Raw genomic sequence first — 72,089 nt, 5'->3', positions numbered from 1 at the left:
ACCACGGATTTTTTCTTCTTATAAAAAAGACAAAACTTAAAATTACTTATGAGAAAATGTTAATTCGAGACCTCGTCGCCTCGATTCATTGTACTCGCGAAGGATAAAATTTTATGAATTCAAAGCATTAGAATTTGCATGGAAGGATGAAAAAAAAATATATGAGTAATTTAATTGAGAAAACTAATTTTCTACTCTTCTATTTACGTTATATTAAGCAACTTTTAAAAAAATAGGACTATATATTTTGACAAGATATGAATAAATGCCTAAAGAGAGATATTTGCGTAAACTAACCGTTTTCTCCTATTAAACAAAGTTTTTTATAAAAAAATTTAAACTTTACGGCGTGATAACGCTTATGAAAAAAATATTTAATCAATTTTCAATATATTAAAATGTTCTATATTCGAACATATTTTATGTTAATTTTAACTACAAAATTAAAGATTTTGGCAGATAATATTCTTTTTGGGTTTAAAATAAAATCAACTTTAGATAATTACCTATGCTAAAATTTGAACTTTAATTTTGTGTAGCTTTTTGACTTAACATTTTCATCAACTATAGCCCGGACTTAGATTAAAATAATAACTGGATGCATTGTTACATTTTTCAAATTCCCATCTAATTTCATTTTCTTTTCTCTTTTTCTTTTTCTTCCTCTTTTGGTTGGGTTATGTGTTATATTTAATTTGATGATTTACGGGACATAATTATTGGCATCTTTAGCTTAACCTCAATTATATGTACCTTACTAATATATATTTAATCAGTTCTGTAATGGTGTTAGGGAACAACTAGGAAAATAAAATTTCGTGCAATGGATTTATTTAAATGACACCACCTCCTAGGTAGGCTTTAAAAGTTTACTAGTCATAAAACAAGATTATCCTCCTTCTGTCTCAGTTTATATGATGTGATTAATTTCGGATTATGAGTATCAAATTATTGTTCAATATTTGTCATGAATCTTGACATACAATCCTAAATTTGTTTTATAAACTTTACACATTTAAAAATATTATAAAGTGAAAACCTTTTTTACGCACGTAATAACATCACGTAAAGTAAAATAAATAATTTTGTAAAAAGCTTATGTAAGTCATCGGTTTTTGAATCATGTAGGATTTAGGACGGACATTTTATTAGAGGTTTTTAATTAATTTTCCTTTGTGTGATTTCTATCGAAGCATATGTCTGAAGATGAGTGTAGAGCGGACGATTGTAAAGCAAACTCTCCATTTATTAAAAAGAGAAAATCAATAAATTTTGAGATCCACTACCGAGTCTATTCCGAGCTTTATTTTGTGATTTACTATCCAATTTATTTCAATTTCAAAAACTCGAATCCAATCAAATTGAACTTTAAATGATTTTCTTTACAAAAAGGATGCTGAGATGTCTACCTTAGCTAATGCTTAGCTTTTAGTAAAATAATAAAGGATTTTGTGATCTAATATACTAAACTAAGAAAGAGATTCTTCTTAGGTCACATGAAACTCTGCTATCTTACACCGAAAGCACTAAGCTAATCTTTAAGATCTAAGCTTTTTCTTCTTTAATTTTTTCCTTAACTTTTTCTCTCGTTGATTTAATAAAATCAAGTATAGTTAATTACTTTAGAATACTCATTGCAGTGAAAAAGTTTCCAATGTAATGCCATTTTTTTTAACTATTCGGTGTCTGTAGCATATTGATCTAATTAATCTGGATTCATCCCCTTAAGTATAAAATATTGACGAGTGTTCGAGGTGATATTTTCTTAACCATTTAATATCTGAAGCATACTGACTTGATTAATTTGAATTTATCGGATAGACCTTTTAGTTTAGAATATGTATAATATTGTGTTGGATGTGCATTTATTACTGCTATAATTTTTTAGAATAATTAGTTGTTTAGTTATAGAAAGAGTCCAATAATTGATTTAGTAGAATATTTAATTTTTTTAATTTAATAAAAGTCTAATACTTTTAAGTTGTAGGAGGAGCTTACTACTTTGTTTATGTGGCTACATTATGGCATATGAACAACAAAATTTATAAGACAATTTTTTTTTTATCCATATCTTAAATCTTCCTACTCGTTGCTCTCTTCAAAAAAAAAAAAAAAATCATTACACATTGAACGCTGGGAATTCAAGATTTCAATTTGATAGGTTCAATCTTTAAGCTCTTACCACTGAACGTAACTCATTATCTGAACGTAACTCATTATACTTTTGAAATTATATATTCATCATCTAATATTAAATTTTGGTGTTTTTTCACATATATTTCGATGTTGCCTGTCGAAAATGCTGGTTTCATATGAACCTGGTATCTGAATACATAAATTCCATTAAAAAATCATCATAAAGAATAAAATGCTTTCTATCAAGAAGTGAGATTCCGGTTAAACTGTTGCCTTATGGACGAAAAGTAGTACTAAAGCACTTCATTGAGCTAAGAAAAAAAAAGTTAACATAATATGCTTGGAGATTAGTTAATTTAAAGCCAGAATCAACTTATTCTCTGCTTTATATTTATGTCTGAAATTAGAGTAGTCAAAATTAAGGAATTTGTTGCACGTTGTTTACATTTTCTTTTCTTTTTCTTTCTATTACTATTTTTTTTCCTAATCCGATCTTTCAAAGACAGTAAATAAGAATTTTTATTTTTATGAGATATCTTGACTTTTCCATATAAGCTTTCTCAAATTTGAACAAGAGGACCAAACTCCAGTACTACTACTTTATAATTGATTAAGATGTGGCTTAATTAAATAATGAATTAATAGCAAGACAATGTCAAAATCTTTTATAGGAAAAGCAAATAGAAGTTTCGTAAAGCCACCTATATATACACACACACACACACATATATATATATATATATATATATTTCGAGAGAAACTTTCAATTGAATTATTTTCCTTTTAATTTCTTGTATTGTACCTTTCTGACTTTAGCAAAGTGTTGACATAGTTTCCCTATTTGACCAAAATTAAACATACTTTTAATTATCAGTTGCCCCAAGACTTGGCAACTTGGTTAGGCAGTGTTATCAAACAATAAATTGGGTAAAATATGCTTTGAATTATTGCGACTTCGAGAGAATGGTCAGTAGAATTCATGATAGATTCTCTCATACAAGATATCAGTTGGGGTGCTTGAGCTGTGTGTTTCATGGTCATGCTTGCTTAGCTTCTACTTAAGGGTGTTGCACGTGAATGAACACAACCTACTACTGTTAGTAATGATTGAAAAAAATGGCTGTTAGTGAAATAAGGCTGACCATTATTGACTTGTAGTACCACAACAACAATTCGTTTCAAAGCTTCATTTCTTTAATTTTGTGATATTTAGTAGGCATTTGGCCATAGAAATCAAAAACTTTTTCACTTTTTTTGAAATTTTGGAGTTGGAGTTAGAGTTGGAGTTTTGTTTGGCCATAATTTTTGAAATGGTATTTTTTTGTTGAAATGTACTTGTGATAAACAATTTTTTCTTGTTTTTCAAATTCCAAATACAAGGAATTTTCATGGCCAAACACTAATTTTTGGAAAAAGTAAAAAAAAAAAAAAAAAAATCCTGAAAAAAGTGAATAATTCTTATGGCCAAACTGGTCACATTAGTGTCATTTTTTCAACCTTGGGGGATTTATACATAATTCCAAAATAATGACTATTTTTAAAATGTGATTTTAATTTTCTCTTTTAAGTCATCAATGAACATATATGTATTAAGGCACTGTATGGTCCTTCCATATTTCTAAAGACTTCATGTCGTTCTATACAGAGTCGGATCCTGAATTTAAATTTTACGGGTTCAATTTTAAGATTATTAATAATGAACCCATTATTTTTTGACAATTACGTGTTCATATCTACTATATATTACAATTCTAATAATTTTAACACATAAATTTGTGCTCCGCATCAAAAATTAAGAATTTCGTTGAACCCCCACTTATAAGGCTACATATGTCACTGGTTCTATATTGAAGTTTGAAGGTAATATAAGGAGACAATTTTCCATTTTAAAGTATATGCGCTTAAAGAATTGCAAAAACGCGAAATCATAAAAGAAGAACCACAAAAGGGACAAAAAAAGTCAATTATATAAAGCGAGGATCATATTAGTTATAATATTATTTTGTAAAAGAAGAGAGTGAAATTTTTTATGAGGCACCTCCTTATTCTTGGGAAATTTATACAAATTCAAAACTCTACTTATAATTAAGAAGGTAAAACTATTAATTTTTATAATGAGCCTCCTTAAGATGCTACCTTCATTTAAAAAATAATAATGATATAGTTGATAATTTTTTTGCATTGCACCGGATATGATTTTTAACATTATCACATACATTATTTAGAATATTAATTTATTTAAAAGAGTATTGGTCAAATTGTATACTTAATCTATTGATTATTCCTAAATATCTAAAATAAAAATTAGTAATGCTTTGGCCCATGCTTAGCATGGGCGACTTGTAACTGGTACTACTATATGCATGACTTATTCATGATAGATTAGTATTTGATGTAAATATTCGATGCTGATATAAGTTCTTTGCTTGGTTAATCAAGTTTAGTGATCATCTAAATCTCGATATATTACGTTAGTAGATAAAAATGAATCACAACTTATGATATATATTACCAAAATCATAAAGTAATACTTTGCTGCCAATTCTATTTCGTGGGATCACATTGAGTATGTTGTTGTTGTTGTTGTTTGTTGTATGAAAAAAGAGGATACATTTCTATATGTTATTAAGAAGAAGCTTTTATAGCTATACAAATATTATAACATATTTAAGAAGTTTAAAATTATCATTTCTTTTTTTAAAAAACTTTGTGCTCGTCAAACTACGTACGTCAAATAAAATAAAATAAAATAAAATAAAATATTCTGAAGAGAGCAATAATATGGAGTTAACTAATTATACATACTCATATATAATACTACTAATTATTTTACACTTCCATTGCATTTTAAAATGTCTTTACCCGTTACCTGCCTTTATTTTCAAGATACGAATCCAATGTAATATGAACAATTTCGTAATTATCTTTAAAGTGGCATGATAATACAAAATTTCTGTGATAACATTATCAGCGCAAAGAAGTAACACTCTAAAAATATAGGTGACTTACAGCTATATTTTCCAAACCTACATTTTATCTCAAGAGTAGTCAAAGGAAATACAGGGGTCCAAGTAGGAATAAAATAGCAAGATGCGATTAAAGCAAGATGTATACACTTTTTCATTTATTAGAATACAAAAGAATTACCAATAAGGTTTCTGGTGGAATGATAACTACTCCTCCATTCTTAACCATGCCTCAAAACGAAATTTCTTTAGATGGGAGTAGACTTTAGTTAGAGAGCGTTTTATCTCTTAATATTATACTTCCCGGTGCAAATTCAAATTTAATCAGGGCTAATACGAATACAGACACTGAGTGAGAAACCAAGAAGAATTGGAAAGAATTAATTCTCTCAGCATTAGCATATTGCCTCAATAAGTTTGAGTGTCTCAATCTTCAACCTCAACTTGTCAAAAGTAGTCTTTAGTGCGAATGTGAGTATTGGGACCGAAGCATATATGCATGACAAATTGCAATATTATTCATAATTGAACCAAAATTCAGCCTAATCATGTTTCTATAATGGCTTGATTATTTGTTTAAACCTATGCTTTAGAAATTGGCACTTTCATTTGGTCACCATCTCCCCTTTTTAATCTTTCTAATGAAACATAAATAAAGTTATTTATGAATACAGCGATCCACCTGTTTTTGTGGTCCTATGGGTTGAGACTGAAAAGTAGAAAAAGAATACCACAACTGTTTGAAAAGCATGTATTGTATTAATTAATTGTTTTCCACATGGTGGGAACCCATAAGATTTGAACTTCAATTGTTTCCATGCAATAATTAAACAAATTTATCGTCACGTAACTGAATAGATGCTTCTATCAACTATCAAGTCTTAATATAATCGGCAAATCTTTTCTTTTTTAAATTCATACCATTGATTTATACTTTTTCTTCTTTGTGTATTTAAAATAGTGTGAATTTTGAACCTACAATTTTAATTTCTTCATCATTTGTATAATGCGCGTGGTCTTGTATAAGTTAGAGAGCGCAGTAAGGCTTTCGAAATACAGATATGTGATATGTTTTTAAATATAAAAACATAAATTAAGACGTAAGAAATATCATTACAACAATAACATATCCAGTGTAATCCCACGCATAATCAGTGCGTACATTTTGGTGTTTGAGATTTTAAAGAAGTAATTGACGAATTTCCAAAAGATATTTCTTACTTTGCGGATTTACATTGTAGTCTTGGCTTTTTTTTTTCTTTGTATAATCATCTAGTTTGAAACATACTGTGACCCGATTAATTCGGATTTGCACCGAATAAGTTTCACTAAAAAAGGTAAACCGTTTCCTACCAAGAAATTTTCCTTTCCCAAGGTTCGAAGACGATACCTTTAACTAAAGATACATGGAGGAATCTAAACCATCCCACCACTCCTCTTGGTGATGCCTTGTTATGACAATATTTTTTATGGCACATTAAAACTAATGTTTACATTAGCATAGACAGTCTACATAGAATGCAGGCCTTCCCATCTCTGCTAACGCGGGATATTTTGTGCATCTAGTTATTTTTTTTCTTTTTACACCGTAAAACACACTGGTCCAACTAACCCTACAAGAAATGATCAGTTTCTATGGCGAAAAAGAGTTGTCCTAGATTTTATAGTATCTCCCTCGTCCAATGTTTCTTCATTGAGTATTGACAATTGCGTCATTTTTTATGATGTGTTTCAATTTTTTCGAAGTGATACTTTAACACACACGATGGTGGGATCGTTAGGCTATGTTCGTTTGATATAAATGTTTCAATTTATCTCTAATAGGTTCAAATTATATGTTTTATATAAATTTCATCATGTATTCAGAGAGACTATATACATCAATGCAGAGACTATTGAGCGGAGATTGATGACGCCAGCATTCAATAGAAACTTCTAGATCATCCATTTTCTTATGAACACTATAACGGATTGAACCTTGGATGATTCGTCTGCGAGTTCACATACACATCTTATCAAAGGCGTCTCAATAAAATTAATGACATAAGACCAAATTTTAATATGAGGGCTCAAGATATAAGGGAGAGCCGACTAGGTCGTCGCTGGAAATCAGCACGGCGGCGTTGTTGATGAGATGACGGTCTAATCAAAGCCGCCAAAGCTCTCTTAACAAGCTCACCTTCAACAGTACCGATTCTCACTAATGAATTCGTCATCGCTGATCTCCTCATATGCAATCTAATCGAATTCGACGCAGTTTGATGACTAGTACTACTACTCCTTGTTCGAACATGATCCATTTTCTTATGCATACTACACCTAAACGAACCTGGATGGTTCGTAGGTGAACACATACACGTCGTCTTTTTCTCAGTTTTTTGTCCGTTCGTAACAGAAAAAGACCGGTTTTGTGAAGTTGTTTCAGTACGGTCTAGAGGGAACCGGATTGATGATGATGCAGAAACTGAAGTTCCAAACGACGACGTTTTTCTAGACGTCGTTGAGTAGAATCTGCCGGCAGGTGAAAGTGAACGGAGTACCGGTCCGGTTGATCGCTGAGCAGAAGCTGCCATTTTTGCTGTTTTTTTAACAGTTAAGAAAGAGAGTGGAGAATATTTCTTATTGGTGTGTGTTTGGTTGTTTGATTTGGCAAACCTTAGTTACACATCAGGTATGTATTTATAGCAATCATGGAGCTATTTCTTTTTTGTTTATTTAATATTTTGGTGGGGTATCTTAGCTTTAATTGCATAGGTGACCCTCCAGCTTCTTTATAATTTTATTTTGGTCTAGACGCGTTACTTCAGTGTTTTGTGTTGAACACCTATACTTGATGGTTAAGAAATCTTATACCTAGCTTTTGAGATTGTGATGGAATGATAAGTATTTTAAATTTTTAATTAAGTCTCGGGTTTAAAATTTTAAATTGAATTATTTATAATAAAAGATACTTTCTGATGTGAATTCAGGTTAATTGAACTTCAAAACAGATACTAACGTTGAATAATAAAAAATCCTTCAATTTAATTAGAACTTTCGGAATTGAGTCTTAAGAACGAAAGTCTCTTAAACTATTTGAAACTTAATAGCACAAGACAATTCAATGAGTGATTATTGATTCTACCAAAACAAAAAAGTTTTAATTCAACATGTTATTGATAAAGAGCGCCAAAATGGCAAAACATTCAATCGGACATTTCTACGACGTGATTCTGAATTAATCATTATAATAAATTTTAGACAGGACGACCATAAAACATACTAGTAGACTGATAGTAGAAATAACGTCTAAAAAATTCTTCCGTCTTAATTTAAGACATGTTTTTATTTCTAAATATGTCATACAATGTCATATCTTTTATTTAGTATCTGAATAATTCAATTATAAATAATTTGTAGAATAGTGATTTATAATCAGATAAATATATATAATTGTCTAGATCATAACTCTTTTTTTACCTACTAATATGTCTTGACTTTCTCTTTTCAAATCGCTTTTATTTACTTTTATCGTGTCGAGAGTTTGAGCCCGTTTGGATTGGGCTTTATAAATTCTTCGCTATTTTCACTTTTTTTTAAATGTTTGTCCCATTTTCATGCATAAAATAAAATCAAAAAAAATAATTAGCCTATTTGGCTTAAATTTATCTAAAGTTTTTATAGTTCGAAAAAAAATTTATAACCCCAAAAAATAAGTTAGTCTACCCTAATTTATTTCTTTTTGGCTTATAAGCTGTTTTCAGCTTATAAACTGCTTATTTTAAGCCCATCCAAACAGGCTCTTTATCGAAAATACTGTCTTTTAACTCTCAAAGTAAAAATAAAATCTGCTTTGTCCTTGTAAGACTCCTCACGTGAAATTACATCGAGTATAATATGGTTGTTATTTATAATAATAGCGATTACTATTAAACAATGGGCTGCTGTATGGGATAAAGTTGTAAAAGACCAGGGAAATTGCCTGTTTGTGTAACGACCACTGTTATAGTAGTATTTGGTGGGTAACAGAAGATTGCCACGTTCCAATTCATGTTTGGTGAGTCACTCCATATAGATTCCAAGTATAACTGTGTCCTATTTGTTTATATTTATTTAAGTATTATTTACTCAAAGGAGATCCGAATGAATAAAGTATTGAAACAAGATACGATGAATACTTTGGAAAAGGTAGAAACATCATAAAGTAAGGCGGTGCTCATGTGGGAGGTTGTGTGATGAGTGCACAACTGCACATATGATTGTGCCAAATTTTTCAATAATAATTTGTTTAAAATATTATAAGTCTCGTTACAGAATTATATATCATTCAAATAAGACTAATAATTCGCAAACAACAAAATGGAGTATACAGTATTTGTTATGAAATAATAAGTGTGGATGTCCACCACTCTAGAAATAAATTCCCACTTCCTCCATAATCTCAAAGGTTTAATGTAATATCTCCCACTTCACCCATTATCTTCCCCACATTCTTATATGTTGAATGTCATATTTATATCTACCCTTTTATATGCCTCTATGCACCACTATAAATAGAGAGGCATAGGGATTCATATTGTACATACTTGACAACACTTGAAACATTAGGATGAATAAGAAAGCTCTCATTTCTTGTCTCTCTCTCTCTTTATTGTTCTTTGCTTCATCTTTTAATATATTGTACTAACTCTTTAACGATTTTACAACACGTTATCGCACGAAACGCTCACTCTTTGTCAAGAACGATGGTAGGTGCTTTTTAACTTTCACCGCCTTGTTCATACCCTTTGGCCGCGTGATCGGTTTGGCAAGAACTTGAGCTTTTGGTATGGATCTTATTAAATAATAATAGTATTATTATAAAGTGAGTACGAGGTATGTGATCTCAATTTATTTTTACTTTTTAATTTTCTTTGGTAGGTTATAATAGTTTAAACTTAATTCATATATTGAGTTCTATAAATTATGTATAAGCATAAAGTAATGGGATTTTCTAGTAGTCGTCTATACGCAAAGATTTTTCTATGCTTTTCCAACTAAAGATATGGTCTCACTTAGTTCTAAAAGTTGCAGAATGTTGTCAACAATATTCATTTCATTGATGTTGTATAATTATTGTTTCAAATTGACCATTAGTTTTCTGCCATTTATTGTGTGTCTTACATTTTTGTTACTGTGGCGTTTTGAAAACAAAGTTGCTATTAGTTTTGAGTTATTTCAAAGACCAAGCCCTTTCATTTTAGTTATGGCACAAAAGTTTGAAATAATCACTTGAAGGTTGTAACTGAAGTCCTTTAATATTAATATTTATTTAAGCCTGTAACCACTAGTAGTAGTGATAATATTTTCGCAGGCCGGATCATGTCAAGGCATGTTTGAGAAACACCGTGAGTTGATCTTGTACCTTTTGGTGGGTTCAAAACCTAATGTACTAATAAGGGTAAGACATCGGATTTTGAGTCCTGATGCCCTATATATGATGATATTATAAGATATTGGGTTCAAGTCCCATCGATTTGTGACCTAACACGCCTTTATATGAATAAGACGTTGGGTTTGAGTCCCGACGAACTATATTGATGATATAATGATGACTAAGGCAAAATAATGTGTATATTTGATGTAAATTCGTGAAGCCCGTCCCACTTGATATTCTCCATTCCGTGAGGGAAATGTGGTAGCAGTGCATAATAAGTCTAAATGAAAAGAAGAGGTTAAATGAATGAACGTGGACGTGGCAAAAGACAAAATAATGTTAATCATCATTGTGATAATATAAGAGGAAGAAGATTATGGGTTCTCAAAATGGTCCTTCTAAAGGTGAAGGTAATTTTTATCATCAATATGGTATGAAAGATAATTCGGCACGCGGTTGACGTGTGACTTAATTTGATAAAATTTTATAAATCCTCCATTAAAAGAAAGTAATACAATTTCAAAGTGATGTTGAGGTGGGTCTATGAATATGATAAAGACAATGGGCTTATAATGCAAAATTTATGAAGCACGTATATATTATTGTAGTTCATTCCTTGAAGAGAATGTGGCTTGTGATAAGTATCGTGAATGCCGCCCATTTTTTAAAGTGAAATATGTAAGATTATGGATAAGAACGTGTTCATGTATTATTGGATAAATACCACAACTCACCTCTACGGGAGGTTTGAGAGAAATTTTATTTTGGCATAAACAAATATTTGATCAAGTACATTTAGTACTTCACGTATTGTGGCATGTCTTATCATGAATTACCTAAAGTGTATGTAAGAAATAATTCTTGCTTAAAATGGTTTGGCCATGACCGTAATGACAATTACTCCTAAAAGAAGATGTTCACCATATGGATGATATTATGAAATATGAGGTAGTACATAATTAATTGGGAGCTAAAAAAGCTACTTTGGTACTACCCTGAGGAATGAAATTGTTCATAATATTGGTGTTGTAGTAAGTCTCAAAAGAAACTTTTTAAGTTTCAAAGGCATTGGCCAAATATGAATTATATTGAGATTATAAATTATGGGAAGGTTTAATGTCTTCATATTACTACGACTATAGCGTGTAAACTAAATGTATGTGAAATGTTGCACGTTTTTTCCTCCGAATTTGTACCACATAAATACAAGCATGATGGAATCACATGCTACGGAAGTTGGCATGACCGATTGACCATCCCGACTCAAATGTGATGTGAAAATAATTGAGAATTCATGTGGTTATATATTGAAGAAATAAAATATTCTTCAAGAATTCTTTTGTGCTGCTTGTTCTCATGATGACAAATTGATTAATTTACCAGCTAAGGTTGGGATTTTATGCATGTTTTTGGAACGTATAAAAGGTGATATATATATATATATATATAGTTTTTGGAACGTATAAAAGGTGATATATATATATATATATATATATATATATATAGTCACCGCCATGTGGACCGATTTAATATCATATGGTGTTAATAGGTGCATCTATGTTGTGGTCACATGTACATTTGGTATCAATTTGTGATTTGGTTATTGCAAGATTGTTTGCTCAAATTATTATATTAAGAGTACGCTTCCAAACTATGAAAATTATGTCGATATGCTGGTTTGTATCCAAGTTGGTTCAGCAGAAATTGTATGCCTCCAATTATAGCTAAAGAACAAATCTCCCAAAAAGAAATTTGGTTTGAGATAGGTTATTTAATATGTAGTAGCACTTGTAAGCATCAAGCCAACAAGTTATAATAAGTTCCCCTATTAATTGGTTCGTGGTCGTGAACCAAATAATTCCCATCTAAGAGTTTGAATGTGCGTAAATGTATGATTTAATTGCTCCACCACAATGCCCAAAGACGGGTCCCCAAATAAGGTTGGAAGGTAAATGTTAGATTTCCTAACATTAGGGGGAGGGATGATAGGCGGCTAGAAATAATGTATATTTAATGAATCATCACTGGTATGATCCTCGTTGAAAAGATAATTCAAGTTAACTGCCAGACGCATTTGCTGACCCAAAAGACAATATTATATTCCAGCTGCAATGCTCCAATTAGAACTAAAGTCCTCAAGGACAACGTACTATGACGATAGACCAATCGGTTCCCACACATAAAAACCCTTGAAGAAGGAGAGGAGCAAATGATCAATATGGTCATAATAATGAGGCAGGTTCTTTAAAAGAGCACCACGACATAATACTTTATAAAACCTTGGGAAAGGTTCAGGTACCTGAAATTGATGAAAAATGAAGAGATCTCGATAAATTATGTCACATTGGAACCGATATCAAATAACCGTCGACGGTATCTTTGAAATAATGTAGCACTCAACATTATAATGATGATGAGGATCTTGAATTCAAATCACAAAGAATATGGACAGATATAATGATTGGTCAAATAAAATACGCAGTTCAAATATATTTTGTTTCACTTGGAAAAGTGATGTTTTGGACCTATAGTCCAATGACCTCAAGGTTTAATGTCAATGGGGTACAAATGAATTCTTGTGCGAAAAGTAAAATGAGAAATAAAAACCGTAAAAAAATAAATTACGGCTTGTGCCTTGGGCATAAAATTTTTCGCAAAAGTCCTAACATTATTGTATGGAGACGTATGTATTCTCCCGTGGTGGATGCAACGGGGTTTCTTATCCCCGGCAATATATGAAAATTTTGAATGCGTATAATTCATTGTTGTCAATATGGCTATATAGACAATGAAAGAAAATCCGTAGGGATTTAAATTGGTTTGAAGCATTTAAGGTTTACGAAAATAAAGCTTCACAAATCTTTATATAGGTTAAAGTGATTCCATTGAGTACTCCAATGGTTGTGATGTCACTAAATGTAAATAAACATCATTTTGACCTAATGATAATGATGAGTATATTGTATTGCATACTGCAAAAGAAATTATTAATATAGATTTGTTTGTCCTAACAATTATTATCAAGGTTTTGTTGGTTATGTAAATGCAGGGCATTATTTGTATTATTACATGAAGTTTGGTCTTCAAGCAAGTACTGATTTGCATGTGAGGATACTGCCACACTATGACGTTCGACATGGCAAATAATTGTTGATACTTATACAAAGCAATTCGAGAATACGTGTCTCGTCGAGATCAATAATTCAATACATTTTGCAATAATATGATGTTTATTTGGAAATGAAGATTTCAACAATATTGTACGAAGCTTGCATAGCTCAATTGAAAGAAGGATATAACAAAGGAGACAAAATACAACACATTCCTCAAAGTTCTTTTCCAGACATGATCTTCAAAATGTAAAGGTGAAATAGGTTTTCAACAAATACACTCGATTGATAAGTTGACGGACATGTTCAAGAAAGCATTGCTAACCTCGACATTTGAGAAGTTGTTATACAAGATTTGAATGTGTTGTCTCCAAGAATTAAGTGATACTTTTATCAGGGGAAGTATAATACGCGCTGTACTCTTTTTCCCTTAGCTGAGGTTTTGTCCCACTGGGTTTTCTTGGCAAGGTTTTTAATGAGGCAGCTAGCAATGCGTATTACGAGATATGTGTACTCTTTTTCCTTCACTAGGATTTTTTCTCACTGGGTTTTTCCTAGTAAGGTTTTAACGAGACACATCATCTATTAAGACATGGACATCCAAGGGGGTGTGTTACGAAATAATAAGTGTGGATGTCCACCACTCTAGAAATAAATTTCCACTTCCTCCATAATCTCAAAGGTTTAATGTAATGTCTCCCACTTCACCCATTATCTTCCCCACATTCTTATATGTTGAATGTCATATTTATATCTACCCTTTTATATGCCTCTATGCACCACTATAAATAGAGGCATAGGGATTCATATTGTACATACTTGAACAACACTTGAAACATATTAGGATGAATAAGAAAGCTCTCATTTCTTGTCTCTCTGTCTCTTTATTGTTCTTGCTTCATCTTTTGATATATTGTACTAACTCTTTAGAATGATTTTACAACAGTATTGGAATTTTAAATAGACTATCTAGTTATTGTCAAATGGCCAAATCCATCGCCAACCCCTCGTGGTCGTCCACTTCTTTCACTTGAACACCTCAAGTGACCTTTGTTCCATTTAGACACTTCAGGTGGACAACCCATGTTTCATTTAGGCACTTTTTGCACAATTTCAGAATTAGCTGAAGCGCGTGTTGCCAAGCGTCTCTTACGTGAAAAAATAAATGAATTCGTATGGGACACGTGGAAATTTTATTTTGCAATTTTTTTTTTAATTTCTTCTTGTTTATCTCTCCTTCTCAAAACTTCCTCCATCCCCCATCCACCACCACATTGCCACCGCAACACCACCACCAATATCCAACCTTCTACTCCTATCATTTTTAAACGCAGCAAGTTAAATCAATAAACAAATTATGTATCAGCAAAAAAAAAAAAAAAAAGTAAAGAAAGGATATGGGTTTTTCAAAACTTAAACTCCATCTCAACCTCCTCTTTTCAAGAACTCAAATTTAAGTTCAAAGAACTATGGCTCGAATGTAATAGCATTAGTAGTAATTCAAAAAGTCATAACAAGGTTGAGTTAAAGAGTATTTTTGCAATATTTGACAAGAACAATGATGGGTACATAACAATCAATCAAGAAAATGTATGGCTTTTGATGATATTTTTATAATTGCTCCTTATTTCTTTACAATTTCTTAAGGTCCACCAACTTTTAATTCCATATTTTTAAGAAATTTGGAGAAGGAGAAGTTTGGAGAAGAGGGGCCGCCATTTTTTCTAAATTTGGAGAAGCGGGGGGTGTGGGGAAGAGGGTGTGTGGGACCCCATAACTAAATAAAGAAAAGAACCAAAAAGAAAATAGTTAAAAAAAAGTAAGAAAAATATGTTCCCGACTTCAAAATAGCATTCTCACGCGCCTATTTAACGTGGAACTCACCCAAATTGCCATGTCAGCAAAAAGTGCCTAAATGGAACATGGGTTGTCCACCTGAAGTGTCTAAATGGAACAAAAGTCACTTGAGGTGTTCAAGTGAAAGAAGTGAACGACCACGAGGGGTTGGCGATGAATTTGGCCTTGTCAAATTTATTAAATAGTTAGTCGAAAGCATTACTAAACATATTTGGAGGAATTTGAATAATAGACGAGATTTTCTGGTGCATGAAAATCACAAATACAAACTAGACTTTAATACTATGAGATAATGCGCTAAAGGAATAGAGTTTTTCTCCAAAAATTTTCACCAGGTGTTTTTGGGACATTTGTTTAGTAAATGACTTTTTTGTTTTTTAATTCTTTTGCTCTGGTTTTTAGATCACAGCCTGAAGATTCCTCTTCAAAAAAGATTAGATCACTGTATTGGGCAAAATACAGAGTATACAGTTGTGCCAATGCGGTTAGGACACGTGACATGGAGGACAAGTCATAAGGTGAGTCAGCATTATCACCACCGGTGGTAGTAACATGGTACCGGAAAAGTGCCCGGACTGGTGGTGGAGTGTAACAGCTCCGGAAGAGACTTCGATGGTCTTCCATTATAAGTCAGTCCAAGCGTTACAGATCTTGCAATCGTGCTTTATGACCCTCATCATTATTCATTATTGCCATGTATTTGAAGCCCATTATGAGCATGGGCTTAATACATGGAATATGCACCCCTAGCTCATAGTATAAATAGGGAGTATCATTCCCATTGTAAGAACACGATATACAAGCTAATATACTCAGTTCCATACTTACTCTTTGCATAGATTTTTATCTTATTGTCATCTTTATTGAGTTGCGGTGCCACGACTAGATCGAAATGAAGGAAGCTAAGTCCGGAACTGATGCTGCCCAGGCTTTTCCTTATTTACTTGCTTTATTTATGCATATCTACGTTATTTCAATACGAATATTATAATTTTACTTGTCACTTTGACCTACATGTCTCTGACCACATCTATAAACTCAACTGAACTGTTTTATAGGTAAACAATCACGATCTAAATTTTGTAAATTCAAAACATTATAAATTTGCACGTAAGGTTGAAAATATACGAGCAAAAGTTAAAGCCGAGACTAATATTGCTCGGAGAATAATTTCCTACCGGTTATATTAAGCAACATTTGACTAAACGCCCAAAAAAAGGATATTTGCACAAATTAACCATTTTTCTCCTTTAAATTTGAGCTGCGCGACTTATGAAAAAAATGAAAAATATTGAGTCATTTTTCAATGTAATAAAATGTTCAATTCGAACATATTTTATATTAATTTTACCTACAAAGATTTTGGCAGATAATTTCTGGCTTTCTTATGCATGTGCTAAAATTTGAACTTTAATTTTGTGTAGTTTTCAACAATTTCATCAACTATAGACCATAATCTTGGATGCCTTGTTACATTTTTCAATTCCTATCTAATTTGCTTTCCATTTCTCTTTTTTTTTTTTTTTTTTTCATCCTCTTTTGGTTGGGTTATGTTTTATAATGATGATTTATGGGACATAATTATTGGCATCTTTAGGTTAATCCTCAATTATATGCACCTTACTAATATATATTTAATCACTTCTGTAATGGTGTTAGGGAACAACTAGGAGAATAAAAATTCGTGCAATGGATTTGTTTAGTTGACACCTCCACCTAGGTAGGCTTTAAAAGTTCACTAGTCATAAAAAATATTGCACTTCTTCTGTTTTAGTTTATATAACGAGATTAAATTCGGATTATGAGTATCAAATTATTCAATTTTTGTCATGAATCTTGACATAAGATTCTTAACTTGTTTTAATAAACTTTACATAAAATTTATAAAGTGAAAACCTTTTTTTTACGCTCGTAATAATATCACGTAAAGTAAAATAAATAATTTTGTACAAAGCTTATGTAAATCGTCAATTTTTGAACCATGTAATATACTTTATCTACGAACCATGTGTGATTTCTATCGAACAATATGTCTGAAGCTGAGTGTAGGGTGGACGATTGTAAATCAAACTCTCCACTTATTAAAAATAGAAAATCACCAAAATTTTGAGATCCACTACCGAATCCATTCCGAGCTTTATTTTGTGATTCACTATCGAATTTATTCCAATTTCAAAAGCTCGAATCGAACCGACTTGAACTTTAAATGATTTTCTTTACAAAAATGATGCCGAGGTGTCTGCCTAAACCAATGCTTTTAGTAAAATAAAGGATTTTGTGTTCGAATAAACTATGAAAGAGATTCTACTTAGGTCACATGAAAGTCTGCTATCTTACACCGAAAGCACTAATTAAGCTAATCTTCTAAGCACTAAGCTTTTTCTTTGTTTCATCTTTTCCTAAGCTTTTTCTCGTATTAAATAATATCAAGTATCGTGCATGGACTCTTTAGTTCAAAATATTTATGGCAGTGAGCAGATGTTTCGAGGTGATATTTTCTTTAATCATTCAGTATGAAATATACTGGCTCGACTGATCTGAATTCAAGTCAGATCGATCTTTTAGTTTAAAATCTGCACCAATTATAATGAACAAAGGAGAATTCAAGATTTTGATTTAGGGAGTTTAGTCTTTAATTTTGTACCACTGTAATTCATTATACTTTTAAAATTATGCGTTCATAATCTACAATTAAATTTTCGTAATTTTGACATATATTTCTATGCTCCGTATTGAAATTTGAATTCACATGAACTTAATAAATATAATCTTCCTCCGCTGCTAGTAGTGAACAAGTGTCGAAGGTTATCCTTTTCGCAACAAATTGTATCTAAAGTATCTGTTGGGTACGACATTGGCATCTGAAAAAAAAAAAAAAAAAAACTACTTATAAGGTGTTGATCTGCTACAACCGTTCGGACTTGGCCCAAAAAAGAACAATATCAGATCATATTAAGAAAGATCTTTGTACCAAGCCAGCTTAACCCATCAAAGCCAATGGTTTGACAGGACTAGTATGAAGATGGTGGAGTGTGGTGTGGGACCCAGCTTAGTGCCTTTGCCCGTCTATGGGTCGGTTTACGATCTTTATCCATAACTTTGAAGACGCATAAACAACCTTTGAGCTTTGGTGACCTTTAAATACTCGACGATGTGGATGGCGACATGATACGTGTTGAATCTCTAACTTGTGAATTATGGTAATGAGAGCGATGTGGAACTTATTTCGAAGGGAGATTGTTGGGTGTGCGAACAAAAAGACGACATTGATGAGGCGAAAAAAAAATGAGATACTTATAAGGTGTTGGATACCTCAATGATGTAAGCGCCTTTGTTAAAAAACTGCAGTCACGAAACAGGCTATCAAAAGTTTGACAATATCACATCATATTCAAAGTATCTTTGGGCTGTTTAGCCCAATAATATCTTGACCAGATTAATTTGAATTCATACAGAAAAAATTCACTATAAAGAATAAAGGTTCTTTATGAAAGAGTTGATTCCGGTCAAAGTGATGCCTTATTGACGAAAATAAGTACTCTAAAACTTCATAAGCAAAAAAAAAAAAAAAAAAAAAAAATAAAAATTAAAGGTAACATAATATGCTTGGAGATTAGTTAATTTAAAGCCAGAATCAACTTATTCTCCGCTTTTATATATATGTCTGAAATTAGAGTAGTCAAAATTAAGGAATTTGATTGCACGTTGTTTAAATTTAATTTTCTTTTCTTTTCGTTTCTTTTCTATTCTTTTTTCCAACCCTTCAACAATAGTGAACTAAGAACTTTTATTTTTGTTAGAGATCTTGAATTCTCCATATAAGCTTTTCTCAAATTAATTTGAATGGGAGACTTTGACTTTTCCGTTGAAGCTTTCTCTAGTTTGAACTTTGAACAAGAAACCTAACTTCATAACTTTAGAATTGATTGATGCGATTCATTAATAGCAAGACAAGTTCAATTTCTTTTACAAGAAAAACAAATAGCAGTTTGATACATAAATCCACTATATATATGCTGACGACATTAACTTTCAATGTTTATATATTTTACACTCATATAATATATGATTCTTTTTATAGTATTAATATAAATTGACTAAAAATTACGAATACTTCTTCATAGCAAGTTTAATGTGATACATAGAGAAAAATGTAATAACTGGTATACATTAATACAATTTTATTACACGGTCATTTTGATATTGTACTATTGTCTCTTAAATTTTTTAGTACAGTGTCTTTCTGACTTTAGCAAAGTGTTGACATATATAGTTTCCTTATTTGACCAAATTTAAACGTACTTTTAATTATCAGTTGCCACAACACTTGGCAACTTGGTTAGGCACTGTTATGAAACAATTAATTGGTCAAATGTGCTTTGAATTATTGCGACTTCGAGAGAATAGTCAGTAGAATTCATGATTGATATGATCCATCATGAAGGCTAAAATCCGTGTTAGAGCTTTGGATGTACATTTCCATGCCACACCCTTGGAAGAGAAAGATGAGCCTTTGGAGGTCATTGAAAAGCAAGCCACAAGGGAGTGGATGATTGCTTGGAAGAGACATGAAGATGAAGGCCCATTGATGGGAGCCACACAAAGTGGCTAGAAGTGCAAACATGGCTAGAAGTGCAATTCATGGCTAAGGAGTGCAATTCGTGGTTAGGTATACAATTTGTGGCTAGGAGTGCAAATTCGAGGCTAAGATTGCACTTCAAGTGAAGAAGGGTCATGTGGGGCTATTTCCACAAAGGACACTTTTGGGCCTTTGTTGTAATTGGAAATAGTAGTTAAATGCCAAATGTGGCTCGTAGTTAAATAATTGTTGCTATGCATGTAAAGGCCAAACTATATAAGCTTGCCTTAGCCTATTTTCATTTTGTAGCTTGAGATTTATGATGAAATTCTTTTGAGTGTAGTTCTCCTTCTATATATGGAGTTTAGGTTAAGCCAGGATTAGCTAGTTTTAGGTAGTGAATGGATTCCCTTAACTCTTACCTTGAATCTCTCTTGAATAATCTAGGATTAGGCTTCCATATATGAGTTTAAGTCTCTTTCTTCCTTAGATTGAATTCATAAAATTGTTTGTTGATTAATAGTTGTTGGTAACCAATCCAATGTAGATTAGTCACAATTGTTAGATGAATTGATCCCTTTTTTCTTCTATTCTCATCTCCAATTTCTTCAATTCTCATCTCTTGATTTCTTACTATCTTAATTTCCGCGTTTGTTGTTTGATTAGGTGTTTAATCCCAATCTGAATCTTATCAATGATAGATGCTAGTATATGACTAATGACTTACTCATGATGAATTAGTATTTGATGTAAATATTTGGTGTTGATAAGTTCTTTCCCTTCGTTAATCATGTTGAGGGATCACTTGAATCTCTATATGTTATGGTGTCCGATGACAAGGAACACGACTTATGATATAAATTTAACTTAATGAGTTTAAGTTGTATATATCGTTGGGGAGAAGAAATTTTAACCCCATAAAATTACTCTTAACTTGTTATAGCAAATATCGTGTCTTATTATATATATATATACATGCATTAACAACTTTACTTTTCAAAATTAGTTCGATATGGACTCACACCTGCAATTATATATCTTTAAAAGACTTATAACATACATAGTCCCCAAAATTAATAAGGTAGCTATATCAAGTTGAGTGTAGACATGCCTTTAGAACCCAAAATCATAAAGTAACACTCTGTCCATTCTATCTTGTTTGGCACAATTTCCTTATTATTTTATTATATTAAAAAAAAATACATTTCTATATGTTATTAGGAAAAAGCTTTTATAGCTACACAAATATTATAACATATCTAAAAAGTTTAAAATCATCATTTTTTAAACAATTTTGTGCCGAGTTAAACTACGTACGTCAAATTAAATAAAGTGAAATATATGAAGAGAGCAATAATATGGAATTAACTAATCGTACATACTCATAGTTTATTTTTTTTACACTTCGTTGCATTTTGACATGTTTTAGCACGGTACCTGCTTTTATTTTTAAGATACCTAACCAACTTAATATGAACGATATTTCGTGATTATCTTTAAAGTGGCATGATGTTGTCTATTTCTTCTGAAAATGAGTTACTATCGGAAACGATTTTCTACCCCATAAAAAGTAGGGATAAGGTACGGTGTCAGACATCTTATCCTCTCCTCTTCTACTTATGAAATTACACTGGGTATCTTGTTGTTCTTTAAAGTGACATGATAATATAAAATTTATGTGATAACATTATCAGCACAAAGAAGTAAAACTCTAAAAATATAGGTGACTTATGGCAATATTTTCCAAACCTACCTTTTATCTCTGGAGTAGTACTCAAAGGAAGTATGAAGGTCCGAGTAGGAATAAATTGACTAAGAAGTAGTTCGGGTAAGCGATTAAAAAAAGATGTATACACTTTTTCATTTATTAGAATACGAAAGAATTGCCAATAAGGGTTGTGGTGGAATGGTAAGTACTCCTTCATTATTAACCATAGCTTTCGAGCTCAAGCTTTGCGGTATGGAGTCGCCTTTGTTAGAGAGCGTTTTATCTCCTAATATGGGACTTTCCGGCACAAATCCTAATTTAATCAGGGCTCAATATTAATACCGAACACTGAGGTAAACCAAAAATAATAAATAGGAAAGAACTAATTCTCTTAGCATTAGCATATAAGTTTGAATGTCTCAATCTTCAACCTCAACTTGTCAAAAGTAGCCTTTAGTGCGAATATGATATTGGGACCGAAGCATATATATATATATATATGCTTGACAAATTGCAAAATTATTCTTAAAGGAACCAAAAGCTATACTAATCTTGTTTTTATAATGGCTTAATTATTTCTTTAAACCAATGCTTTTGAAATTAGCACTTTCATTTGGTCATCATCTCCCTTTATTTAATCTTCCTATTGAAATATAAATAAAATTATTTATGAAGACCGACTGAATAGGATCCACTTGTTTTTGTGGTCCTATATGGGTTGAGGCTGAAAAGTAGAAAAAGAATACAACTGTTTGAAAAGTATGTATTGTATTGTATTAATTAATTGTTTTCCACATGGTGGGAACCCATAGTTTTGGAACTTCAATTGGTTCCATGCAATAAATAAACAAATTTATCATCACGTAACTGAAAAGATGCTTCTATCAACTATCAAGTCTTATTATAATCGGCAAATCTTTTTTTTTAAATTCATACCATTGATTTGTACTTTTTTTTTTCTTTGTGTATGTAAAAGAGTATGAATTTTGAACCAATGACTTTAATTTTTTGATTATTTGTATATTGCATGTGGTCTTGTTCATACATACATAAGCCACTTAATGAATAGAGAGTATCACTAAAATTTTGTAAATATAGAAAGGTGATATTTTTTAAAACTTAATGAATAGAGAGTATCACTAAAATTTTGTAAATATAGAAAGGTGATATTTTTTAAAACGGACAAAAAAACACATAATTAAAACAGAAGGAAATATTATATTACAAAAAGAAAGTGGAAAAAACAATGGAGATAAATAACCCCACATATAGCCAGTGGGTACATCTGAAAAAACCTGAATGAGTTGTTGGAGAACAAGGTTTATTTATTTTTTATTTTTTTGGTACATGTTGGAGAACAATTTAGTGCAGATACGTTTTGGTGTTTGATATTTTGAAGAAGCCCTTTCTATATCAGACTAATTTGAACTCTCACGGCACCAGGTAAGTCCACTAGTTAAATGGGTAAACCGTTCCTTATCAAGAAATTCTCCGATCTTAGGGTTCAAAGTCGAGAGTTTTTGTTAAGGGTTGAGGAACTCTAACCATCGTCCTACGATTCCTTTTGGTGATGCCTTGTTGTACATGTTCAATATTTTTTTGTATAACCATCTGCTATTTGAAATACACTTATCAAACTACACTACAGGAAATCAGTCTTTTGTGGCGAAAAGAGTTATCCTAGATTTTGCAGTATCTCCCTTGTCCGTGCTTCTTCATTGAGCATTGACAATTGTTACTTCATTTTCTATGAGTTATTTTAATTTCTTTGAAGTGATACTTCAACACTCAATTATGTTTGTTCGATGTCAATGTTATAATTTCTCTCTAATAGGTTCAAATTTTATGAGATCATTCACACAATTGATCATCAATAGAATAAATGCAATTTAATAATGTCAAGTAATATTCGAGTGACAAAGAAAAATGTTGTTAGCAATAACCATGATCTTGTAGGTAACAATTAGATCACTCTAATAAAGTAATTTGTTTCTTTATAATCCAACATAAATGGTTTTTCATAAGTGACTTCCCAATATCAACCGTGAAAAAGAAAGAACATGTGATATCAGAAAATACACTTATAAGAAAGAAATTTTAAGGAGTCATTGATTCTTGTTGAATGGTTGCATAAGATGGGATGGCAGCACACTTTAATATGGAATCATAGCAGGTAGAATTTTTTATTAGAGTCTAATCACTATTTATTAATTATTAAAAAAAAAGGCTTGATTCATGAAAAAAGAATTAATTCTGCACGTGAAAGGGTCTGTTGAAGACATAATAAATAATTTCTCTAATATATTACTCCGTCTTAGATGAGATGATAACACACTCGACCGATAAGACACATATTTTAAGTAATGAAACTGTCTTAAGCATGTTGCTCTACTTTTAGAAATTTAAATAATTCAATTTCTTAACGACTTAAATTCTCCCAAAAAGTGCTTTTGGATGGGCCACTAAAATTAAAAGAACACGACAACTATGAGTTGGCTGAAGAATCGTAAATTAATTATTGATAATAGACAACCTTATTGAAATGACAATGACAATTCACAATATGACATAAACAAAATTTAAAGATTGTAAATGACCAAAATCCGTGTGCTTATCGTGTTCATTAGGCGTTTGTTTTAAAAGTTATTTGAAAATCTTTTTTTTAAATTCTCAGATATCTTTTATCAATCATAGCCGACCTCAACTTATTTAGGATTGAGGCGCTAGTTGTTGTTGTAATTTGTACATCTTTATATAAAAGTTTTTCAATCTTCTAAAAGAAAATAATATAACACCTATGGATCGGAGTAGTCTTAAATTTTTTTCATATATTTTTGAAACAGAAGTGTTTGACCCTTGAAGTATAATGAACTTATATATGAATTCAACTTTTCTACACTATTTAGCTTATACTTGATATTTCCCATTATAATTAATTTTCTCTCAAGGATTAAGGTTGTCCTCGTGAAGTAGAATTATAAGATAAGTTAATTAATTGATTTGGACCAGTGATCAAGACATCCACTTACCTAAGTAACCTCATAATACAATTTGAAATAAGAAAGTAAATTTATTGTTAATATGTTACTGATCTATACTCGATCAAATCTCATGATTGTGACAAATTAAGGTTGAAATATTCTATGCGTAATTGTTGTTTTTCAAATATCCAAAGTACCCCATGAATATCATCATCATCTGTTCCTTATTTCCAACATGATTTTTCTTGTGAATGATACTATATTACTAACCATATAAAGATAGAGGTTAGAAATAAAAATTTATGCGCTATTTGAAAATCACTTGTCTTTCAGAGTTTATTATTCAAATTAAAGTTTTATAACTGTTTTAAATTGTTTCCAAATCAATATCAAGAGTTATAGTTTAGTGATATCAATAGCAGTCTATTCTGCAAGATTCATGAGTTCAATTCTCACTGTTCCCTTCTTCGTTCCTCTTCAATTTTACTCCAAAGTAGTCGGATTTTTTAATAAAACGTTACCAGTCAAATTGGTTAACTTTCCAGCAATGAGGAACTGAAGGCTGAAGCTATTGTCTTATGACAGTGTTTGGGCTTCAAGTGGACCTAGGCTTAGAGTGGAGTCCAATCCATTTGGCAGTAGTAGGTTGACTCCAAAGTAATAATAACATGGACTGGCCAATTTTCAAGAAAACATTGCACTTTTGTCCTTTAAATGGGCTGGTCTTAAAAATTTGTCCTTCAGAATCGAACTTATGCCTAGCGGGGAACAAGTTCTTTAAGGGTGTGGGGCATAATTGTGGGATATTATGATACAAAAATATAAACTTAATGCCCTGCGGAAAACTTGTTTGGCATATGTGCCAATGACCCAATTTCAACCTTCAATAACCAATTCCTAGAGTTTGAACTTTTACAAGTGAATTTCTAAAATTGTATCCTGGAGTTTAACTTGTAGAAGTTGAAACTTTAGGATAAAGGTTATTTTTGAATTATATAGGAGCTAAAAAGCAACTATTTGTGAATTCATCCTAATTCGAAGGCTGAACTGGCCACAAGTAGACTTACAACCAACAACCTAAATTTGGGTCGTATAATTCTATTTATGGGAAATCAATGCTCCGTGTCAAATAGAGCTTATGGTTCTCAGCTTGCTCTGATGAGCTATATCGTAAAGCTATGCTTCAAGACAAGGTATAATTATTGGGAAGGGGACATGATCAATTGAACATAGTTTAATGACTGAATTTGAGCCCACAATGAACAAATATTCTAATTAAGTGACATTTTAATCGCGGCTACCTCATATTTTGAAACATGGAAGGGAAAAAAAAAGATAATTAGGTCGTGGGAACATACTCTGATGTCAAGGGAATTGTAGTTCGAACTAAGAAATAGAAGAACGAAAAACGTATAGGTATAAATTATGCATCATACTATTAAACAACTAAAGCTAGCTCAAAGAATTTGACGACCATGTTATATAGGAATAGATTAGTGCATTTATTGGTAAATTATACCTGTTATATACGATAGGATTATTAATTAACCGAATTACAATTCATCAAAGATATAGATACCACAAAAATTCAAAGTTATCGTGACAGTATAACAACTTTTGACATTGCTGGGACATGCGTAATTACCAGGGTAATTTGCACTAACAGAGTGTTTTGATGTCAGTCTAAAATTTGACCTTGTTTAGAAAAACGGTAAAATAATTGTTTCGCTAAAATTTGGAGCAAAAATCTTGACGGGTCTCTAGGATTTCTTATTTTATATTGGGCAAGGGTTCCTAAACATCAACATAAAGTTATGGCGATCGTTGTCACAGGTCCTGACGAATCACTAGGATTTCAGTCACAAAATTTACCTTAACAACAATTATAGTGATCGATAGAACATGCCAAAATTTTTGATGAACACTATGACTTGATGTAGATGTAGAAATTTCCACAACACATTTTTGCTTCAAATCGTTCAAAAACAACTCAAAATGACTCCAAAATTGCCATTCACCATTTTCAATTGTTAAATTAAACTCAAACCTTTAAAAATTTATACAACCACTTTGTTTTCGTTTAAAAATAAGCTTCAATAAAACCCAAGAATGGTGTATCTTCAAAAACCAATCCAACATAATCACAAATAAGCAACGAGTCTTCAATTTTCAAGCCAACATATGAAGATAATGGATAAGGAGAAATCGTGGCGAATGTATATATCTACACAACTTTTTCTTAATAGGGTAAACAATTAAAAGACACCCGACGTAAATTCCTTATATAAAACGCGTATGCTTATGTGAGCTTAATTAAGTTAGTTTAAACACATCCATCAGTTCTTTAAAATACTAACTTAATCATAAGGTCACTGAATTCAGCTCCAAAAAGTCATAAGGTCACTGAATATTAAACAACGTGGTCAGCTATTCGAAAATATTAAATGCATCATCAACACTCCATATGTTTACAGGTACTTCACCATTCATCCACGCCAAAATCCTTCCAAAAAGGCGAAAAAACGCCAATCACAAAATGGCGTCAGAATCTATCATGACTTGTAATGTTAGCGAGCAACGTTGGGTCAATGAAACAATAAGAACCTTTACATCAGAATTGACAGTAGGTACTGAAACCACCACTTGTGTTTTTCAAGTTCCCAAAATCATTGCTGAAACTAAGCCTCAAGTTTATACCCCTCAAAAAATAGGCCTTGGACCATACCAACACTTAGGTCCGCAGTTGTTAGCCACGAATAGGCATCACAAGCTAACGATAGCCAGAAGTTGCCTGAACGACCACCAAGTCCAAGATTTTGCAAACAAAGTTATCAACAAGCTGTGTTTGGTCATGGAACCCATTCGAGGGTACTACGATAAGCACTTGGACCTTGAAGGCCAAACTTTAGCATGGATATTGGCCATTGATTCTCTATACATGCTACACTTACTGAATAGTTATGGACGATATCAAAAAGTCATTACTAAACAAAGAATGTTTACTCAAGATGTTGTGATGCTAGAGAATCAAATCCCATCTTTTGTGCTGATTGAAACCCAAAAGGCTCTCGATCAATCTTATAGCAATTTATTTACGAGGCTGTTCCACAAACATTCTCCCCTCAAACTGACAAACCAGAACATATTCCGTAGCGTCAATAGTCCCCATTTGCTGGCTTATTTGCACCATTTGATCATCAACTACCGTGGGATTCTAGAAGCAGAATATCATGAATCAGATGATGACGATGTTATATATCAAGTTCATTACGAATACCACAGCTCCGTTACCCGCATTGTGGAGACTACTGCTAGTCTTGGCCTTCCAGGAGGGGAGCTGTTAGGGAGACATTTTAGTTTCCTGATCAGTTTGCCATGGGATTACATCAAAAGTTTGGTCAAGAAGGAAAATGAGGAAAAGAAGCCTTCAGTAGATAAGATTGAAATCCCATCAGTGACACAACTCAACAAAACCGCTAAAATAAATTTTAAGCTCACGGAAGGAGGCATCAGGGATATTAAATTTATCGAGGAGGAAGGTGAACAAATGTTTTACCTCCCTAGATCACCTTAAATTCTGATTCTGAAGTTATATTGAGAAACTTAGTTGCATATGAGGCAGCTGCTGCTGGTGATCAAGATGGAAGTACTCTTGAGGTGGCTGAGTATGTGGATTTGATGTGTGGAATTGTGGACACTCCGAAAGATGTCGATTTACTCAGAAAATCAGGGATTATAAAAGGAAGTCTGAGTGATGAGGAAATTGCTGATTTCTTCAATGGCATACCTAAAACAACAGCAAAGTCCAAGGAGAAGAAATCAGAAGTTGCAATGGCCATTGATACAGTAAATCAGAAATTCGACGCTATATTAAGAGTCAAGGCCTATAGATTCATCAAGAAGCATATTTATGTACCTCGAGAGTCTCTTGCAGTCCTTACAACTCTAGTGCTTATTATGCTGCTTTCTTTACAAGTATTTTGCCAGGTCTATGGCTGCAGCAATCGATGGTTCCACACTCCTAAATAAATCATCTTACCACGCTCGTCATTACAAGTTCTAAGCTATGTGTGTAACTATCCTTTTATGGTTTGTTCTTCTGTTTTCTTTAATTTTATCTTGGGGAGGAGTGAAGGCCCTCTTTTTCTTTTTGTCCACTTGTACTATAACTCGAGAGATTTTAATTTTGAAGCTTTAATTACTCCCCAAGTGAAAGAGTTATAGCATGATCATCATCTTGTACTTTATTGCCACATTTGCCCAAACTCTCTCCTTATCTTCCTAACTTAATTTATTATTACATTTATTTCAATTTATGTCTTACTTTTCTTTTTGGTATGTCTGAAAAGAATGTCATTTTTTATATTTAGTAAGTTTTTAATTCCAACTTCCCATTTCACCCTTGATGACAATCTCTTATAAGAATGACTTTTCTAAATTTAGTAAGTTTTTTTCATTCCAACATTTCCATGGGGCCTTATAAGAATGACATGCAAGTATAAGACAAATAAAATTTAAAAGTTGATCACAAAACTGTTCTACAAGCTTGATGTATATTGATTTAGTTAGGCTCATCACATAAAATGAAGTATTTGTTATCAACATTCGGACCATTTGCCCAGAAAAGACCTTATGCCTCCTCTCTCTCTCTCTCTATCTATCTGACGATTTCCATGGAGTAGCCGTCCATAATTGCCGTCCATAATTGCAGCAACCTCCTCTCCCCAGTCTAAGGCTGTAAGAGAGCCCTGTAAACCTACTTATGCATCTTTCATAAACCCTAACTCATCGTCTCAACCTTTAACCACAACAAAGTTAAAACCTATTGAGTTTGTCCATGGAGAACCCACACTCAAGTTCACGGTGGAAGAGATTGAAAAATTCACTGTCGTGGAAGGCTTGTACCAGGCTTTGGTGTTGAAATTTTCATACAGGCATCCTGAAATAGAAGAGCTATACACAGTTTGTCCCAAGCAACTTGGTAACAAGGTCAATGCTTAATAGGACGGTTGGCTAGAAGACATATTTTGATCAGCTTTTATCTATATGAAGGTTTTTGTGTTAGCCTTTTCCAAATTTGTGGATTATTTACAATATAATAGGGAGAAACATAAAGTTGAGCAAATATAACATGTCATTTTAATGCAAGTCATCAGAACTTGGACGAGTCGAATCATTCCTTTAAATGGTGTGTGCCACATAGACAATATATAGCGGACATTTGAGCCAGAGTATTTTCTCAAATAGATGTCAAGAGAAAGGGAGAATCAGGAAGACAGAGAAATAAGAGTGTTCAAAATCTCCAATATTAGGGGTTGAGAAGGTCCATCACATTGAAGCAACTATAAAGCAGTTATAGAAAACTTAATAAAAAATCTGTTCTACGAGTGTGATGAGTCTACCTCTTTAGTGAGACTATGAGCAGACATAAGTTCATAGAACTTGCGCATTAGCATTTCTTCCTCGACCTACAAGTAAGCATAACATGCAAAACTGATTCATTAAATAGAACGGGAAAAAGAAAACTAAAACCGAAACCACATAGACTGAAGGGCGGTCAGTCCCGTCGTCAGTGTATATAGAAGATTATCTGCGTATATAGGTCAAAAATTATTTTTATGGATATATATGAAATCTTGAACATCCTTAATGAAATTCCTAACTTCGCCACTGAAATCATGCAGATATATCTGTGAAATACATTAGTGTTCAACTAGAAAGGTTCTTTACTATTTCAACTAGCAAGGTTCTCATCAAAGAGGAGCCAAAAAAATGCTTGAAACTCTTTATAAGGGCATAATGCAAAAAGGTTCTTTGTCTCTGGTTGATAGAACTGACTGTGCTACACTTTTAATGATATCTTTTTACTTAAAAGAAAACACAAAAAATTTGCTAAAAGAAGAACAAAAGGTTAAAGGGAAACCTGAAGTATGTGCAATTCATCTGACATTGTTTTATGGGCATTCAAGAGTTGTTCACTCTCTTTCTCCAGATACCTGCATCAATAACATAACTCAAATTAACCTCGATGCACGAAAAATCTCGCGTTCATACAAGATTCAGATAAGGTCCGCAGCCTGAATACACAAAATATCTCGTGTTGGTACAAGATTCGGAGAAGGTCCGCGCCCCAAGTTGTGACACAGGCATGGCAGAGGGAGAGTATTAGTTACATGTTTAGACGAACACATTACCTTTTGTTTAGACTATGTTTTTGTATTAGAAAATCAAAAATCAATTAAATATGTACAAATATTTAATAGCTCGAACTCATGACTTATAGGTCATTTTGATGTAGCAATATCTTTCAAACAACTTGTGACTTACATCTCTGACTAATTTCTTTTCAAGTTGGACGCGCTTTGACCTTGTCCAGTATAACATTACTGTTGTTCTAAGTCTGCCCTTCAGATTAACAGCCACATGCAAGGAAAAATAAAATCTTGCATTCAAGCAGAATATTATGAGGAAACCGGTAAAAAAAAAAAACAATTACTTTAAGGTTTCTCCTGCATATTTGGGATTCATTTTTCTTGGGAAAAATTGAATCTTTTACTACAAAACCATAGTGGGTCGTAGAATTTGGCTTCAATATATCAAAGAAGAACCAAAGCTTCAAAATGAATCAGCAATTGCTCGAAATTTAGTCAGTGGAGATTAAAAAAAAGAGATTTTTATTTCACTGCCAAAGTGCATGAAGAAAGTCAGAAAGCTTTTAAGTGTTTTTTTTCTTTTTTCTTTGTAGTACTTAAATAAATATACTATAGCAGTTTGGGAGCAAGCTCACAAAAGCACCTTAAATTTACACTTACAAGAGTTGTGATCCTTTAGGTTTATCAAAATTGAACATTTTTAGTCTTCTTCATATAACAAATTCTAATTGATAGATTTAATGAGAACCAAAAAAGAAAAAAAAAAATTAACTAGGAGAACCAGAAGGTCCCATCAAATTCTAGAAACCTCAACATCAAAAATTGCGCCAACAACAACAATAACATCTACCCAGTATAGTCCAAAGCGATATGGGAGTGCAGGAAGGATAGAGTGTATCTTAGACATCTTTAATTTAGGGAGATAAAGAGGTTGTTTTCGAAGCATAAGAAAACTGCGCCCAACCTTATAAATAAATAAATAATAATATAATTTACATCTCAAAAATTACACTAGACATCAAAAGAGCATAAAAACACTGCGCCAAACCTTATAAATAAATAAAAAATAATATAAATTACATCTCAAAAATTACACTAGACATCAAAAGAGCATAAAAACAATGCGCCAAACCTTAAAAATAAATAAAAAAATAATATAAATTACATCTCAAAAATTAAACTAGACATCAAAAGAGCGTAAAAACATTGCGCCAAACCTTATAAATAAATAAAAAATAATATAAATTACATCTCAAAAATTACACTAGACATCATAAGTAGATAAAAATAATTAAGAAAAATACAAAAACTATACTTCCAAATGTTAGTTCTCATTAAAAAAAAAAAAAAAAAAAAAAAACCCAAATCAAAAATACCAAGGGAAAAAAAGAACAAAAATATCACACAAGCTTATTTTAGTTCAAAAATACCCCTCTCGTCCTTAAAGTTTTCAAATATACAACTTTTACTTCAAAATTATTCTAAAATATAGGGATCATTTTTTAAACTAGTCATTTAAATCCGACCTAACTAAATAATAACTACAAATCCTTATTTCCCGAATACGTAGGTCTGAAGTTTGAGGGAATTGGGGGATCGGGGAATAAGGGAATCTTATGGGTTATTATTTAGTTGGGTCGGGTTTAAACGATGAAGCGGGTTTAAAAAATGATTTCGGGTTATTTTGAGGAATAATTTCCATCAAGATAGCGGTATATTTAAAACTTTAAGGATGAGAGGTTTATTTTTTATCCAAAATAAGTTCGGAGGATATTTTTAGTCCTTTTTCCAAAGTAGAGGAGGTATTTTTGACCCTTTTCCCAAAAAAATAAAAAAATCCATAACTCTATTTAAATATAACAACAAGAATTTGTCCAATAAGGATGACCAAATGTATTGTTTTTGACAATCTTTAAGGGACCAAAAGTGTTATCCTTTGAGTCTATGTGTCACTTCATTTTCTCACGGTTGATCTATCTACTTGGCTCTTCCAGATTTCAACTACCATCTGGTTATGTATTTTTTTATTTACATCTCTTCTCAACTAGCACAAAATTCTCAAATTCATGTCACTTTCAGTTAATTAACTAAATTATAGTATTGGGTATTTGACTTTTGGATTAGAGGTATGTAAATTGCTAATTCTTGATTTTAAAGGTTCAGTCTTGAATTATTATTATTATTTTTGTTCTGATGAGAGGAATGAGAAATGCTAATTATGGGGTTTCAAAATGAATGTGTAATTGTATCTGTTTATTTATTCATCCACTGTTCTAAACTAGTACTATTAGATTCATGTCAGTTACAATTAATTGACATTTGACTTGATTATAGTATTATTGGGTTTTTGATTTTATAAGTGTGAATTGCTGATTCTTGATTTTAAAGGTTGAGTCTTTTTTTTTTTTTTTCTAGTTTCTTTTTTAGGATGAGAATTGAGAAATGGTAATTATGGGTTTCAATGAATATGTTATAATAGAGATAAATGTTGAGACTTGAAGTTAGAGATAAATGTTGAGACTTGAAGTTTGGATCTTTCTTTTTTTTTTTTTTTTTTTTTTTGTTGTTGTTGTTGGTGTTGTTGTTGATGAGAGGATTGTGAAATGCCAATTGTGGGGTTGAATCTATGTTGCCTGGACTCTCCAAAAATGTTGCTGCACCCGTGTCGGATTCTCCAAAAATACACTATTTTTGGATTATCAAATGTAATTACATCAAAGCATTTTTGAAGATATCCGAAACAACATGATGTTGAATGAATGTCTAATCACCTATGAGCTATGTTTTCTGGGTCAATTTGTATTAGTGAGTTTGAATTGTGATGATTGTTGAGGAATGGGGTGAAATCTGAATCTAAGGCAGCAAGATTTTGAGGTCATTTATTGATCTTCCAACATCGTATTGCGTTATGTATCCCAATTTATTTGCTAGTAATGCAGTGGTTGGTTATAGTATTGGGTCTTTGATTTTTGGATGAAGAGTGTAAAAATGCTAATTCTTGGTTTTAAAGGTTAAATTTTGAATTTTCGTCTTTCTTTTTTCGGATAAGAGGAAGTTGGAAATGCTAGTTCTGGGTTTCAATGAATACGTTATAGAGATAGAGGTTGAGTATTGAAGTTTGATAAAAATAAAAAGGTTCACTCCTTCTTTGTTGTGCATGGGAGGAATGTATTTGTATAAATGCCAATTTGTAAATGGTCAGTTTGAATTGAGCGGATCGTTGAGAGATGGGGTGAAATCTGAATCTAAGGCAACAAGATTTTGAGGTCAACTTTTGATCTGCTAACTTCTCATTGCTTTATGTGACATTTGTGTCCATTTCAGTTAATTGACTAGATCATTTGGGTGTCTGGTTTTTGGATGAGAGGAATGTAAAATGCTAATTAAAGGTTGAGTCTTGAATTTCAAAAAAAAAAAAAAGAGAAAGTTGAGCCTTTTGTTTTTTTCACATAAGAGGAATGAGAAATGCTAATTCTTGGTCTCAATGAATGTGTTATGGAGATGAATGTTGAGTCTTGAAGTTTGATAAAGATAAAAAGGTTGAATGTCTCTTTGTTGTTAATGAGAATAATGATAAATTCCAATTCTGGTTTTGAATGAATTTACGGTTGGGTTGAAAAATAAATGAACTTGCTGGAAATTGAGCATATTGCTGCACTAGTAAAATGATTTGCTTTTCTGGGTCAATTATTAAATGATGATCTCTTTGAATTAGTAAGTTTGAGTTATATGGATTTGATGAGAAATGGGGTGAAATCTGAATCTAAGGCAACAAGACTTTGACATCAACTTTTGATCTGACAACTTATCATTGCTTTACGTATCCCATTTTATATATCGGTTGATTCTCTGATTGTCATTTGCTTGTAACGCCACGCTTGGATTTATATTATTTTTCAGTAAACATCTGGTAAAGTTGTTTCTTTGTCTTTTTTTTTTTTTTTTTTTTTTTTTACTTCTATTTTGTGTTAGACCATAGTAGCCTCAGTAGTCTGGGCAATGCTGAAAAGCACAGGGAACAACTCCCTACAAAAATTTTCTTGTTATTTCTTCTTTTTGTGTGTGTTTTGCAAAACTAAATTTTATATGTTTGTGAGAAAAATTTGATGCTCCTGTGTTAAGTGAATTTGCCTAAAATGTCGGACTTATTATCAGTCGGAGTTTTGATATAGTTCTTTGAAATCTATACAGGTTAAAGGAATATACACATTGTGAATTTTCTTGTTTCATTAGAGGATAAAAGATTTTCAGATCTGAAAAATATAATCACAATGACAATAGAGCAGGCAGAGCTCACCACAGAGCAGGTAGCCTCTCGCATGAATAAGCATCGTCATGAATATACAGTTCTGCAATAATGAGTAGATTTATCATTTCCATCATCATAATATTGAACATGTAGAAGAAATCTAGGTCTGTGGCTGGTAATTGATATCTTTTCCATCCATTAACCTTCTTTTCTGCAAAGGCTATATCTATAATAGCTTGTTGGTGTAAAAAAAAAGAAACTGGAGAAATCCGTGCAGTAAATGATTGATTAAGAAACGAGGTTTTAATTGAAGTTTAATTAGTTGTTTTGGTGGTAGTACATAGAAAGTTCTCTATTCATGGGATCTATAGTTGAACTGTCCATCACGGTTATCTTTCATCTTGGAGGAAGTAACAAGGGGGATCCTTTTTTATAATGTATTTTCTAAGGGGGTGCGATTAGGGGAAGAGAGAGCTAAAAGGGTACTGCAAAGAGTAGTGATCAACTGTGTCTTTTAGTGCACTGCTCATATTGTGTGCTTTACTTTATAAAGGTTTTGAGGAGGGATATTCCATGGGAGACTTACATGACCACAAATCTGATCAGCGGAACAGGTCTTCAGTTGTTGAGGTGTTATGATAAAAAGGCTGAAAGTGACAAAGCTCAGTTGCTGGATGATGTAATGTTTCTGTCCTTTTACTTAGCTATAATTTACATTTGACTCCAGCCCGATTCCATTTCATGTTTTCTTATTCTCTACCTTCAATACAACTTTTCTGCTAATCGTTCTTGTAGTTAGTTGGATTGTTCTTCTAAATTCTATCTGGAGAAGGTCTTATATATGGTAATATTGCATTTGCTTTTATGTCACCAGAAAAAGGAGTCAGAAATCACTGATATTTGGGGGAGATATTTTGATTCCAATAGTACAATCACTAATCTGTAATGGCATTCCTGCCTATTTATTTTTTTGGCTCTGATTCAGTATCCTTATGTGTGGCTTGGGTGTTAATCTATCAAAAGTTATTTATATAATTTCAGTTTTCAGTTGATGATGATGTATTGTTCAAAACATTTTTAAGTTTGCTGTAATCTACAGGCTCTATGCTTGTGGGGTATGTAGGTAATGGTGTTTTTCCGACAGCTGAATTCAAGAAATGCCTATTGTTACTTCAGTTTTGGTTTCTTTCTCAATCTTCTATAGTTTTACTGCACTGATAAATTGGAAGCGTTTTTGCAGGACGGGCCAGCTTATGTCAATGTGTTTGTTACCATTTTACGAGACATCTCCAAGGAAGAAACTGTGGAATATATTGTAGCTTTAATTGATGAAATGCTTACAGGTAACTGAGGGGTGTATCTTTCACTAACCAAAAAAAAAAAAAAAAAACCAAGAATTAGCGATGGACAACTTCTGTCACTAAACAACAAAAATCCGTTGCTAATCCTATTTAACGATGGATCAGTGACGGATTATCAAAAAAATCTTGTTAACTACGGGTTATATAGCGATAGAGTAACGGCGAATTTCGAAGCTACTTCATGTTTTTTTGTAGTGTTTTAGATCTTTTTTGATTGATCAACCAATCCATACTCTCTTTCTTGCAGCAAACCCAAGGAGAGCGAAATTATTCCATGACAACTCTTTTTCCAATGAAGACACTTATGAACCTTTCCTCAGGTACTGTTATAAAACATTTATTCAAACTTTTTGTCTGCAATTGTTAGATAAGATGGTTTCTGCTGAACTCTACTTTAGCTTGTCTCCAAGATATTGATTTCTTTTTCTCTCTCTATAGCATGCTGATGCAGTACTCCCTCTTTATCCTATGTCTTCATGTATTCGCATGTGTTGATATATCGATTTTCCTATATCTATGCATGTTTACAGCTTCACAGTTATCGACTCGATGCCCAACTTACGAGATCACTGAGTTGTTGTTCCTCACGTTTGAGATGCAGTTAGCAGTAGTTCATTTGATTATATTTTATTTCATTTCTTGATGATTCAGCAGCAAGTTATGTGTTTGAAATAGCAGATATTTTGAAGGCAAAGTTCTTCTCTTTCTTTTGTGCTCCTTATCCAAAATTAGCCAGGCCTATTTTCCCTTTTTAAAATCTGGTCCAACACTTGATCTTTTGTATTTTTAAGTTCTCGTTTATTTGGTAAGTTTTATTGTTGGAGAAACTGACCTATAGTCCTTCAGGATTTTAATATCCTTCATCTATTTGTGCGGTAAGGTTCATAATCAAGACTTTCTGAACTATGTCAAACATTGGGGTGAAAGCAAAGTCAAGAACCATGTATTCCAGTTTGTTTTTATTCCTGAAACTAAACAGTAGGTTCCTATGTCATTTAGCTCTAAAGGAGTAGGTATATACCTGAGGTGATGTTGAAAATTAAATATACAAAATCTAATGCACATGTAGATAGCTCAACAGGAAAAAGAAAAGAAAAAAAAAGAAAAAAAAAAAAAAAGACATTATGTTCATTTGAAATCCTTGTTCTGCCCTTATGCAGTCTCTTCTTTGCAATAATTATCTATTAAATACAGAAGATTGTACGTTCTCCTGCATCATCACATTCCTTTTCTTTCTGAATGATGATCTTCTTTTTCCAGACTGCTTTGGAAAGGTAATTGGTTCGTACAAGAGAAGAGCTGTAAGATTCTCTCTTTGACAGTGAGGTACTAAAGTTATTACCCGTATGATGTCATTCATCTTGAGAGACTTAACATTAGGACGATATACTAAAAAGCTATTTCCTTCTGGCTCTTCTGATCCCTTTTTTTTTTTTTTTTTTTTTTTTGGTTGTATTTCCAGTGCCAGGCCAAAAGTTCAGAATGGTGTTGATGCAAATGGAGATGCCTCAAATTCAAAGAGGAAATTCACCACCACGGAAGATGTTCTCAATGGCCTAGTGGAGTGGCTATGTGCGCAGGTTCATCTGCATTCCAACATTTTTGCACTTCTATTCTGTTCCTCCACAACTCCCTCCCCCCACCAAAAAATAAAATAAAATAAAAAAAATACCAATTTGTGAGATGTTTTTCTAGACATTTCAAGGGGATTTGCAATGGTTTATGGAGGTATTGAATCTTAGGAGTGGTACTTGGGGGAAAATCGTATTATTTGCATTGGAAGTTTGGGAAAAGAAAAGGGCTGACAAGAAGAGGAGTATAAAGAAAAAGAGCTAGTGTAAGATATAAACAAATTAAGTTTTAATTCAATCTATTTGAAACAACTCTATTGAATTGAAGCAAGAAAATTCTTGCTTCTACTCAAACTCATTGTGGAGCCTAGGTTTATAACCTCTTTCTCCACAGTGACTCTAAGAGGGTGTTTGGGTAACCTTATAAGCTGGTCAAATTGGCTTATAAGCACTTTTTAGCTTACTTGCTAATAATCTCTTTGCTCTTTCCAACTCTCCTTTTTTGCTTGTTATGGTATTCTTTCTTAATTAAAGTTGAGTCACCAAAGTAATGGGAAAAAAGAGGGGTAAATGTTGTGGGTTTATTTCCACTTGGGTACTAGAGTTATATGACAATTACTTGGTAATGTCCTCCTGAATACTCTATATTATTTCAGCTGAGAAACCCTTCTCATCCTAGTCGCTGCATTCCTGCTGCAATCAATTGCCTTGCAACTCTGCTGAAGGAGCCTGTGGTTCGACGTTCATTTGTTCAAGCTGATGGAGTGAAGCTGCTCGTTCCTTTAATTTCACCAGCATCTACTCAGCAGTCCATTCAGGTGTGTATTTACACTAATACTATCACATGTTAGACCTACTTCGTAAATTTTGTGGTTATGTTATGGAAGTGCTGGGAAAGTGACTGGTGAGATGGTTGTCATTTCCCTCCATGTATCATGCAGCTCTCATTATTGTTGACAAAATGTTTTATGCTTCCATCTTTGACCTACTTACAATACATAGACCAAAATGTTAGGGATGTCCATGTGGGCGGGTTGGACTAAATTTGGTCAGGTCAAAATAGGTTGAGTTAATAATGACCTGCCCAAGAGTTACTTGTGTTGAAATGTATTAACAAACGGGTCATAACCCAACCCACTCAATTCTTACTAAATCTCTCTCTCTCTCTCTCTCTCTCTCTCTGTTTAAGTACCTAATAGAAGTTTTTGTTTTTTTTTTCTTTATTATGGCTATATATAACATATCAAACAAAAAAAATGTCTTTTTAAAAATATTTTGACAAAATTTCTCATGGGTCAATTTGGACTACATATCAGCCCAACTTTTAGATGGTCTGAATTGAGCGAATCAAAATGAGCTGAGTTAATAAATGAGTGGGTCATAAGTCATACTTTCATGAGCTAATTTTGCCACACCTAGGCCAAATTACTAACCTTGTTTTGTTGACAACAGTTTCTCTGCAACTTTAATTTTGATGTATTTGACTTACTATTCTTCTTTGAAACAGCTTCTCTATGAGACATGTTTATGTGTCTGGCTTCTGTCTTACTATGAACCTGCAATTGAATACTTGGCTACTTCTAGGGCCATACCTCGATTGATAGAAGTTGTTAAAGGTTCCACAAAGGAGAAGGTGAGTGACTTTTCATCCTATACTCTCTCTGTTTCTTGCTATAGTCTTTCTTTTTAGGCATGCCGATGAAGATTCCACTTTGCTAAATAATGTTCTGGTGTACATTCATAAGTTCGAACTTTTGAATGGTCCTGTTTCTGTACTCTCTAACTTCAAAATAAGTCAAACTGATTTGGGCGCTCTATTCAAGGCGAATCCTACTTTGGTGGACATCTATGAAGTGTTTTGTAGGGTTTGTGGGGGGAGGGGGAGGGGGATGCCTATCCTCTTTCAGGAATACACTCTGATCTGTCATGCTTCTGCTTTCTCATTATTGATTGTCTTATCTAATTCTTGATGGTTAAGGTCTTGCTTTCTAGCCGGCCATTTTACTTATAGCCTGTATGGCCAAGCTTCTTCAAGGGCAAAAGTACTTCTTTATTTTTTCAAAAAAAGAAGTGTTTTTTTTCCAAAGTTGAGGTGTTTGGCCAAGCTTTTAGGAGAAGAAAAATTGCTCTTCCGAAAAGCACTTTTGAGAAAATACACTTAGAAGCACTATTTAAAAGCTTGGTCAAACACTAATTGCTGCTCAAAAATGGCTTTTAAATGATTAGCCAAACACAAAATGCTTCTCACTAGAAGTACTTTTTTGAAAAGCACTTTTCAAAATAAGCTGATTTTAAAAGCTTGACCTCAAAGGCTATTAATCTGTTGAATTTTTTCAATTTATCTATCTACAAAGTATCAAGTCGAGCAGAATCATGTCTTGCCTCATCTTTGTTCATGGCATTTGATGTTTTAATGACTACAGGTAGTCAGGGTTGTAATCTTGACTCTCAGGAATTTGCTTTCCAAAGGAACATTTGGTGCTCAAATTATAGACCTGGATGTGCTGCAGATTGTACAAAACCTGAAAGCTCAGGCTTGGAGTGATGAGGTGATTGAACGGTGTTGTGGTCTTTAATTTGATGTAGTATCTTAATTTATTTCGTTTATCTGGGAAGCAAATTGAAAGTAGTTCTGCAAAGTTGAAATTAGTCTTGGTGCGTACAAGTTGGCCCCGACACTATTCTTATGAAAAACAACAACTACTCCTGAGTCACAAACAAGTTGGAGTCGGCTAATGAATTCCCACTTCTTCATTTAAGCTCATTTAAGCCTCTATTAGGATTCATCATGAATTAACAAGTTTTACGCTGGCTGCCACCCTACCACAACCCCCATCCTTTATTCGGGCTTCGGGCTGGCAATGTGAGCAAGCTCACGCAGGCGGAGTTAACACAGTTATCAAAAAAAGAAGATAAATGGATGCAAGCACTTGTTTTATGGATAGACGGTTATTATAGTATTTACAGTGTTCCCCTATTTTCTTAGTAGAATATATATGACAGTACTCAAATCATGTTACTATGTCTATGGGATGATGAACTCTAGCTTGAACCTTTTATGACAAAACTTCTGTTTCCGAGGGCGAGTCTATCAAATTTGATCAACCTTTTGCAAGTAGTCCTTGTAGGCTAATTTGGTCAGGAAGATGCAAAAATAGTACTTCAAGATCCATTACGTGTCCACCAACTTTTGTTCTTCTTGGCATCTGTTATTTTGGCATAAATCTTTTTGGTTCTAAAAAAGAAACAGTTCGAGAAGGTTCAGTTGGCCGAAATGAATTTCTTGATCCTCAGACTTATCCACATCACCCTAATTTGTCGTGTAATCTGTCTAGGACCTTTTGGGCGCTCTGAATAAGCTCGAAGAAGGATTGAAGGACAGCATCAAAAAATTGAGTTCATACGACAAGTACAAGCAGGAAGTGCTACTTGGCAATCTTGATTGGTCCCCCATGCATAAAGATCCTCTATTCTGGAAGGAAAATATAAATAATTTCGAGGAGAACGGATTTCAGGTAATACCTATGGCTTTTCACATTCCTTCTTAACTTAAACACCGTAAAATACCATTAATGTTGTGCCTTCCTGTGAGAAAAATAACAATCTTGCAGGTCACATAACTGCTCAACCAAACTTGGTAGCCTGAATAATTATTTGTCTTTGACTTTCTGCCGGCTTTGACTCAGTATATCTGCTAGTTGAACTCAAAAAACTTTACGCATGTCTAAGTAGTCATCGATATCAGCGGTAATAGTCAATAGTAGTAGCTTTAGTGTTGTTATCATGCCTTGTTAATTTTTTTGGAAGAATAATTAAATCAATCCGACAACTTTCCCTCTGGTGTTAGAGTGATCATCCTTGTTATGTCATATGTCGACCTCCAAATGTACCGGCCCTCACATATGAAACCATGAGTGAAGGTGTTAAAAAGGGACAGGATAGACCTAAAATCACATGAAAGGAAGCTTTCTCAAAAAAGTATACAAGCTCTTGAAATCTATGCAGATCTTGGGAAAAATAGGGAAACAATGAAAGAAAACGATGACAATTAGTTGGGTCAAGTTTTACTCATGTCAGAATGTTTACTTTAGATTTATTATTTTCTAGGCATTTTTAATCATGTCAGAGGTTTATATTGAATAGAAAAATATAGAGAATGTGAAGATTCATATAGACGACCCTTGTGGCATAGTAGTAGTTGTTGTACGAGAGTGATCATTCTCGTGTTGTTTTGCAGATCTTGAGAGTGCTTATGACAATTCTGGATACGTCAAGTGATGCAAGGACACTTGCTGTCGCTTGCTATGATTTGTCACAGTTCATTCAGTGCCATCCTGCGGGGCGAATCATAGTGGCGGACCTCAAAGCTAAGGAACGGGTAATGAAATTATTGAACCATGAAACTGCAGAGGTCACGAGAAACGCCTTGCTTTGCATACAAAGGCTTTTCTTGGGTGCCAAATATGCCAGCTTTTTGCAGGCTTGAATTAACTTCAATCGGTTTTATTCTTTAAACAAGCTATACATAATTTGTTATTCAAATGACAAAAGTTTGAGGATGGTCATGTTCTATTTATTCATTTTATCTTTATTATTGTTTGATGAGATCATATATCGGAAGGACACCGACAGTGAGGACTCATATAGCCAATCTCAGTTTGCTTGGGACTAGGGTGTAGTAGTTGTTGTGATTGTTTGACGAGATTCTCACTCAGAAGAATGCTTGTAACGAGTTCATTTTATTTCAATCCAATAAATGAATTTTTTTTGCACAACATCAATGGACTTGATTCTTCATAGATTCATGTTATTTATATTAGTAAATGCCATAAGAGTTAATAATTTCTCACATTACAAGATGACTCTATTTTATTGGGAAGATACGTTACTCATTTAGCGTGTGATGACGAACGATTATAGTACAAGGATCTTCAGTTTTCACCATCAATGTTCGTGGAGAAATTCCAGCCACACAATACATCCCAAAAAAAAAAAAAAAAAAAAAAAAAAAAAAAAAAAAGGAAGAAGCTAGTGCACTAAACTCTCATCTGTACATGCGCAACCTTACTTTCAAAAGAAGCGTATTTTACACTGATGAGCCGTCCTACACAAGCCTCTTCTACGATTTAAGCTAGTGACTTCCTGATCACACGACAATAACTCTTACTGTTACGACAAACCGTGAAATCGATCTTCCTTGCATGTTACACCAAAATTGTGCCAAAAATCTCTTTTTGTAGATAGGGGCGAGCTTGATCCCTTGAAACAACGTGGGTTAATGTTAAGTACTCTTCTTGTTCCGAACCATATATTTGTATTAAAAAGTCTGTCAACATGCAAATTATTAATTACCAACAATTGATCCCAAAAATCTCTTTTTGTAGAGACTTAACTTTCACAATCCCAAAAGATCATGCATCCAAATCACCTAAAACAACCAGTTGAGGTAACTGATGTTAAAAGGGCAAGTGGCATTCTATGAGCCACTTCTAGTTCAATGATTTAAAGTGCAAATTTGGAAGTTTTCGATGGCAACAGCACCACATCGTAAAGTAGATGACTTAACTATGAGGGAATATCTCTAACCATACAAATACAATTAATACCAAAAGCAGGTGCCGGCACTAACTGCTAAAAATGATTAAATCGTGGGATTGCTAATTTAATATTTGTTCTCATTTTGATATATCTTATAAAATTAGGTGCCTTTTATTTTACACACAAGACAAATTATATATTTGTCCTTGCAATATAAGCCGGTGCATTTCACGATTGCGTAGATAGTTGTGATGATCCGGTTACTTCCTAAGTGATTTGACATGACAACTTGGTTGTATATAACATGAAGTGGTACGGATTCGTCACGTCTTGAATTGTGTTTTCATGTTCTTCATGCTTTGAAATAGTGACGATCTGGCATAGTTTGCAAGTAATTCAATATAACAACAAGGCTGATATAGCATGACATCATACTGATCTATCACAATGAAACTTTTGTCAGCATTTTGTAGACCCAAATGGCTAAATCTATTTTTTCCTCTTCTTTATTTATAGCTTTAAAATCATGGCGATCATATTCGGCATGATTTGTGAGCTAGTAATCCAATAGGATAACTAAGTTAAATATAGCGTGATGTCACACAAGAGTTTGTCATCACTTGCACGCCACGTTTTAAGATATATTTTCCCTCTTTTTTGTTTGTAGTTTTGAAGTCATGGCAACCCCTATACATGATTTATGAGTAATCCAACAAGACAACTAGGTTGAATATAGCATGACGTTCTACCAGTCTATCATGATTTGCATGTCACGATTCTAAATCCTTCTTCTTTGTTTATAACTCTAAAATCATGATGATTTGGCATGTTCACGAAGAACTCCAATGTAATCCAACAAGAAAATTATGTTGAACACAAGACAATGGTCAATACCATTGCCAAACTAGAGAGAAACCGTCATGACTTTCAATTTGCTGACACATGATTCATGAATTTATGAAATAGGTTCAAAATTGGCGGCATCTCGATCTTTACCATCTCTCCCCTCAACTTAAGAATATTTTAGTCTAAATTTATTTCATTAAACTTAAAATGGTCGGTCCCACACAAATATCAAAAGTTGAACCCAAATTTAAATACCGGCACCAAAATATCCATTTTGTGCAAATCAACCCCCCTAACTTGTATTATGCCTAAAATGACCCGTTAGTGAATATATATCCGAGCCGACTCTAAATTTGACACTCCACCATACACATGATTAAGACAACCAAATCAATTTAAGCCTTGGCATTCATGTTTTATTATAATCTAATCCAGACCCCTATAAATATCATACCTTATATTATGTTTGTTATTATCATTGACAACCCAATTATCTCTTCAAACACCAAATTTTTACCTAGCTATCTTCAACATTTTCTAATTAAAAATATGGCAAATGTTCGTATTGCAAGGTTTGTTAGTGAGACAGCACCACCACAATTTGTAAATGTTATGAGAAATAGAGCATCAAAGATGTTAGAGACAATTAAAGAAGATGATAGAGAAGCTGCTAATGACTCATCATCAATTTCTCCAAAGAGTTTTTCTTCATCATCATCTAATACTACTTATTCATCTTCGAATTCAATGAAGTCCAACTATTTTGTCAAAAAAGTTCAAAGGTCTTTTTCTTTATTTGGAACTAAAGTCTCTTCTTAGAAGAGAAATGTAACCAAATGGAAAGTAGCTAGTCCATACAAATATATCTATTGGTTATATTTGTATATGCTAGTATTTCTAGTGTATATTATCTATCCAAGTGAGTTTTTGTTGAAGCAAGATAATCTCTTTGTTCGAGTTATGGGAATCTAATCGTCTTTGTAAAAAGTAAGTGAAATTTTTTGGCGCAAATTTGGAATCCAAGACGGTTACAGGAGATGGGAACCAAAAAAATATATACTCTATTTCGTACCAGTTTATGCAGCAACATTTCCTTTTTAGTCCATTCCAAAATGAATGACAATTTTCTAAATTTGCAGATCTGGCCCTCTTCTTTATGTTTACTTACATATTAATTCAATTTTCCTTTCCTATTGGAAAACAAAAATAAGAATTACTTCAACAAAATAAATAATAAGTAAAATAAAGGAGATATGAGTTTCTCCAAAATAAATAAGTGCCAAATATTATGGACAGAGGGAGTATATAATTTATTTACATATTTATTTTCCTTAAATTTCCTTATATATCCAACAGGCTCAAGGTAATGACATAATTTTTTCAAATATATTGAGGTGTGAATTTAAAAGAGAAAAAAGAACACTTATTGACAGTTTGACACTTAGTATTTGAATTACTTAATTTGATGCAAACACTAAATGCGGGTTCGCAGTGAATCTGAGTACCTATGGATTACCTAAACAGACAAATAAATCAACAAACTGTCATAAAAAACCAAAATTATGATCTGAAAACCTTCATAGAGGAAAGAAAATTAATTTCTTTTATCTTGCCTATCTGATTATCTTCCTCTGGTGGGGTTTTTCTATTTTCATTGATTCCCTTTATCAACAAAATTCATATATCTTTGAATCCTTTAGTTAAAATTTTTATCCCTTAATAAATAATCCTCTTTGTATCTTGTAAATTTTGCAATTTTCATCTTCACTTTATGTTTTGCTTGTTGAATTTCCAGTATATATATGAGGGTCATTTCTTGAAGAAAAAAAAAATTATATGAGATCTCAAATATTTTCTTTCAACTCTTTGGTTTTTATATCTAATGTAAATGTAAATAATTAAAAATTTCTTGGTTGATGTGCACTAAGTTGATCAAAATCAAAACATGGATTATTATGATCAATGATAAAAAATTGAATATTTGAAGTATTAAGTGCAATTAGACCCATCTTTTTTAGGGTATTCATTTATTACTATTATCAATTAGCCTGTAGCGAAACAAGGAATTTTGTTAAGGACGTTATTCGACCTATATACACAGTATAATTTTCCGACTAAGGGTGCTCAGCTGACTACGGTCTATCAAATAAATTTTGGATTCTTGTTTGTGTCTCCTATTATAGGCACAAACGAGATTGACTTTTTTTTTTCTTTTTCCTTGTTTGTTATGTTTGATGGCTGAAATTGGCAAGGCAATGTCCCGATTCGACGTTAAATCGTTACAAGAAACACTTTGTGTTCAAGAACAACTTATAGAGAAGCTTTATAATGAGATAGATGAAGAAAGTGAAGCCTCAGCTAGTGCTGCTAGTGAAGCGTTGTCGATGATTTTACGTCTACAAAGCGAAAAGGCTGCAGAAGAAATGGAAGCAGAACAGTATAAAAGATTTGTACAAGAAAAAATGAGTCATGCTGAAGAATCATTGTCAATTTTACAAGAACTTATTAATCAAAAAGAGATGGAGAAATTTGCATTGGATTATCAAGCCAATGCTTACCGATATAAGCTTCTAAGTATGGGCTATGATGATGATATTGAAGCTAGTGATATCGAATTTCTCGAGAATTTAGATGAAGAAATGAAAGTTCAGTCTATTGGGAGGTGTAAATCCGACCCGAATATTCCACAGAAATATGCAAACATGAAAAAGCGCGTTGTTGATAGAGATGAAAATATCAGTCCACAACGCGATTTGAATGATATAAATTCATACTGTGAACAGATTGAAAAGTTGGAAGAAAGAGTGAAACAGATTGCTGGTGCCAACTATGCGAAGTTGTCTAGTTTACCGGCTTCTAAAAGAAGCTCTTGTAACAATTTCTTGGAGCAGTTTAAAGAAACACTCGTTCAGCATCGAGGGAATAAAACAGATAAAGAAGCTGCTGTTAGTCGTTCTGCTTCTCCTCCTCCGAATGTTCTTGATGTCTTTGAAGTCCCTCAAGCAATTGAAGACAAAGATTTTGTCCCGAAAGAGGCTGTAAAACAACTTGTTAAAGATGAAACTGATTGCCATAAGAAATATTTAGTACCTATGCAGCATGAGAACAAGTCACATTCGAAAATTCATTCTACAACTAATGCTGCAGAAACAACAGATATTCGTCGTGTCAAAAGGACAACATTTGAGATACCTGAAGTTGAGAGACAAAGTACAAGGAAAGAACCCGACAGACACGAAGAGCTAACATTGTTACATGACATTAAGAAGCAACTAAATTTAGTACCTATGCAGCATGAGAACAAGTCACATTTGGAAATTTGTCCTACAGCTAGTTCTTCAGAAACAGCAGAGACTCGTCATGTCAATAGAACGCTTGAGATAGCTGAAGTCGAGAGACAAAGTACGAGGCAAGAATTCGACAGACATGACGAGCTAATGTTGTTACATGACATTAAAGAGCAACTAAATTTAGTACCTATACAGCATGAGAACAAGTTACATGGAGTAGGTGAAGCTGCTTCCCCTACAACTAGTGCTTCAGATACAGCAGAGATTCGTCATGTCAATAGGACGACATTTGAGGTAGCTGAAGTAGAGAGACAAGGTACGAGGCAAGAACTGGACACACACAAAGAGCTAACATTGCTACGTGAAATAAAGGAACAACTAAATTTGATTCAAGCTGACATTAAAAGTTGGAAAAATAACAAGTCATCTCCAAGAAATGAGCCATCTGTAGTTTCTCTAACAGAGGTACTCTCTTTAACTTCTGCTTTTTTTTTTTTTTTTTCCCTCTAAAACTCTATTGTGCTTGCAATAAGTCTACATACAAGTAAAAATCTTGACAGCGCATTGAAATGGTGGACAGGTGATGGTTTGCTTCTGGCTCTGATCAAAAAGCTATAAGATTCAACATGCTGAATTAGTGCTTATTAACTATGTGTTTAGGGCTGAATTAGTGCTTATTCAAAAATATCAACGGGTGTGTGTCAAATCCTCCAAAAGTAGTGTATTTTTGGAGGATCCGACACGGGTGTTGCATCATTTTTGGAGAGTCCGAGCAACATAGCTTATTATGCCTTTTTGAGTTGTGTAACAGCACTGCTGGATTTTTACAAGAACAGTCGCGAAGGGATGATTCGAGTATAAAGATGATCATCAGTGGCTGTAAATTTTTTATATTTCATGAATCTGCAAATATATACCATATCAACCAAGAAGAGAGCTGCTTTTATTCTGTTATCAGGTTCTCTACAGTTTTGTATGATTATTGAAATTCTTACTGGCAATGACTGTACAGAAGTATGTTTTGTATACTAATGGCTAATTTATCTGCTACTTTTATGTCATTCATGATGGGTCCATTGATTCTGCACTCACAATTGTGTTTCCTTAGACTAATGTATTACTAGTGTTTATAGTAAAACACTTCTCCTTTCATTTTAAATTATGATGGGAAGTCTTAACGGTCTTTTTTTTCAATTCTCGTTAAATCTAACCAGACGGAGTTTGTTAAATATTTGATAAAGATAAAAGTGTTTACTTTTGGCAAATTAAATAATCACTTAAGGGACTATTTTGAACCTAAACCCCAAACATAAGTGACCATCTTTGTCATTTTCTCTTCTAAACAATATATATAGAGAAGTGAGAGAGTTTGTATATTTTGCTGACCTACTACATGCCAACACATTAAATATAAGAATATTTTTTACCCAAGGGTATTGGCCTATGGTCAATGAAGTCGGTTGAGAATTGGTCACAACGTTGTTAGCAAGTAACAGGTTTCTCATGAAATTTGTCGAGATGCAAACAATCTAATCCGAATAAAGGCGTATTTCGTGGAATTTGTTGAAGGTGCAGTACAATTAAATCAATAAAGGCAACATTGATCGTCTGGAGTTGGTTCTTCCTATTGAGTACTTCTCTTCTGCGCATTTTAGTAGTGAGAATAATTAAATGCTACTAACAACTGTCATGAAGTTTTCTTGTGTCAAGCAAGTCGAAATTTCCTCTCTCTCTTTCTTTTGCCAATAGGGGTTGGGGAGACTTGAATTCACCACCTTTATCTACTTTGATAGGTCATTGAATTGTGTGCAACTTTATCTAAAGTTTAAATTAATAGAGAATAGTTTCTTATAGCTTGTTTGGTCCAATTTTTAAAATTTGCTTATTTTTAAAAGTGTCTTTGTCAGAAGTATTTTTCGGAAAAGTATTTTTGGAGAGTCAATTTGAAAAGTACTCTTGTCAATAATAGAACAATAATTTGTGCTTGATCAAGCTTTCAAAAGTGCTTCCGAGGAAAAATTAATTTTTTTAGCTGAAAAATAGTTTTTGCTAGAACTCAAAATCACTTATTTTATCGTAAAAACTCGACCAAACATCTCAACTCTCTAAACTACACATTTTTTTAAGAAAAAATAAAGTCATTTGGCTACCTAGAAGCTTGACCAAACATGCTATTAGTCTACTTTTTATTTAACACGTTTATTATCTTGGTTTAAGAGAAAGTCAAAACTCCACCTTAGAAAATGATCCCAGATCTGCACATCACTTTTTTTGTTTTGGTAACTAATATTTTATGAAAATATGTACAAACGGCTGGCATCTTGGACATAGTCTAAGTATTACCGGTAGGTAAGGATTAAGTCGATCACATATTTCCTTTATATTATAAACCGTGCGTCAAACAAGCGGGAGCTAAACTTCTTTTATTTCTATATATAAGTTAAGCATCTAAACTCATTGTAAGTTATACCAATCAGTTCTTCTCTTTTTCTTCCAATGGCTACAAACTCACTAAACAATAATGTTCACCTTAATGAAGTAATTGTAGCAATGGTGCCATTTCCTGATTTTAGCCATCTCAATCAGCTCTTTGTGCTTGCTCGCTTTATCGCCTCCCATAACATACCGATACACTTCCTCTGCCTAGCTGATCGGAACCAAGATTTGAAACTTCGCGTCCAAGGTGGTCTCGGGTCCTCTAACATCCATTTCCATGACCTTTCTGTACCTATAGAAGAATCAGAAGATGCAGATGATGGTCTGCATCCGATTGTTATATTTTTGAGAAAACTCGTTGAGCCTATCCAAAGAACATGTATTGATCTTGCCGCTAATGCGAAGAGATTGGTCATAATTCATGACTCTATAATGAGGGATCATATAAGGGATGTCCATTCATTGATATCGAAAGTAGAGTCTTATATGTTCCACTCGATTTCAGCTTTCGCTAGATACTCTTTGCTCCGACAAAGTATTGATCACCTAGTTGATGACGATGATCATGAAAACATGATCCAGCAAATGCACGATGAGTTTCCGTTGTTGAAGAGTTATAGTGGACTGAATGCTGCAGCTTTTGTGAAAAAGGAACACGAATGGAACCTCAATTCCGGAGAAATCATCAACTCCTGCAGAGAAATCGAAGGTAAGTACATAGACTTACTTGCACGTACAAAAGACAAGAAGCAGTGGTGGGCTATTGGTCCACTTCATATGCTGTTGTTAGAATCACACGACTCTAGAAAAAGGACTCGTCATGAATGTCTAGAATTTCTCGACAAGCAAGACGTTAATTCAGTAATATTCGTCTCATTTGGAACAACCACTACATTCTCACAAGAGCAAGTCAATGAGATCGCACTTGGTTTAGAACGGAGCAACCATAAATTTATTTGGGTACTCCGAGAAGCGGATAAAAAGATGGAAATTGAGAAATTTGAAGAGGAAGATGGGAAGATTGAATTGCAAAATGGATTTGAAGAGAGAGTGTCAGGAAGAGGAATAGTGGTGAGAAATTGGGTACCTCAATTGGAAATCTTGGGACATTCATCTCCAGGCGGGTTTTTGAGTCACTCTGGATGGAATTCTTGTCTTGAGAGCATTAGCATGGGTGTGCCTCTAGCAGCTTGGCCAACCAATCACGATCAGCCATTTAACGCTATTTTTATAACCAACTTGCTGAAGATTGGAACCTCTGTCAGGAGTTGGGCACGTAGGGAGGAATTGGTGACAGCATCAACCATTGAGAAGGCTGTGAAGACTTTGATGGGCACAACAGAAGGTGAAGAAATGAGGCAAAGGGCGGCGGAGTTGAGCAAAAAGATCAAAAGCTCCATCAGCCGGGGAGGACTTGCACGCAAGGAAATGGAATCTTTCATATCCCGTATATTCGAATAACTTCATAGGGGAGGAAGGTGTTTGATTTTTGGATCTGATTGTATGGTCATACAGATCTGCATTTATTAATATTGAGACTAGATGAAGAGCATCAAGTAAGAATCAGTCAATAAAAGATTAAAGCACAAGAATAATGTAAAAACCCAAAATCTTGGGTTGTGTGACACTTAAATTTTCAGAATAGTCAGTTTTTAACTTAGCATCATCAGATAATAAAACCTTCATTCAGCACAAGGCACACGATTCGAGCACAAAGAAACTCAATGTTGCACTACTATAATGAATTACAGATTTACTTTTGATTTCCCAGAAGCATATCACATGCATGTAATCATAGACAAGTTTATCAAAGGAGTAGCACATGCATTTGTGTTTAATATTTAAATGCATATGAACAAGATAGGAGTACGAGACAAGTGTTTTCCATAGATGTCCAAAACTCATTGTACCTTATTCATTTTTCTCAAGTTTTCTCCTCTTGTTACAATGGCTACCAACTCATCGGACAATGTTGTTCACCTTAATGAAGTGATTGTGGCTATGGTGCCATTTCCCGAGTATAGCCATCTCAATCAACTCTTTGTTCTTGCTCGCTTCATCACCTCCCATAATATACCAGTACACTTCCTCTGTCTTGCTGATCAAAGCAAAAATCTTAAGCTACGTGCCCAAGGTGGTCAATGGGCCTCAATCATCCATTTCCATGACCTTTTTCTACCTTCTTCTCCGGCAGAAACAGAACATGCAAGCGATGGTCTGCCTTTGAGTGTAGTGTCGATGCACAAACTCGGCGAGCCCATTTGTAAAACATGCCTTGAACTCTCTACAAATGCAAAGAGATTGGTCATAATTCATGAAAATATAATGAAGGATCATATGAGGCATGTCCATTCATTGATCCCGAACGTGGGGTCTTATATGTTCCACGCCATTTCAGCTATTACCAGATATTCGGGGCTTCAACAAAGTATTCCTGACGTAGCTGATAAAGATCATGACAAAATGGTTCTGCAAATGCAGGATGACTTTCCGTCATTGGAGAGTATGGATGGACATAATCTGGCAGTGTTTTTAGAATGAAACATGAATGGAAGCTCAACTCCGGAGAAATCATGAACTCCTGCAGAGAACTAGAAGGTAAGTACCTAGATTTACTAGCCAATGCAAAAGCAAGCCGTTGTTTGCTGTTGGTCCACTTCATATGCTCCTAGAATCACACAACTCTAGCAACGGAACCCATCTTGAATGCCTAGAATTTCTAGACAAGTAAGACATTGATTCAGTAATCTTCGTCTCGTTTGAATCGACGACTACATTATCACAAGAGCAAGTCGATGAGCTCGCACTTGGTTTCGAACAAAGCAAGTATGGATTTATTTGGGTACTAAGAAAAGGTGATGATGCGGAGGAACTTGAAGAGAAAGATGGGAAGATTGAATTACCAGAAGGATTTGAAGAGAGAGTGGAAGGAAGAGGAATGGTGGTGAGAAATTGGGCCGCACAATTGGAAATCTTGGGGCACCCATCTACAGGCGCGTTTTTGAGTCATTGTGGGTGGAATTCTTGTATCGAGAGCATTAGCATGGCAGTGCCTCTAGAAACTTGGCCAATTAGTTTTGATGAGCTATTTAATGCTATTTTTGTAACCAACTTGTTGAAGATTGGAATCTCTGTTAAGAGTTGGGGTCGCCGGGAGGAATTGGTAACAGCATCAACCATTGGGAAAGCTGTCAAGACATTGATGGGTACAACAGACGATGAAGAAATGAGGCAAAGGGCAGTGGAATTGAGCAAAAAGATCAAAAGTTCTGTTAGTCGTGGAAAGAAGGAAATGGAGGCAAAGGTAAGACAAAAAAAATTGTTTTACCTTTAGCATTTATTACTCATTTCAAATCATTTTTCCAACTCCAATACAATTATACACCATATTTATAGATTGTGGTAAAATACATCTTAATCAGTTCTGTTAGTCGTGGAAATGGAATCTTTCATATCCTATATTATAAAATAACTTTATAGGGGGTGTCTTGTTAAGAAGAAAAAACAGGAAAGCCATCACGATAGCGCTTCCTTCATTTTTTGACTTGATGAAATTAGGTCCGATGTTTCTGCCTTACTTCTTTTTTTTTCTGACAATGGTAACATTTTCTGCCTTACTTTTTCTCTCTTATTTTTGTTGTTAAATAGAAGACTAGTCACCTTGTAACCTTGAGGTGTATGGATGGTTATTTATATAAGTAGTTACCTTATAGCAATTTGATTTCATGATCATTTTCTAGTAGTGGTAACTTGTAACTTGTTGCTTCCCTTGGCGGATTGCTCATACTAATATCAATATGCTTAGAGCATAGATCTGGTTGATCCCTTATACTAACATCAATGATCTCCTCTTGCTTTGATTGCTAATGGAGTTGGAGATAGTTGAGTTAATATTTCTGATTATCCTATTGGCCACGTTGCTCTGACTCTTCAAAGATGTCAACAGGTGCATATCAAATCCTCCAAATATAGTGCATTTTTGGAGGATCCGACACGAGTGTTGCAGAATTTTTGGAGAGTCCGAGCAACATAGCCAATTGGTTCTTACCAAAAAAAAAAACAAAAGTGAAACTTATCTGCTTACAAACACTAAATATATGTGTCCTGCTACAATCATGTATGGAACCAAAATATTGTTCAAAACAAGTCGATTTGTGAGGCTCCAGATTACTAGAAAAATGTAACATTATGAATATATTCCTGTCACTAAAAAAAATTGTTTCCAAGCTGTGGACAACAGAAAAAGGAAGAACATAGTCAGGAGAAGACCGAGTTCTCTTTAGGCCAGAGTTACCGAGTATTTGTATTGGTGCGATATAGCAAGTACTCAATAAATTAGTTGAAGTGCGCATAAACTGGATCGAACATCACCATTATCAAGTAGAAAGGGAGAGGAAACATCATCTGGGATGTATTGTTGCTCAAGGTTGCTTAGACCCTCCAAAAATGCTACCACACACGTGTCAGGTTGTTAAAAAATGCATAGCTTTTCGAGGATCTGACACACATCCGAAGAGCCCTAGCAACATAGTTCTTGGTTCTATAAATAAAAATTTCCTCTCATGCATCAGACAAATAAATGCCAGACATCTGGCCTATTTGTTTTCTTAACAGGTTTCTTATCTTGGTTTAAGAGAAATGCATGCTTCCCCCCTCCCCTCCCCCTTTTACCTCGGTAAATGCCTATGTATTAATTATAGTCTACTTTTGTCAAGAGAGTGGCTCGTACTTTTGTGGTCTTTACATGCATATTACTAACAACACAGAAGTTTGGTATGCATTAAATTTAAAAGGAAACTTGGCACTTGAACTTATTAAACAATTACTTCCTCTCATTATGTGATGGTGTTTAACTCGACACAAAGTTCAAGAAAAGTAGACCGACTTTTGGCTCATCCCAGATGTCCTTTTAGAACTTGTGGTTTAAACATATCTTATATTTCTGTGATTATAAGAGGGAATAGTATTTTACCTCACTCAGCCCTAAGCTCATTGCAAGTCATTCAGTTCTCAACTCAGTTCTTCTCCTTTTGTTCCAATGGCTTCCAACTCATCAGGCATTGTTGTTCACCTTAATGAAGTGATTGTGGCCTTGGTGCCATTTCCTGAGTATAGCCATCTCAACCAACTCTTCATTATTGCTCGCTTCATCGCCTCCCACAACATACCAGTACACTTGCTCTGCTTTGCTGATCAAAGTCAAAATTTCAGGCAGCGCGTCCAAGATGGTCTCGGAGTCTCCAACATTCATTTGGATGACCTTTTGCTGCCTTCTGAAACAGAAGATACCGGAAATGCTGATAATGATCTGCCTTCGATTGCAGTTCTGCTGAAAAAACTTACCGAGCCAATTCATCGAGCATGTGTTCATCTCTCCACCAATGCGAAGAGATTGGTCATAATTCACGATAATCCAATGAGGACTTCTATTGGGGATGTGCTTTCATTCCCAAATGTCGAGTCTTATATCTTCCACTCCGTCCCAGCTTTTACCAGATATTCTTTGTTCCGACGATGCATTGACATAGTTGACGATGATCATGACAAAATGATTCAGCAACTGCAAGACGAGTTCCCCACGATGGAGAGTTGTTTTGGACCGTATATGGGGTTGTTTGTTAGAACGGAACGTGAATGGAAGCTTAACTCCGGAGAATTCATCAATTCCTGCAGAGAAGTAGAAGGTAAGTACCTAGATTTACTTGCAAATGAAAGCACACACAAGAAACCCTTGTGGGCTATTGGTCCACTTCATATGCTGCTGCTAGAATCAGACGACTCTAGCAGCAGCACGACTTGTCATGAATGCTTAGCATTCCTCGATGAGCAAGACGTTAACTCAGAAATATTCGTTTCGTTTGGGACAAACACTAAATTCTCCCAAGATCAAGTCAATGAGCTCGCACTTGGTTTAGAACAAAGCAACCATAAGTTCATTTGGGTACTAAGAGAAGCGGATAAAAAGATGGACACTGAGAAATTTGAAGGGAAAAATTGGAACTTTGAATTGCCAGATGGGTTTCAAGAAAGAGTTGAAGGAAGAGGAATGGTGGTGAGAAATTGGGTGCCCCAGTTGGAAATCTTGGGACATAAATCAATAGGTGGCTTCTTGAGTCACTGTGGATGGAATTCCTGTTTAGAGAGCATTAGTATGGGGGTGCCAATAGCAGCTTGGCCTAACAATGCAGACCAGCCATATAATGCTGTTTTTATAACAAATGTGCTGAAAATTGGAATCTCAGTGTGGACTTGGGCTCAAAGAAAAGAACTGGTGACAGCAGCTGCTGTCGAAAAAGCTGTTAAGATTCTGATGGGTTCAGCAGAAGGGGAAGAGATGAGGCAGAGGGCAGTGGATTTGAGCAATAAGATCAAGAACTCTGTTAGCAATGGAGGACGTGCACGCAAGGAAATGGAATCTTTCATCTCCTATATTACCAGATAAGTTGTTATGTTGTTCGGACTCTCCAAAAATGCAGCCTAGTGTGTGTCGGATCCTTAAAAAATAATGCATTTTTGGAGGATCCGATGCGGATACAGTGACATTGTTGGAGAGTTTGAGCAACATAGCTCATAAGGAAGTCATCAAGACATGACCTTTTATATCTTTTGGAAAGCTCAAACTCTCCAAAAATTTGGCTGCCAGTTCTAGATTATCTCTTCCCTGTATATTTATGTAAAGAGGACAATGCTTCTTTTATTCTAGAGTTAATGAGGTTAGGTTGAATGGCCTGCCTTGCCTTTGTCTCTTATCTTTTTCATTTAATAAAACACTAGCCACTTTGATACCTATGCATTGTTATTCATATTACAAACTAAAAAGCCAGAAATCTGGTATGCATTAAATTTAATGGAAACATGGCACTTGAAAAAAGTCATACATGACATACTTGATAGACTAAATATTGATGTCATTAAGTGAAATTTTATTTGGTAATACAAGAAATGAAAGATTCCCTTTCCTTATGTGCAAGTCCTCCATGGCTAACAGAGTTCTTGATCTTATTGCTCAATTCCATTGCCCTCTGTCGCATCTCTTCTCCTTCCAGTGTACCCATCAAAGTCTTGACAGCTTTCTCAACAGCCGTTGCTGTTACCAATTCTTCCCTACGAGCCCAACTTCTAACCGGGATTCCAATCTTCAGCACGTTGGTTACAAAAACAGCATTATACGGTTGGTCCACGTGAATCGGCCAAGTTGCTATAGGAACTCCCATGCTAACGCTCTCCATACAAGAATTCCATCCACAATGACTTAAGAACCCGCCCGTCGATTTATGTCCCAAGATTTCCAATTGGGGTACCCAATTTCCCACCACCATTCCTCTTCCTTCCACTCTTTCTTCAAACCCTTCAGGCAATTCAAAGTTCCCATCTTTCCTCCCTTCGCATTCCTCAGTATCCATCTTTTTATCCGCTTCTCTTAGCACCCATATAAACTTATTGTTGCTCTTTTCCAAACCGAGCGCGAGCTCATTCACTTGCTCTTGCGACAATGTAGTAGTCGTTCCAAACGAAACAAACATCACCGAATTAGCATCTTGCTTATCGAGAAACTCCAAGCATTCATGACGATACCCATTGCTCGATGACTCGGGTGAAAATTCTTGCAACATGTGAAATGGACCAAGAGCAAACAATGGCTTCTTCCTAACATTAGCAAGTAAATCCAAGTACTTCCCTTCCAATTCCCTACAAGAATTCATAAACTCTCCAGTATTAAGATTACATTCGCGTTCCTTTTTCACAAACTCAAAAATATCCGGTCCAAAACAATCCTCCACTTGAGGCAATTCATCGAACACTTGGCGTGCAACTTCGTCGCGATCAAAAATACCCGGTCCAAAACAGTTTTCCCTTTGAGGCATTTCATCAAACACTTTGTGTGCAACTTCATCATGATCAAAAACATCCTTTTCTAAACAGTTTACCCTTTGAGGCATTTCATCGAACACTTGGCGTGCAACTTCATCATTATCTTGATCAACAACAACCTGTCTAAAAGTAGAATACATAGTAAAACCCGAAATAGCATGAAATGAATAACACTCAACATTTGATATTGAATAAACATCTTTTATAACATCAGTCATTAAAGAATCAAAAACAACAACCAATTTTTTCGTCTTTTTCGCGATTTCAACGCATATTTTGCAAATGGGGTCCCCCAATTTATCCAAAAACTCCAAAAACGCGTACTCATCAGCAAAATTTACGTTTTGGGGTTGTGAATTTTGGGTTATAGAAGGTGTTAAGAGGTCATTGAAGTGTATTTTGGATGAGTTGAGTGAATTTTGAGCGCGATTTTTTAGTTCTTTGTTTTTATTAGTGAGGGAAATGAAGTGTACAGGGATGATGTGTGAAGAAATGAAGTTAGCAATATGGAAGAGTTGATTGAGATGACCATGTTCTGGCCATGGAATTATAGCCACAATTATTTGGTTGTTTGATGAATTGGTAGTCATTGGAATAAAATGATTTGAATGAGAGAAATGTATAGTAGGTATGATGTGTTAAGGTTTTAAAATAGAGAGATTATTTTGGTACACGCGAAATGTTTTCCACGGAAAAATAAGTCAAAGCAAAACACCGTGAGATTTTTGAATTCGAAATGTAACTTTTGATGGTGACGAGTAGGCGAGGTCTGTGTGTTGGTGGGGGGGGGGGGGGTTGCAGGCAATTGGGGTTATTGGATGGGGTGGGTTGGGGTGGGGAATGGGTGTAGGGTGGTAGGTGGCTCAGGGGATGGGAGGGATAGGTGGGAGGTAGGTATTGGGGTTAGGTCAGGGTGGGCGAGTGGGTTGTGGGGTGGAGGTATGCTGGTGAGTGGATAGTGCGGGCGTGGGTGAGTGATGCATTAGCATGTTTTATTGATCTGGAAAATGTTTTCTTTCAAATTTTTATGAAAAATGTTTTTCTTCAAATTTTTAAGGAAAATACTCTCCTGTTATCCAAGAACTCCAAAAATGATATTCATTAGCGAAATTTACGTCTTTGGGTAGTGAATTTTGGGTTATAGAAGGTGTTAAGAGGTCATTGAAGTGTATTTTTGACGAGTTGAGTGAATTTTGAGCGTGATTTTTTAGTTCTTGATTTTTATTAGTGAGAGAAATGAAGTGTAAAGGGATGTTGTGTGAAGATATGAAGTTAGCAATATGGAAGAGTTGATTGAGATGGCCATGTTCTGGCCATGGAATTATAGCTACTATTACATTGGTAGCCATTGGAACAAAATGAGAGAAATGTATAGAAGGTATAATATGTTAAGGCCTTAAATAGTAGAAAGATTATTAAGGGTGTGTTTAGTATGATGGAAAATGTTTTCTCGGAGAATAAGCGATTTTTCTCTCATTTTTTGTGTTTAGTATGTCGGTCGAAAAATGTCATTTTAAAAGTATTTAGCATCTGTATATATATTTAAAGCAAATAACTATGAGATTTTTGAATTCGGAGAGAAAATTCTGGTGGTGGGGAGTAGGCGAGGTGTGGGGTTGGGGGGGGGGGGGGAGTGGGTGTAGGTGGGGGTATGGGTAGGGCGATTAGTGGTAGGTGGGGTGTGGTGAAGGTATGCGGGTGGGTGGATAGTGCGGTGGCGGGTTGGGCATGCATTGGTGTGTTTTTATTGATCCGGAATATATTCTCATTCAAATTTATAAGGAATATATCTTCGCCTATTATCCAAGAACTCAAAAAATGCGTACTCATCAGCAACACAGCTTGGAGTTGTGAATTTTGGGTTATAGAAGGTGTTAAGAGGTCATTGAAGTGTATATTTGATGAGTTGAGTGAATTTTGAGTGTGACTTTTTAGTTCTTGGCTTTTATTAGTGAGAGAAATGAAGTGTGAGGGATATTGTGTGAAAATATGAAGTTAGCAATATGGAAGAGTTGATTCAAATGGCCATGTTTTGATTCAAATGGCCATGTTCGGGCCATGGAATTATAGCTACTATTATTGAGCTATTGGTAGTCATTGGAACAAAATGGTTTGAATGAGAGAAAGGTATAGAAGGTATAATGTGTTAAGGTCTTAAATAGAAAGATTATTTGGTGTAACGGAAAATGTCATTTTAAGACCATTTACATATATTCAAAGCAAAATAGTATTAGACTGTTTAATTCAGAGTGCAACTTTGGGTGGTGGGGAGTAGGTGGGGCCGCTGTTTGTGTGACGGGGTTGGGGTGGGGGTGGGAGTAGGCATGGGGGGTTTGAATCGAGCGGTTGGTGGTAGGTGGGGTAGGTGATGGAGGCTAGGTGGAGGTAGGTAGTATAAACAAAAATAGGTTACGGTGAAGTGGTAACTATTGTCAGTATCATTCTTCATTAGAAGTTTCAGTTTGAGTTTTGGATATGAAGTTGTCATAGTGTTAGGAAGCATTTTGCCTTTAATGTGCGATTTTCTGGTATGAATCTGAATCTCCATTGAGGAATTTTCCGACGCTTTAATCGGCTTCAATGTGTGAATCAAGCAGAAAAAAAGAAAAGATTATTAAGCGTAAAAGATTGGAATATATGCTCTCGTTTTTTGTTCTCCCTAAACTCTGGTAACTATTTTTACTTTTAATGTTGGACTTCCTGAGTTGAATTCGAATCTCCAATATGAAAATTTTCGCCACGAATTCAAATTTAATCGATGTTAATGCGAGTATCAAACACTAAATGAAAGTGTGACTGAAATATATGCTCTCATTTTTTTCTCCCTAGACTCTAGTAACTATCTTGGGAGTTGGGACCTGATTAATCTCTGTTGAAATTGGAATGTACAATTTTGAGGCAACATATTGCCTATTAAGGAAGAGTTTATTTTTAGAGTTCGAATTCCATGCCTCTAATCTAGGACGGATGAATAGTTAACAACTATCTGCAGCCTTTGTTGGTGAATATATGCTACTCACAAGGTGACAAACACAACATTGTAAAAGGTGCATGATAAAGAAATCATTTGGTATCATGTCAGAATTATTAGTCGAATCTTGAGGTGCTAATTTTTAATTTTTGAAAAATCGAAACAAAATATTCCTTTCAATTCATATCATATATGATGTTGTATGGTCGATGTGACATAACAATTATTAGGGGATTTTGGGAAAATGTAATAATAATTTCAAAAGTTTAAATATTACTTAAAAGTTATTATTAATCATAAGTTTTCTTTTACTATAATGTTATGTGGATGCATGTGGGGTTATTGAAAAAGCCAGTGGAACTGATTTTCTAATATGGTCCACTTTCTGCCGACAAATTCATTTTCTTTTTTTCCTACAACTTGTTAATTTTGAAATCTCTGAGTATTTATTCTCTTGATTAATAACTATATTTTTAGTCTTTACAGCGTGGCAATAACATTTGGAAAGTGTATAAAATTTGAGATAACAGCTCAGTTGGATTTGTTAAAGTTTGATGGGAGTATTGAGCCGTTTAATTTGATTATGGTTTAATATTTGAAAAATTAAATGGTGAAAGCACCCTCATCACCCAAACTCCACCTTTATAGTGTTTGTTTAAGCTATATTGATGAGTTTAAGTAGCATATAATTATACATTGTCAGTGTAAATAATTTTTACATTATCAGGTTATTTTTACCTATTGTAATAAGTAATTGATGACGTATCTTATTTTCAAGATTTCAAATTTCACATTTTAAGGAGATTTATCTCAGAAATATTTTTAGATGGCCAAACGATGTAAAAAGTAACGGTCCACAAAAATTAAAATTTTGTATCTAAATGCTCTTGGCACAATATATTTTCTTTTACTTAACAAACACAAGGATATAAATACGAAAACCACTTATTTTTCAAAAAGAATTTTTTTCCATCATACGAGACACACCCTAGGTCTTGCATTTTTCTTCCCTTTTTTTGATGTCTTTTGTATTATATCCCTAGTAATTTAATGTAAAATTACTTAATATCTTCAACCAAGCGCTACATATATACTTATGCGATTATTATTTTTATATAATCAACCAAACGTTTAGAAATTATTTTTTCTGATCCCTCTAATCAAACAGAGCATTATATTTTTCTTCACTTTAAGCTAAGGTAATTTTTTCAATCCTTCCCATCAGGTAACCTTGACTTATATCACTGTACCTAGATTCCCAATTATACAAAAGTTCTGCCATTTGTCTATAGCTAGTCAAAGAAAGTTGAATATTATGCATAACTTAAATTCCATTGATTTTATCATTATCTATTAATCGCTTGTCTCAATTGAATATGCTGTCGATTTTTCCTTTCATCAACTAATAGTCGCTACTCCCTCCGTTCTATAATAAGTGGTTCTTTTAGTTCATACACGCTTCTTGAGAAATTGTTCACTTCTAAAAAATTAGGAGTGTTTTTACTAACTTATCCCTAATCAAATTGTGCTTACATAATCAAAATACCTATAAAAAGAACAATAAGGTCTTTTGGCCACACTATTTTGGCCACAATGGCCCAAATGAGGTAAATTCATATGACTATTTTGGTCAAATTTAATAATTTATGCTTACTTAATATCATTTATATCGTTTCTTCTCAAAGTTTATCTTAATTTAAAATTATATAATAGAGGTTATGATGGTTTTTACATAAGTGTGGGAAAATTTGGGTCAAATTAGTGTGGCAATTTAGCAACTCTCAAGAAAGAAAAGGTAGTTAATGAATCTTGATTATTTAAATAAGGACAATTTTGAAAGAATCTGCCCAAAGTATTCTTGAAATCTTAAAGTACCACGTATTTTGAAAAAAATTGAAAAGCCTAAAAAAACACTTATTATAAAATGGAGGGAGTAATTAACAGTGATTTAGGATACTGGGGTTGTAATGCGTTTTTTCTTCTTGTTCTTTTATTTATTCCATGACCTTTTGTCAGCTTAATTTTTAATTAAGTTGGTTTTTGCTAGTTCTAATTGTCTGCAGGCTGAAACCACTGTTCTAGTAGTCCATGGTGGGGTACTCTCCATTCTTTAATTAACTAGAGGTATCTGGTTAAAAAACTTAGATCGAGAAACACCCTGATAGGAGAGCTTTTCTTTAAATGGGCTCTATATATGTTGTGCGATTATATTAGTCGGGCCAATAAAAATATATACCAAGATGATTATACCAATAAATTACAAATAAAATCTATGAAAAGCTAGAATTAATTGTTAACATGGTAAACATAGTAAGAGACCTACTATCTTATTCCCCCATTAACTGAGGCCTTGATTTCAACCCTTGAGAATGGAGAGACTCTGGTAGAGAGACTTCCATTTAAATGGTCTCTATATATGCAGCACGAATCTCGACTAGTAAAATCTACAATACACATTGATTGTTAATTAATATGATACAAATAGTAAATGACCTATAGTCTCACAAGTTAAACTATACTGGTATCAGTATAATTTGATTCCTTTTTACAATATCACTATATATATAACTTAAACTACGACACTTTAAGTCAGGGTAATAACCTACTGTATAGTGCCGGCTACTTTGAGTATGTGCTTCTAATTGGCTACTGTTTTTGCCGGCTCATGCAAGTATAATCTCATAATAAACTTACCAGATGTACAAAAATGAGAAAGTGATACATAGTTGAACACTTCAAACTTCAGCTCAAAATTATGATTCTTGCTCTATATAAATGGTTTCCAATACGTAGTTCTTTTGAATTATTAGTAGCTACTTCTCTTGATTTAGTTTCTATTAGGTTTAAAAGTATAACAAACAAATAAAAAAAGATGAAGATAGTGGCATTATTGTTGATGTTTTTGGGTTATTTTTCTCAAGATTTAGTATCAGCTCAACTCAGAATTGGTTTCTATAATACAAATTGTCCAAAGGCTGAATCCGTCGTGAAAAGTGTAGTGCAAAAGAGGTTCAAAAGTGATCGTTCTATTACTGGAGCTTTGCTTCGATTGCATTTTCATGATTGTGGTGTCAGAGTAAGTACGGATTTAAGTTATATATATTGATAATTTTTTTAAAAAAAATATATCTGCGTGGTGTAACATATTATAGCATGTTAGTTATCGAGTTATCAATTAAAGCTTATCATTTAGACTTACATTTAAGTACTATATAGTTTAACTTACACCGATGATGTAAATAAATTTTTATATGATTATATCACCTAAAAAATTATATCCATAGGTAATTCTCCATAAAAGAGAAATTTGTTCAGCTTGCATTTTCATAATTGTGGTGTCAGAGTAAGTACGGACTATCAATTGATTAAAGTTTATCATATAGAAACGTACTTATAATTACTATGGGGTTTAACTTAAATACACAACCAAAAAAAAAATATATGTATGTAATTTTGAAAATATGACAGACTACCTATGAAAACACGTAAAGGTGACCCGAGAGTGTAAAAAAAAGTTACGTTGTCAACGAATACAATTTAAACTCATTACTATAGAATTTAACTTATATACCTAGACAGTAATATGATCTTTTTACATCATTAGTGCAATTTAGCATGTCATAGCAAGTTACCGACCATTCATTCAAAGTTACCAATCAATTAATACTAAATAGAGTTATCTACACTTATCTTCTAATAAACTAATTATGTAAATATTTGTACACTGTCAATGCGTAGAACTTGAATTTTATACCTAATAGCACCAAAATAGGAATTAAATCTATTTTTATGAAGCAGCTAGCTTTCTTAATATCTTCATTGCAAACCATAATAACTTCAAATATTTTTGTTAGATGGTCATCTTCAAATATTTTTGTTAGATGGTCATATATTAATCTTTTTTTTTGTGTAACTATTGTATCAGGGTTGTGACGCATCTATATTGATAGATTCAGATTCATCAAAAAATAAAACATCGTAGAAAGATTCCGGTCCTAATTTTACAAAGACGAGGTTATGAACTAATTGATGAAATTAAGGAAAAATTAGAATCTACTTGTCCTTCAATTGTTTCATGTGCAGACATTGTGTCACTAGCTACTCGAGATGCAGTTTCTTTAGCTGGTGGGCCCAAATACACCGTCCCAACGGGCCGGCGCGACGGGCTCATATCGGACGCCTTGGAAGTGGACTTGCCAGGCCCGGCCCAGTCGGTGTCGGAAACTTTACGATTCTTCAGAACCATTGGCCTAAACAAAAACGACATGGTGGCATTACTAGGAGCTCATACAGTTGGAGTTGCACATTGCTTTTCTTTTCAATCTCGGGTTTCGAATTTTCGAGGTACGGGAAAACCGGACCCCACGATGGATCCTAAATTGGTTACGAAACTTTTCGGGCTTTGTAACACGTCGAGCCCTCCAACTACATTGGACGATGTTCCAACGACATTCTTGGATCAAAATACGTCTTTTACGGTTGACAATCAATTCTATAATCAAATTTTGCAAAAAAAGGGCATTTTGAAGATTGATCAAGAACTTGCTTTGGATAAATTAAGTGCACCAATTGTTTCAAGATTTGCAGCTAATGGAAATGCATTTAGAAAGAGTTTTGCTAAGGCTATGATCAAGATGGGAAATATTAATGTACTTGTAGGTGATGATGGAGAAATTAGAAAAAATTGTAGGGTCTTTAATGGTCCTAATTAAAAGGATATAAGTGTTATACTTTTTGCGAGTAAGTATTTACTCAAGACTATGATTTATTATGCATTATCCAATGTTTGTTAAATGCTTGTTTGAACTAGACTTTTTTTTTTTTTTGACAGTTAAGAGATTTGGAAGAAAGGAAATGAGAGCTAAATTATTAGTTTCTATACCTGTATTCTTCATTCTATTTAACGCTTGGTAAAATTTAAGTTTTTGTTATGTGTGGGTCTCAACCGCTATGGATGGATAAATTGAATGTAACTTTACCTTGTCCTTTTTCGAGAAGCAATTTGCATGATTTGAACTCGTGATCTTCTCGTTTCACTGCAATAACTTTTATCTTTGTGTCCAAATTCTCCCTTCATTTTCTGGCTTAGTACGAGGTATATTATTATTGGGTTAAATTTTTCCATCCAACCTTTTTTTTGAAAATCAAACATTTACTCCCAACCTTCGAACAATTAATATTCTAGTCACGTTTTATGTACAACTTTAAAATTCAGAAAGAGGTTATTTACCTGATTTATACTCGTGACCTTCTAGTCGCACTGTCATAATTTTTTTACTATTGTGCCAACAATTGCTTATTTAATGAAAATATCCATATATGCTTTGTTGGTATAAATTTTGTAATATTTTTATCTTCGAAAATTGAACTTTTGTCTCGCTCACCACAAGTTCTAGAAGCAAGTTATGCATAAAGATAGCATAATATTTTCGATTATATTGAGTGTTGAAAGTTTTGTGTTTGCCAAAGATAACTTGTATAGATGTGCTGATACATATGCCAACATAAATGCTAACTATGCCGATCGAAATCTAAACTTATGTCTTTTTTCAGATTATATTGAATGTTAAAAGTTTTGCCTTGTCCGGCATAACTTGTGGAAAGTTATAATATACAAGAAACCTCTCTATAACAAAGATCGTTGGGTCCAAAAAATTTCAGCTGTTATAGAGAATCGTTGTTATACACCTATAACAAAGATTGACATTTAAATAATACTTCGCTGTTATAGGCAAAAAAGATGCATAAAATCTATTTTTCATTTATTAATTGTCAAATTCTAAGCTTAATCACACTTTGTATAACGAACGGAAACCGTTTAATGATGAAAATATATATATTCATGTGATATTTTTTGTCATAAATAGTGTATTAAATTGTAACACCTCGTAACTTCGGACGAAGCTTGAATCATGACATGATAATATAATGGAACTAAGTCATAAGAAATGTCTTTGGGAAAAAAACAAAGTTGAAAGCCACTCTACGGGGCATGTTTGCAAGTGAGTTTATAGAAGGTCTTACTTCCAACGATCATAACCCCATTATTAATTGAGAATTTGGGAAAACTTCCTTGATGAAAGTTGTAGAGCATTGAAATACCTTTCCAACGGATCTTACGGGGTCAAACGGACATCCGTGTAAAAAGTTATGGCCATTTTACGACAGATCCGTTCGATGAAAATCGCCTCGTCACCGTACGTGACGAAAGGTGCGACTCGCAGACACGACATGCGACGCCACAGTCCCGTCGCAAGTTGTGACAGAGAGATTTTGTCCAGACTTTTTCGGACTACTTTAAATAAGACCCAACTCGTCCAAAATCATATTTTCATCATTCTTGGTCAAGAAAACCTCTAGAATACTCTAACCTTCATCCACACGAAAATTCAAGGGAAATCCATAATCAATAACACCAAATCCATGAACCCAAGTGTATGAAACTAGCCAAAGTTCATCTAATTCAAGAAAACCCAAGGAAGTGAAGTAGGGTTTTGGTGCTAGAGGAGTAACTCCACTCAAGACTTGTTCAACCACTACCTAAGGTAATGTTTCTACTCTCTAATCATCTATAGTTGCGAATTGACGAGTCCTCGGGAGGATAGTAAATAGATTTGGTAAAGAGAATTATATGAACTATGCTAGGGTTTTTGGATTGTTGACTTGGGATTGTTGTATTCATGTGGTTGATGAAGAATGATGTTAATTACATCTAATTGAGATTGTAGAATCAGAAGTAATAGAATGGGAAATTGGGTGAAGAAAACACCATTAATGAGGTTGTGAGCTTCATGCCCACCAAGTGTTTGATAAAATGCTTAGATGAACAAAGCATGGACATTGTTGCTAATATAGAATCCCTATGACCTTATTATTATAGATCAAAGTAAGGGATTGGAAGGACATTGTGATACGCCCAAAAGCAGGAAGCTAAGGCATGTAGAACTTCCATCCACATGCGGGAATCTCTACGTTCTTCCCCATGCTCCGTTTCTTGATATCCATGAAGTTCAAACCCTAGGCATTAAAACCAACATATTGGTAGCCCGTATTTATGTATTTATACACATGAACTTTGTATCTATATTCGTTATTGTATTCCTAATCTTCCATTACGGTTATTAGGAACCCTAGCTTAATCCATGAATCATGAATTCTTCCTCATGTGTTCGCATTATGTTATATGAAATTTTATGATTTTATGTAGCAAGTTACAAGCATGTTTTCAAGTCAAATTATATATCTATATATTTATGAACTATTGTTTCTACTCACGAATCAAGATATGTTTGCAAGATTACGACAAGTTATCTCATGAAACCATATTACAAGTTATTTCGTGAAATCATGATTACAAGTTATTTACAAGTTATTTCACGAAAATCATGGGCTTAGCCAACTATATCATGTTCATGTTTTGGGATTGCTTAGTTAACGAGAAGGCTCGATAGCCCGAAACTACGTTGCCACCGTAGGATAAGTGGTTGTCGCAAGCAACACCTTCATTATGCGCTTGGATCCTTACATGCTATTATTACTTAAATCTCATATCCCCTGGCAAGGTGAGTGTTCTCTCTGCAGGGGCGCAAGTACCGCATCATGTTGTCGGTTACACTATAGCATTCCCCGCGTTACAAGAAGTTTTATATACATGTATTTTCAAATTATCGTTTTCGTACTTTACTCACGTTTCATGCTCATGTTCAAGTTACATTCGGGCCGCTCATGTTCTATACCTATGTATGCCATGTTCTTCATTTCGTTGTGTTCTTACATACTAGTACTATTCACCATGTACTAACGTCCCCTTTGCCCGGGGCCCGCATCTTCACGGTGCACACACCGATTTTTCGTGAACATACGCCCTCGCGCAGCAGATCACCCCGCATCGCTATTGCGAGCCCCACTCCTCCGGGTTCCACATGGAGTCTATATATATTTAGTATGTACTATGGTAGTCCAGTGGCCATGTCCCGGGTAGTGAGTATTCGGTACATGTTTTAGGTTTCCATATAGACGTTAGTTTACAGAGTGCGCATCCATGTTACACTATTATGTTTTCATAACGTTTACGTTATGAGATAATTTCAAGACTTTATTCCGCAAATTATATTTTTATGATTTATTTAAATCGCATCATATAGATTCTACGGTTTGATGCCCATGTTGATAAGGTTAGGCCATGAGGTTCGCTTCTGCACACACGCAGCAAGGCCCGAGTGCCGCGTTACGTCCGTGCTTGGTTCCGTGACAAAACTTGGTATCGAGCAGGTTCAAGAGTCTTTAGGGAGTCTATGAAAGACATTTTTATATGTGTGAGGCCCCATACATATTTTCAGATTTGTCTCATTTCTTTCCACTCTAGAAATCGTGTGCTTAGAGCAATAAGTAACCTCTTTTTATCTCGAATTACGTACGTTTCGAATGCGCAGGAGATGAACAGTAATTCAAGGTCCAAGTAAGGATATTTACCCAGGGGGTACAATTATGCAATACTTACCGGGTAACGTAACGAGACTTCAAGTGCTATTGAAAGTGGAATACAATGTAAGTTGCTCTAGAAGGGGTAGTATCGAATGGTATGTTGAATGAAATTGATGTCCTTGAGCATGGAATAAAACAGGGAGAGGATATTAGAGGAAATTAGAAAAAGGAGCCAAGTCAACAAGAAAAAGGTAAATTATGGAGCATCTCAAGGAAGAGAGGTGGCGCTTTCTTATATCTTCAATGCTTATCGAAAGGAAAATAAACAAAGAGTGTAACAGGTACAGTTTGATTTGGACATATGAGGTAAGTCCGTCATTTTATACCGTGTTGAATTGGGAGCCCCGTGTTATGATATGACATATATATATGTATATATACCTTTGTGAGGCATTGTTGGTATTTCCGCGTGCAGTGTGTTTTGGATAGTAAGAAATGCAGAGGAAACTTAAAATTTTTCCTAGAAATAGAAGGAGAATGAGATATAAGTTCGTAATATGTCCGGAAAGCCATGTCAACGTAATGATAAGATTTGGACTAAGTTATGAGTACGGATGACTTTGAGAAATAAGATTTGATTCCCTATTCGTACGAACACCTTGAAAAAATATATCCGAATGTATATTGGAAAACAAGTGGCTTAATTTAAGTTCGCAGAGAGCGATTATAGAAGAAGAAATTAAGAGAGCAACCTATAGAAGAATAGCTCTTTAAGAGTTTTCAAAAGAGGTTGTCCTAAGATTGTAGCAGTAGTTAAGTCTTAAGATAGACATGCCATTTACGAATACAAGAGCAACCCGTAACACTTTTTCTTCATGAGAAATTGGTCAAACGTGAGTCAAAAAAAAAAAAGTCAGAGAGTACAAAGGAATTGCATGTAAGGAATGTTAATTGGATCCCATCAAAAGGGAAGAATTTGTAAGTATAAGACGTTAGCCTTGTCTGGCCATTACATAAATTCCAAAGACGTCCAAATGATAATCGAAGACCCGAAGGGTGTATGAGATATGAAGAACCTTAAAAAAGGTTGGCATGATGAGATAGTCTCCATAGGGAATATGTCTAACCCGAAGTGAGTAGAATGATCAACAAATGGATCGTGTCAAGTTCAATTACTATCGATTAGCAAAAAGCTATTTAATTAGTGTCATAATTTTACAAGAAATCTTAAGGTGCTCGTGAAAGACTTAGCGCACCACCGTACTAAGAGTTTTTAGAAAGTATCTAGAAAAAAAAAAAATCAAGTATGGGACTTAATTTATGCTAAGGTCATTCCAAGCTAGGAATTTGATTAGATTACGGGTGGAGTTATTGCCTAACATGGCATAGTTATTGAAGTTAGAGATCATACCTACTTGTCATAGATTTCACATAGAAAGTTTTAGTAACTAGGGAGATAATGGTACCTTGAGATATCAAGGCAGTATTATGCAGATGGACTGAGAACCATTGATCACCATTCTAGGTCTACCCCTCTCAAACCAGGGAGGCATGATTTAATTTGCATTTATATATATATTTCTGCGCTAAGATTGCCGCATGGAAATGTAAGATTATGCCAAGCTATATGTTAATGAAATTTTATTGGGACCCTAGTGTCCATTATTTCAGATTAACACAACGAACTTCCGAAAATCTTTTTCTATTGGGTACCAAGGTGAACCCTAGCACAACTTTCTTTGATCCAATTATATACACTATTCCAGTTCCATGTTATAATATTCATGATTTTTTTTTTTCAATACTTCGACATTTTCACACAGCAAATCACTTATATCTTTTATTCGCTATCATTCGTTATCCCTTTTATCTCACTGTATATTCGCTTAGTATCTCACACAGTAACCATGTGTCTTGATTTCAACGTGTAATTAGATGACCCACCTTATCGAGTTTACTTACAAAAATAATTACCATGCTAGTATTGGGATGGCACAAAACACCAATTGGTTGGTTTGATGGACTAGATTTGGTTACCAAGCTTTGAAGAAAGGTTAATACATACGAGCATTTGAAAACGACGATAAAGTCTTACACATGTGAGGCTTAGAATTTTCAAATACGATGTGTCCTTTAAGGTGTCAGAGATTTGAAAGGCAAAACTCAGCCACAAATATATATTCCAAAGAATTCGCGAAAGATCGGCCTAGTAGCCTATGAACTTAAGTTGCCACAAGATTTGGCTGCTTACATCTCGTGTTTCATGTGTCCACAAGCGATGAGGCGATAGACCTTTGTCAGTGAAGAAAAAGCCATGATGCTCCACCTGATTTTTTGATCCTTCAAGTTGAGGACTAAGGAAGTAGCCTAGAAAGTCCTGTGAAGAAGTCGAAAGTTGGAGGGTTACATGGGAAGCCGAGGGAGGGTATGAGATCCATGCACTCGCACTCGTTTTCAAAGAGGAGATTTATGATGAAACACCAAGATTTTCAGGTATGTAAGCTTTCTTTTCATTTTTTGGTCGTAATAGTGCTTGTGATATAGTCTGTGAGGCAATGATATTACGGGCTACAAAGGTTGCACCATTTGTATCCCGAATGTTAACATTCAAGGACAAATGTTCCAAAAGAGAGGGAAAATGTTACAC

General features: G+C 34.0%; 7 protein-coding genes and 2 pseudogenes across 9 annotated transcripts; 7 read left to right on the top strand and 2 right to left on the bottom strand.

The window, feature by feature from the left end:
- Positions 1-6,893: 6,893 nt before the first annotated feature.
- Positions 6,894-7,768, bottom strand: LOC132030813 (uncharacterized). The gene has a single exon (XM_059420566.1). It carries the CDS (start codon positions 7,673-7,675, stop codon positions 7,172-7,174), a length of 504 nt encoding a protein of 167 aa, XP_059276549.1. The 5' UTR covers positions 7,676-7,768; the 3' UTR covers positions 6,894-7,171.
- Positions 7,769-27,268: 19,500 nt separating this feature from the next.
- Positions 27,269-29,733, top strand: LOC132031917 (putative UPF0481 protein At3g02645). Its single transcript, XM_059421782.1, has 3 exons — positions 27,269-28,271; positions 28,322-28,707; positions 29,461-29,733. The coding sequence occupies exons 1-3, from the start codon at positions 27,269-27,271 to the stop codon at positions 29,731-29,733; spliced, it is 1,662 nt and encodes a 553-aa protein (XP_059277765.1).
- A 3,100-nt stretch (positions 29,734-32,833) lies between these two features.
- Positions 32,834-42,833, top strand: LOC132030811 (V-type proton ATPase subunit H-like). 3 transcript variants are annotated; one of them, XM_059420563.1, is made up of 12 exons: positions 32,834-33,010; positions 35,076-35,191; positions 35,687-35,812; positions 36,374-36,476; positions 36,742-36,814; positions 37,755-37,820; positions 37,957-38,074; positions 38,722-38,883; positions 39,573-39,698; positions 40,489-40,614; positions 41,401-41,580; positions 42,303-42,833. In XM_059420563.1, exons 2-12 carry the CDS (start codon positions 35,156-35,158, stop codon positions 42,549-42,551), a joined length of 1,365 nt encoding a protein of 454 aa, XP_059276546.1. In that variant the 5' UTR covers positions 32,834-33,010; positions 35,076-35,155; the 3' UTR covers positions 42,552-42,833. The 3 variants fall into 3 exon arrangements, with proteins under 3 accessions (XP_059276546.1, XP_059276548.1, XP_059276547.1); XM_059420565.1 differs by lacking the exon at positions 32,834-33,010 and adding an exon at positions 33,101-33,123; XM_059420564.1 differs by lacking the exon at positions 32,834-33,010 and adding an exon at positions 33,655-34,150.
- Positions 42,834-45,266: 2,433 nt separating this feature from the next.
- On the top strand, positions 45,267-48,914 carry LOC132030810 (uncharacterized). The gene is made up of 2 exons (XM_059420562.1): positions 45,267-48,204; positions 48,320-48,914. The coding sequence occupies exons 1-2, from the start codon at positions 46,684-46,686 to the stop codon at positions 48,341-48,343; spliced, it is 1,545 nt and encodes a 514-aa protein (XP_059276545.1). The 5' UTR covers positions 45,267-46,683; the 3' UTR covers positions 48,344-48,914.
- Positions 48,915-50,162: 1,248 nt separating this feature from the next.
- LOC132030809 (zeatin O-glucosyltransferase-like) lies at positions 50,163-51,943 on the top strand. Its single transcript, XM_059420561.1, has one exon. The coding sequence runs from the start codon at positions 50,236-50,238 to the stop codon at positions 51,634-51,636; it is 1,401 nt and encodes a 466-aa protein (XP_059276544.1). The 5' UTR covers positions 50,163-50,235; the 3' UTR covers positions 51,637-51,943.
- A 145-nt stretch (positions 51,944-52,088) lies between these two features.
- On the top strand, positions 52,089-54,208 carry LOC132031916 (zeatin O-glucosyltransferase-like; annotated as a pseudogene).
- A 939-nt stretch (positions 54,209-55,147) lies between these two features.
- Positions 55,148-56,844, top strand: LOC132030808 (zeatin O-glucosyltransferase-like). Its single transcript, XM_059420560.1, has one exon. It carries the CDS (start codon positions 55,214-55,216, stop codon positions 56,615-56,617), a length of 1,404 nt encoding a protein of 467 aa, XP_059276543.1. The 5' UTR covers positions 55,148-55,213; the 3' UTR covers positions 56,618-56,844.
- Positions 56,845-56,993: 149 nt separating this feature from the next.
- Positions 56,994-58,749, bottom strand: LOC132030807 (zeatin O-glucosyltransferase-like). The gene has a single exon (XM_059420559.1). It carries the CDS (start codon positions 58,635-58,637, stop codon positions 57,099-57,101), a length of 1,539 nt encoding a protein of 512 aa, XP_059276542.1. The 5' UTR covers positions 58,638-58,749; the 3' UTR covers positions 56,994-57,098.
- Positions 58,750-63,890: 5,141 nt separating this feature from the next.
- LOC132029314 (peroxidase 44-like) lies at positions 63,891-65,730 on the top strand (annotated as a pseudogene).
- Positions 65,731-72,089: the final 6,359 nt, after the last annotated feature.

This window comes from Lycium ferocissimum, chromosome 9, assembly GCF_029784015.1.
Source record: "Lycium ferocissimum isolate CSIRO_LF1 chromosome 9, AGI_CSIRO_Lferr_CH_V1, whole genome shotgun sequence".
NCBI lineage: Eukaryota > Viridiplantae > Streptophyta > Magnoliopsida > Solanales > Solanaceae > Lycium > Lycium ferocissimum.
This window is presented reverse-complemented; position numbering and strand designations above follow the sequence as displayed.

Bases quoted from the DNA above. Each gene is read 5' to 3' on its own strand.
- LOC132030810 (XM_059420562.1), top strand. From the start codon at position 46,684: ATGGCTGAAATTGGCAAGGCAATGTCCCGATTCGACGTTAAATCGTTA. The intron at 48,205-48,319 runs GTACTCTCTTTA...AATGGTGGACAG, and splicing joins CTGTAGTTTCTCTAACAGAG to GTGATGGTTTGCTTCTGGCT.
- LOC132030808 (XM_059420560.1), top strand. From the start codon at position 55,214: ATGGCTTCCAACTCATCAGGCATTGTTGTTCACCTTAATGAAGTGATT.
- LOC132030811 (XM_059420563.1), top strand. From the start codon at position 35,156: ATGACAATAGAGCAGGCAGAGCTCACCACAGAGCAG. The intron at 35,192-35,686 runs GTAGCCTCTCGC...TACTTTATAAAG, and splicing joins CAGAGCTCACCACAGAGCAG to GTTTTGAGGAGGGATATTCC. The intron at 39,699-40,488 runs GTGAGTGACTTT...TAATGACTACAG, and splicing joins AAGGTTCCACAAAGGAGAAG to GTAGTCAGGGTTGTAATCTT.
- LOC132031917 (XM_059421782.1), top strand. From the start codon at position 27,269: ATGGCGTCAGAATCTATCATGACTTGTAATGTTAGCGAGCAACGTTGG. The intron at 28,272-28,321 runs GTGAACAAATGT...CTGATTCTGAAG, and splicing joins TAAATTTATCGAGGAGGAAG to TTATATTGAGAAACTTAGTT. The intron at 28,708-29,460 runs GTATTTTGCCAG...TCCTCTCCCCAG, and splicing joins TTATGCTGCTTTCTTTACAA to TCTAAGGCTGTAAGAGAGCC.
- LOC132030813 (XM_059420566.1), bottom strand. From the start codon at position 7,675: ATGGCAGCTTCTGCTCAGCGATCAACCGGACCGGTACTCCGTTCACTT.
- LOC132030809 (XM_059420561.1), top strand. From the start codon at position 50,236: ATGGCTACAAACTCACTAAACAATAATGTTCACCTTAATGAAGTAATT.
- LOC132030807 (XM_059420559.1), bottom strand. From the start codon at position 58,637: ATGACTACCAATTCATCAAACAACCAAATAATTGTGGCTATAATTCCA.